Source organism: Urocitellus parryii, chromosome Y (genome assembly GCF_045843805.1).
Source record: "Urocitellus parryii isolate mUroPar1 chromosome Y, mUroPar1.hap1, whole genome shotgun sequence".
Lineage (NCBI taxonomy): Eukaryota > Metazoa > Chordata > Mammalia > Rodentia > Sciuridae > Urocitellus > Urocitellus parryii.
Window position 1 is genome coordinate 54,889,911 of NC_135548.1, and position 72,089 is coordinate 54,961,999.

The following is a 72,089-nucleotide window of genomic DNA, read 5'->3' on the forward strand; positions in this document are numbered from 1 at the left end:
CTGAAAGGAAGCCACTCAGAGGCAAGGTGGGTCCAACCACCTCCCATGTGTTCACTCATCACTGTGTTCCAGCAGTCACCCCAGTGAACAGTCCTGATGGGATTGGATGTGGCTCAGAATGTCACCCTCATGAGCTCTACCCTGCCACAGCTGCAGTTCTGCAGTGGGAGAAACTCAAAACCTCAAAACACATGCACATGAAAGAAAAGAGCAAGAGCCAGAGCCCAAACAGGCCAGGTGTGGCAAAGACAGCTGGAGTGCCTAGGTTGGGACTCAGAATTATATCAGTGGGGTGGCATTGCTGCTGGCACCAGCATGATAACCGAGAGCCAGCCCTGCTCATTTTGGGGAGCAGTGTGTTGGGGAAGGCAGCAGAAATTGAGAGGCAGGATTGAGTTTGGCCCTAGGAGGAGGTTGGGTAAGAGGCCAGTGTGGGTTGGAGAGCCTGGGCAGATAGACAGAGGCCAGGGCACACCCCAAAGCCTGGAGACTGCACTTGATGTCCAGGGTTGTGAAACACCACTTCCCCTCTTACTCACAACTGAGAGCAAGGGGCATTGATGAGTTCAGTTTGTGTGCGGCTGCATCCAAGGTGGCTCGGCTAGGAACCTCTGTTTCCTTGACTCAGGAGGCTGGGAGTCCAGGCTCCACTGAGGCTCGGCTGGGAGGATCGGAGTCTGAGTTTATGCCTGTGTTCCCTGTAGGATCCATGTTGGCTGAGCCTCAGTGTTTTTGTAATGAGAGGATGGGTGACCGTCATGTCTTTATCACAGGACACACTTGCTAAATGGATTTGTTTGCTCTGAGGAGGAAAGAGAGAGGGGGGAGTGGTGCTGGAGACAGGGATGCAGACAGGGGTCATGGACTTGGCATAACTCAGTCTTGGAGGTGATATCCCATCACCTGTACCCACTTCAATTCCCATGAATCCAGAGGCTGAGCCCCCTTGAGGTGAGGGGTGAACCGGTTCTGGGCAGCAGGATGCTGTGGTACCTCGGAGTCTCTGTGAGACCCCAACACTAGACACACTTGGCCCTTTTGAAATCTTAGGAGAAGCCTTGGGAAGTTGTATGGCAGAGGGGAGCAGCCTCTGCATCTCAGTCCCCTCCAACTTGCCATGGTGTAGAGAGGGAACTGCAGCCACGATGGGACGGACATTGGCCATGTCCCTGTGTGGGACACAGGCCTGATGGAGTTAGGGTGCATTCTTTGTCTCTCCCTTTCTTGTGATTATCCCATCTCTACATTTGTGCTTTAGCCACCTGTGAGTCCCATCTCTGGTTTCAGAGAGAACAGAGGGTGTTATGGGCCAATAGACACAATAAACCCTAGAGATTTGATGCTACCCTACTTTCCAGAAAAGACTGGGCACACCATGAGTTGCACAATGATGGGACCAGGGTCCAAAAGCTGCTGAGAGGGAAGGACTGGTTGTGAATGCATTTTTGAAGGCTCCAAGCTGGAACTCTAGTGGCACCAAGCAGGGCAGATGCTGGTGGGGATGTTTGGGTAGTTGTTGGTGAACACCTGCGCACCTGAGATGGGTAGGCATGGAGGAGAAATCGGCAGCCCATAGGGCTGTTGAAAGTGGTCTTATGTGAAAAGAGGCTCAGGTATGGGCACAGGAAATGACATCATTGCCTTGACAATGGATCAAACAGAACATGGAACCCTGGTATCCAGGCACCCACTTCACTGACCAAGCCATCCGAGCTCACTTGGTTGGAGCCAGTGGAGGGAGAAGGATGTTCTCCTGTGGTTGCAGACAATGCCGAGCCTCAGGCTCCCAGGAATCTCAGGGGGGCCAACTAGCCCTTTTGTGGATACACTGGGTGAGGCTTCATCTTAGACGCCAGAGCCTCTGGCGATTGTCGCAGAGGATCTCAAGAGTAACAGTGAGTAGCACAGGGCAGGTGAGCCCAGCAGGCCCTCTAGTCTGATCCCTGATGAATGGCCCAGGACTCCTCTTCTGACTCTGTGTGTGTGTGTGTGTGTGTGTGTGTGTGTGTGTGTGTGTGTGTGTTTGTACTGATGGGAACTGTCCCATTGTGCTTTGACTCTAGTGTATTGGCACAAGTCATTTTTCTGTTTGTCACCAATTCCATTTTGAACCCACCATTCTTGGTCCCAACCCAGGGTGAAAATGATCAGAACACGGAGGAGCCCTTCAGGGTTCAGAGCCTTGAACCTTACAGGCAGGACCAGCTTAGGAATGAGCTCCTGCCTGTCATTTGTGGGAGGAACCTACATTTCAGCAGCAACATGGGGTTAATCTCCTGGGATTTCATCCCCACACAGCAGGTGCTGGATCTCTTGTTCCCAAAACAGCCACCTTCTTCAGTCTTTACTCCTGGTGCCACTCCACATCCTCCAAGGGGACAAGAACCTCAGGTTCTGGATGGATGTTGTAGAATGCCCACAGAGCCAACTGCCAGGCTGGGTGGGGTGCAGTTGCTGGGCTTTGCTGATGTTGTCATCCCCCACAGTTCTTGGAACCTTCTGTGGCAGTGGCATCCAGGACCCCAGCAGCTGTGAGTAGCAGCTCCTCACTGCTTCACTCCAGCGAGCAGGTGGAAGACAGCCGCGTTGTTCACGTCCTCCTAGAGGGACAGAGCCTGAGGGAGACAAAGCGCATCCCGGTAAGCCCGACAGCAGGGCTGCCTCCTGGGTGTCCACACAGTGGAAGGCAGGAGACACAGCCAACCCCAGGGCTATGGTGGGAAATAAAGAAGAGAGAGGTCCGTCTTAAGGGCTTGACCTGAGGAGGGAGAGCATCAGCATGCCCAGCTTCAGTGGTGAGTGGGCCTGTGTATTGTGGGTTTTGCAGGCCAGAAGTGCAGACGGAAGTGCTGTGGACAGATGAAGGCAGAGATATGTCCAGGGTGCAGGCTGCAGTGCCTAGAACTTGGTATTCTCAATGAGTGAAGTTGGAGCAGAGGAGGTGGCAGTGACTTGTCACATGTGTAGGAGGGGATGTGTTCCTGGTGGCAGGGAAGAGATCCTCCTTAGCATGACTAGGTGTAGGAATTTGGGGTCGGGATCACCTGGGGGGTCATGCCAAAGCTTCGGAATGTTAGGCTTTGCATGTATGTAAATACGGAGCTAAAGGGGTTCTTGGCAGAATTTCTATGGATGTGCAGTAGACACGCTAATGCTGCAGGTGTCCAGCTGCAGAGGAGACATGTTCAGTGACTGCCAGTGCTGAGTCAAGTACATCATTACAACCAGACCCGCACCGAGCTTCCAGAGGCCAGGGCCTCTCAAAGCTATCATGAAGCACTCAAGTGCACACTCTTGTATCTGAGTCTGTTTTGTGTCGTGGCAGTCAGGACCCAAATTTTCAGTGCATCTGCCTCTTCCACCCACAAAGGCAGCCTGCATCCCAGATCACACTTGGTGCGCAGATCCCTGGCCCATTGTTCTCATCTCAGTGAGATGAGAGTGTGTCTGTGCATAGGCAGTTTGGTCCTTTGACATGAGTGGAATGTGGCTCCCCAGGGGGAGGGGAGATGGCAGGTACAGGCAGATATTTGTACCAGGATTGTTCTAGTAGCACATTGCAAGAACCCAGGTGGTATATGGAGGACACACTCAGGTAGCAGGATAACAAGATTGTGCCCTTGTATATGTAGCTGAGATTTCTCCTGAATGTTTGACCACAGTCTTCTGGGTAGCTCTTCTAAAAGCCATTCTCTGATGACATTTGTCCCACCCTGATCCAGGTGACCTTTCAGGAGACGGTGACAAGCCTCATCCGCAGGGCCTTGGACCAAAATTTGTTGCAGCATGAGGATGTGGACAACTTTGAGCTGCTGTATATGATGTCTGAGGATGAGAGTAAGTAGGACAATCAGACAGTGGGGAGACATGATCCACAGTGTGCTCAGGATAACTGACAGCCAAGAGAAAGTGGGCCTTGGCCCCAAAATACCAAAGTGTGATGGGCCTGGCGGAGACTCTCAGGGGTTGTGGGTGTTTTGTGGTATAATCCTTGAGTGCCACCTAACAATTCTCTCCACTTCGCTCTGCAGAAATCAAGGTCTCTGACCACTCACTCGTGTGTCTATCCATGAATCTGGGAATACAATATTTCATGGTGAGGAAACGCCCCCAGGTCAAGGGAAAGGAGGTAAACACCTACCTTATTCAAGCTGTGCATGTGCTGCCATTCCACTCCGACCTGAGGAAATAAGAAGCCTCAGCACCTGGACATATTTGCTGGAAGCCCATAGAGCCAACTGACAGTCTCGGGTGGCTTTCTGTTTCTGGGTTTGCTGATGTTCCATCCCCCACAGTTCTCAGAATCAACCTGCAAGTCCTCCAGGCCGCTTTCCCACAAGCAGGTGGGAGACACCTGCTTAATTCGTGTCCACTTAGAAACACAAAGTCCAGAGATGGCCAAGAGTGTTCTGGTAAGCCTGGGAGCAGGGGTGTCCCGTGGTGCTTACACCTGGGTGGGGAGCAGACACTGGTCCAATACCATGGACTACTCATGCCCTCTTGAATTTGGAGCTTCTGGATGATCAGGAGGATAGATGGGAATCAAGAAGGGAGAGGTCAGTGTGAAGGGCTGGAGCTGAGATGAGCGAGTGCAGCAGCTTGTCTACTGCCATGTCTGAGGGAGTCTGTGTGTCAGGTGGCAGCATGCAGTCCAGAAGGGCAGGGACAGGTATGGGTGACAGATGAGAATAGGACAGGAACTAGGTTGCAGGTTCCCTTGTATGGGATGCTGACGTCTATGGAGGAGGACAGCAGTGTGAGGTTCTCCATGTTCCTTGAACAAGGAGCTGAGAGAGTCTCTCTGCAGAGTCGATATGGATGTGGAGCAAGCACACTAAATGTCCAGGTAACCCAATGACCACCCTTGCCGGATGAGGTGCCCTCCTACATCCCAGCCAGCACTGAGCCTCTGGAGGCCAGGAGCTCTCGTGGCTATCTTTCAGCTCTCCTGTGTGTGGTCATGTTCCTGGGTCTGTTTTTGGCCCTGGCAATCCAGACCAAAGCCTCTAGGTTTTGTGCCTAGGCCATTCCCAATGCCGCCTGCATCCTCGGGCAGACCTGGGATCTTGGAGGCTATTGTCCCATTCCTCCCAACTTGTGGGATGAGATTGCATCTGTATGCAGGTAGTGGGGTCCTTTCACTCCGAGAGGAGTGCAGCTCCACAAAGAGCAATGGCAGGCCCAGGAAGTCCTATGTACAAGGATTGGGCTAGTAGCCTGTGGGAACAGCCCACACGATGAGCAGGAGGTCAGCCTCGGGTAGTAGGGTCATGGATGTTGCCCTTGTATTTAGAGTGGAGGTGCCTCCAGAATGCCCCTGCCCACTGTCCTTGAGTAGTCACTTCAAGGCCCATTTCCTGAAGGCCTGTCTCCCATGCTGCTCCAGGTGACCTGCCACGATAGGGCTCCTGTCGTCATCCGCAGCGCCCTCGACCTACACTTCCTTACTGAGGAGAATCCAGAGGATTATGAGCTGGGCCAAATCATCTCTCGCCGTCAGAGTAAGTGAGACAATCAGATAGCAGAGAGCAAGGGTCAGGATGTGGACTCAGGTCAACTCTTAGCAACAAAGAGTAGTCTCTGACCCCCAAGAACACTCCAACAGGTGTGTTGGGTTCGTGCACAAAGCCAACTGCACTTCTGCTGGTGGAAGGTCTTGAGGTCCAATGGTATACCCCGGTGGTGGATATTGCGGCTCCCCACCAGGTGCCCTCCCCTGGACATGAACAGGCATCCAAAGCTGACATCTTTGAGGAGTGAGGAGGAAAGCCTCTCTCCAGGAGCAGTATGTTTTCATGGTCTGGGATAGGAGTGGTTTCAAAGGAACATGGGAATGCATGGGCTAAAGAGGGAACTGGCATTTTGTGGACTGAAGCAGTACTATTGAAAGCCTTCTGTGTGACCAAAAAACCACTGCCTGGGCAGAGCATTGCCAGGATTCTAGCAAGCAGTAACAGGATGAAATTGGGAAGAAAACACAGCCTGGGAGACAGCCTGAATCATCTGTTTTTGCATAAATTCCATGGTCTTACGCACCTGAGTCCACTAGGCAAGGAGTGATCACAGTAGCCAGGTTGTGATCCCTAACTAAAGTCAGATGAGGGCTTCCTGAGCACGTAGCCACAGAGCTCATCTGATAATAATGCCAGCGCTTTTTCGTTGGTTGGTTGGTTGGTTTTTGTGAGCCAAACACCACAGCAGCCATTATCCCAGCCTATGTACCCTGAAGACCACCATCCCTATGAGTTCTAGGATCACTTGTCTCCTATCTTAACCTACTGTTAGGTTAGTAGAGTCTATGGAAGAGGAAGTCTGTCTGGGGCCTTGGTAGCCTAAGAAATTCATAGCAGAGATCTCCACATCCAACCCAGAAGGGATGGAGAACAGGCTCTAGGTTAGAGGAGGGCGACAGGAAACACATGTTCAGAGGAAGGAGAAGCGGCTGTTGTATTCCCCCACTCGGGGTCATGGCACCACTGGGCCATACACCATGTTGGAGGGAAGCAGTCCCTTTGCTGGTCTTTGGAACCATTGTTCTCAGTAGGGCAGTATTTGGAATGTGGCCTCCATTCTCAGAAGCCTGGTTCACATGGAGGCGGGCTCCACCAACGCAGAAGTATGGCTCTAACGTGGTATCCGTGCTGGTCAGCCTGTCCTCACTGTGGCCATACTTGAGGAAAATAACTCAGAGGAGGATTCCTAGGCCTTTTTTCTCTGGGTTTCATAGCTTTCTCTTTGGTTGTGCACTGAGGCTGTCCATAAAGCTCTAGTGTGTGGCAGTGGAGAGCTCCTCAGCCCTTGCCACAAAGGCATAGACTGGGAGAGAGAGAACGAGGCTGGCAGAGAGGGAGAGAGAGAAAGATGGAGAGGGAGGACCTCTCCTTGGAGAATGAGGATTCAGTGGAGCCAACAGGAACAAGGTACTGTTGCCCAGGGCACAACCCTGTTTAGGTCTTACTCCAACCATGCTCAACCTTTCTTCCAGTCCCTCCCACCCCCCAGTAGTGTATTCATCTTGAATGAGAATTTCATGTTGACATCAGAGCACTCACCATCCAATGCTTCCCTCCAAACCCACCTATGAAGATGGCTCATGTGGGGACTGAATCTTCGGCACAGGAGCCTTTTGTGGGAGATTTCAGATGCAAACCCTAGTGGTGTGCTTTGGCAGATGCAAGAGGACCTGAGATATTCTGGAGTCCAAAGCCTTCGGTAGGAACAGACATTAGGTCTGTTGAAGTGCTCTGCCTAGTTCTTCCTCAGGGAGGACTGTGGAGGCTGTCTTTGTTGGTATTGGTGCTGAATTGGAGAGCTCTCAGGTGTGTGGCTCTGGCCTTTTCTGGCACAGGCTCTCAGATGTTGGCGTGTCCTAGGGAGCACCTCCTGAGTGCCACCTTCTTTTTGTACACCCCTCTCTCCCCAGAGCTGAGGATTCCAGCAGAGGCCAACGTATTTTATGCCAAGAATCCTCACAAAAAATCCAACTTTGTGCTGGGGAAAAGGAGCCTCTCCCAAAAGAATGATGGGTGGATCGAGCCTCAACCTCCCTCTCGTCCTGCAAAGAAGGCTCCTGCCCTCCTGAGGATGCTTGCAAAACCATTCTGTTGCTGTGTGCCTGGGCGGGGCTGAGGCAGCCCAGGAATATTTACATTGATTACTATTTTCTTCAAAGTTTGAATCTATAGTTTGCCATTGTCCTTGACCTTGTTTAGTAACACAGTTGTTACTCTATCCTGTATTTGTTGTTTCCAATAATATATTATTATTATTTTAAAATATATATGTCTTTGTTACCTGATCTACTGTGATGATTTGAGTATACTAAATGTAGCAGTGATTCCTAAAGGACACATCCAAACCAACAGGAAGGAATGTTTCATTCTATCAGCAAGAACTTTGGTTTTTAGGAGTTTGGCAGATGGCATTATCTGAGTCAGTTTTCCAATGGGGGCAATGAAGTATCAGCTGTGATGGTACAAACACAAACAAAGACACACAAACACACACAAGAGCACACACACTCACTGAGAGATAGATAGACAGATGGAGTTGGTCTCTGCTGAAATACTTTGGAGACATGGTTCTGATTTCTCCCCTTTTGGAGTATTTTCAATTGCACAAGGTGTCTTGCAAATGAACCCATGTCTGAGGAAGACATGCATGTGTACTTCACATGCCACTTTTCACATAGCAGGAAGGTCATGTAATATTTTTCATGCAGCTGTCTTTTGACTGTGAACCATCCCATGAGGTCAGCTGTGGAATTTTCAACTTGTAGCATCACAATGGGGATCCACTCTTTGGATTTGGGGATATTTCCGAATTTCTTGATTCAGATTGGAATGATATATATATTAGTTTTTGATGAAAATTCTGCATTTGATGGTAATGAATGTCGTGCATCTAGGAATCTGTAGAGTGCAGACAATGAATGGATGCCTACTGTTGTCTGGACTGGTCTGAAAAGTCCTGTAGCATCTGAGCATGTGTGAGGGCTGTACAGGTCTTGCCAAAAGCCCAGGTCAGATGATCCTGCACAAAGCTGAACTCCTAGTGGTCTCCACAACAGTGTAAGGGCCAAGGAGAAACACACTTCCACACAGAAGTTGGGAAGCTACCTTATGAAGGTGATCATAGATACGGGATTATTAATATATCCAGGTTGGCATCTATTATTTTTTTAGCTTTTGACTTTCGCAGCTGTGGGCATCTTGACAATCATCAACTCCCTGTAAGCACAGACAACTCTATAAGAACCTGAGGATAAATTTCCCTGTGCATGTCCCCTTGTGAAACTGCTTAATCACCGCCTGGTTTACACACAGGTGGAATTTCTAGGTCAAAGTGTGCATGTTTACTTCTTTGACTAAGCACTGCCAGGAGGCTCTTCTGCATACCTCTACCTGTGGCCAGGATTGTATTATCTAGCTTTCTAACTTTTGCAGGTTGAGTAGATACATAGTGGGAGCACACTGTTTTTGTTGGTATTTTTCTTGGTATCTATTCTGATGCTTTTCACTGGGGGATTTTTTCCTGTGAAAATGGGCTTCCTCTACTTGACCTTATTTTCTTCTTTTTAAAATTTTTTCAATGTGACTTTTTAATTTTAGTTTTATTAAAGACATTGCCCCTTGCTTGCATAGTCTATATCTAAAGCACTAGTCCTTGCTCCAAGGCCCAGCTTGCTCTCAGCTGCCCCAGGAGGGGAACAGTCTTTGGCGGTAGACAAGAGACGCCCCTGCAGGGGGCACAAGTGCTTTGGCCCTCTGGTGTCTTGCCAGCAGTGCTTCTCATGCCCACAGAGGGTTTCAGACACTGAGTCAATGGTCCAGGTGGTCTTTTGTTCAGTCTGATCTCAAATTGAGCTCCTCTGAGAGGTCATATTGAAGTCCTTGTGTGTACCTGACCCATCATTTTAAACAATATTCCAAGTTCACTTTTTGTGTGTACGTGGGTTCTGGGGATTGAACCCAGGGCCTTGAGCCTGTGAGGCAAGTGACCTACCTGAGCTACACCCTCAGAGACCCCTGTAAAAGTATTTCCCCTTTGCCTCGGGGTCTAAGTTGCCAAGGCTGACCTCAAACGTTCCTCTTGCCTCAGCCTCCCTGGTGGCTGGCATGACAGGCATGCACCTGGGACTGTCACACTCGAGCCTGTGATGGGAACTCATGTGCATCTGTCCAGGGCTGAGCATGGTTAGGCAGAGCTGTGCTCCAGGCTCCCTGCAGGGCTGTGGAGGCTTCTGCTGTCCAGCAGCCCTGGTGCCATGGCCAGGGCTCCTCCCAGCCGAGGGCAGGCAGCTGCCCATTGCTGTAGGCTGACCTTATTTTCTTCTTATGGCACTCGTCCGTTCTCTGGAGTATGTTGTATGGTTTGTCCATTAGGAGTCTAACAGGTCCTCTAGAACCTTCAAACAATTAGTAAAATTCCTGAACAGTAAGTGAGCGCGCAGAAATTGGGCTAATATTTTGGGAAGAACAATGTTGGATGATATATTCATGGCTTGAATATATCATCCAACATGAAGTTATATTTTATTACTTACAAAATAATAAAATAATGAAGCAATACCATGGGCTGAGCTAAAATAGATCCTTAGGGTCTTAGGCGCTCTGTAATAAATCTGTGTCACTTGAAGTATAGAGTTGATCGACTCTGAGTAATGAAACAGAAGTAAAGGTATCAAAGCCAATGATCATCTGTTTCCAATTTTCTGTGATTTGGTTCAAGTGGTAAAGTGGTGATATTTATTAATAATGGATCGAATAGGTTCATAATTGTTTTAGAGTACAATTAGATGCCTTCAAACTTTAGGCTACATGGGCACATTTGAGAACGGTTCCAGCCATTCTCTCATCCTTTGGGTCATTCCCCTCCTATGTCCTGTGAGACATTTTCTATGTGAGGCTTTAAGAAGAAGAAGAGAATATTCTGTAAAGAAAACCTTGTGATCTGTGCAGTATGAAGTTGAATGGATTCATTCAGAAATCAGAAATTCTATTGAAAGATATTTATTGGCATGAGCCAAATAAAACCTATTTTTAGGCATCCTGGTGAAGACAAGGTTTTATCTTTATGTCTCATTTTCTATGTTTTGTTGTTGTTGTTGTTGTTGTTAGAATGAAATTCATATGTTGCCAGACCATTCTATCAGATGTGTAACTAGATGCCATTTAAATTACCCACTTTTACATGGTAGACAGTTTTTAATGAACACTGCCTGTCTGCACCTTTTTTAAAAACAGGACTGGGATCAGAAGCCCAAATACCAATGGTTAGCTGGAGCATATTTTTCATTTGGCCTATCTGTCAGTATTCCCTGAGGTCATCTGTGCAATCAGCTTCGTTACTCCTGCTCCCTCACTGGATTTCATAGAAACCATATGCTATGTATGAATCAGGGACACCAATCCCACAACATAGCATTCTTGGAATATCCAAAGTCCCACTTTTCACTTCGCCATGCCTGAGATCAGCAGTAATATTTATCAGCAAATGTGAGATTTTCAAAGATCCAATTCTATGTGCTCCTTTCTCATAGAGCCTTAGGCAGGGATATAGCATACATAAATATTAAGTAAAGTCCATAGTTTTTAAAATGTCATCCATTGAATAGTTGACACATGTCTGAGATACTTTTTATTTTGGAGGAGGTATTATTTAATAGGGAATTCCAACAGCTACCTAATAGTGAAATGAGAAGTCTTGCATCCATTTTATTTTGTTTCTGATGATTTTTATGAGTAAGGGTAAGATACTTCCTTGTTCTGATGCAGATGTTGCCCACTTTTGTGAATGGATGCGGGGTGTCACCTACTACTTGCATATCTGCATATTGGGCTTGACACTGCTATCGTACTTGGTAGTTGGCAAAAAGTCAATACTGAAGTTAAGCTCTTGTGTTCTAGCAGCAGAGCTGAAGATCCTTGATGTGCCACCTTCTGCAATCCATGCTGCTCTCTTCATGTTCCTTATTGACTTCCTGGTGATGAGCATCATGGTCTCCTGGTCTTGAGAATGGCCAAGCATTGCTCTGTGAATGTGGAAGATGGGCATGTGGAAGGCTCCAGGGATGAGGGATCATTGAACATGTACTCGAATCCATGTGCCTGTTGAATGACCTGTTTTTTTATTTTTGGGTTTTAAGGGAGACACTGCCCTAAAACACTTCTGTGCAGCTGGGGATGCAGGCTTCTGCTTCACCTTGCAGGAAGCATTAACGAATCCTTTCCAGAAGACATGAGAAGAGAGAAGTGAGCCTCTGGTATCATGCAGGTTCCTTGCATTGCCCATGGGCTAGAAGAGAGAAGAGTTGCTTCATGAGATTTGATCCCCTTTTTCCTGAAAAGTTCCACACAGAGGTGAGTCCCCAGCATGTTTAGAAATCATTTCAGACACCTTTCTGGACGGAATTGAATCAGAGCCCCTGATGATGTGGAAGAGCTAAAGATGGGTTTGCTATGAATTTTCTATTTCATTCATCAGGGCCTGAGTCAAGTCAGTCATTGTGCTGTCAACACATGAGCTGCTGGTCAAATGTGAGGAAGTGGTCTTGCTTTATGAAAACACCACCCTGATTCAGTGAGCCAGAGGCAGCCTGCAGTCCCTGTTTTCCTGTAAAGGCAGATTGCTGTGGATGGCCTCTGGCCTCGTCATGCAGCCCTGCTCAGAGTAGGGGATTGAGGGACCAGGCAGATCCCTAGTTCCTTTTGACCTTTATTGCCATTGGGCCACCCCAGGGTCCTTGGACTCTACCTGGTCTTCTGGCCTGGGTCAGGGGATGTGAGGTTTGGAATCCCCCTCTGTGGCAGGATCCCAGCCCCCAGCCACTTGAGGTCAGCACATCCTTCCCTAATTGTGTTAGAGTTGGAGACTTCTCCCACCCATCCTCATCCATGCTCATCCCACATTTTGTAGCTTGGCACCTGAGGACCTTTATTCATTGACTTAGTTGTTAGTGATGATGGTTACTAAGACTAAGTGACTCTTTCAAGTCACATCACTTGCATGGTAGGGCTAGAGCATGGATCTTCCTAATTGATTTCATGGGACTCTCTCATGGAAACTGTGACTGCTTCCTAAACACACACTCTACATTTGGAGTGTCAAAATTCTTGCCACTGCCTCCTTGGCAAGTGTATCTTGTCTTCTACGTGGGAATTTCACAAATATTTTCCTTTGGTTTGTGGAGGTCATGCAGAAGGGATTTCATTTGAAATAGCCCAGACAAGAAATACCAGTTGTCTTTTTCGCACATGGATGTGTGTAGTGAACACCCCTTTCTGTGTGCTTGCATGAGTTACTCCTTTGAATTTGTTGAAGAATGGTTGGCTGGGGAGCAAGTTAACGAGAGATGGATATCAATGGTTGTCAAGTATTCTGACGTGAAGAATGTATTGAGGATGTGAAGGCTTTTCTAGCCAGTTCCTATGGCTCAGTCAGGGATCAGTCAGAGGATTCTGTCTGGTAGACTCTTTGGCACAGATGTCAAAGTGGCCTGGTCTTACCCTGTCCAGGACTGAATGCTGAGCTTGAGTGGGAGCTTCTTGTCATTTCAAGCATTCCCATGAGTCTGTCCTCTGTTCTCTTGTATCCAAGTGGTTTCTAATAGGAAAGCAGAACAAAAATTGAAAGTATGGTGATTGATTATTTTTACCAATGTTATTTCAATCCACTTTGTTTAACACGAAATTACCTTTATGCTAGTAAGATTTCATATTTGAGGAAATAATGAAAATATTGGGGTTAGGGGATGAGAATATGCAAATCAAACATTTTTGAGCACCAAGACCCGTTTTTTGTTTTTGTTTTTGTTTTTTTTTTAACTTAAATAATATTAAGTGCCAGAGGACCACCGCTGCCATTCAGCCTCAACAACCTCCAGGTCCAGCCTCCCTCCAGGTGGCCCATTTCACCAGGGTGTGTGGGACCACACTGTCCTGGGATGAGAGAACAGTACCCACGGATGTTGACATCTCACAGAGTAGATATTGCCAGTGACAGTAGGGAGCTATTGGCACATGAGGAAGGGAAGAGCTCTCAGGATGGCAAGAGGGGGCCGCTTCGAGACTCATTGGGTATGGCACGAGGCTGCTGGGTGTGGTGTTGGCCTGGGCCCACTGAGTGGGGCAGATCCGTGGTCTGTGTTTCTGTACCCTCCTCTGTAGCCTGTGTTGGCAGCAGATCAGGGAATTGCGATCAGAAGTGCTCCCAGTAACACAGGCACCAGCCCCCAGAGTGTGTGCCTATCCGTTTCCCCACCTGGCCTGACTTAGTGCCTGTCTTGCCTCAGGGCTGAGACCCTACAATCTCTGATGAGGGTGTCTGTGGTCCAGATCCAACCTGCATGGCCAACATGCTCAGACCTTCAGCTGGGTCCTAGGCTGCTGCAACCAAACTCTGTTAACTGGGTGGCCGACAACAGAGGAAGTGTCTTCCGTTGAGCTCCAGAGGCTCAACACAGTAGGTGTTGGGCTGTCCCAGTGCCATAACCCCTCCCAGGTTTCAAGGGGACTGTCTCCCCAACTCTCCCAGCCCTTGCCCACTCTCCTATTGCTGCCCACGATCTGTGGTTCCCATATGGGCATCCCGCCCTGGCTCCAACCTCACATATCTGGTATCCCCCAGTCTCCCTGGTATCTGGGTCCAGACTCTCCTCTTCCTACAAGAATATCAGATATTGGATTTGGTCCCAGTTGATGCTGTGTTCCATCATGTGAGCTCTTAGCTTCATCACTGTGCAAAGACTCTTTTCCCACACAAGTTCGCACGGCTTTTGGCTGGCTAAGAATTTTCAGGCGACACTTTTCTAATGAGTACACTTTCCTTCCTTCCGATCTCCCACCAGTGAGCATTCCTCGCACCCTTGTCCTAGTTCCTTTATGGCAGTTTCCCTCCTTATGGCTGAGAGGACCTAGTGACCCCTGAATTCACACGTTCTCCTTAATCACCAACACACTGCAGAATTCTCCAGGGGGCCATATATGCTCCTGGAAGTTGGTGTTGGAAATAGTTCTCCATCCATTAATCACTCCCTCACTCACTAATGTCCTTGTGTCCTTGAGAAAGGCTCTCCCTTTCCTGGTTTTCCTGAATAGAAATCCTCTTGCCTCTTGGGTGAATAGGGTTATGGGTTGTGCAGAGGGTGTTGGTCCACTGAGCATCTTAGAGACTGTCCTTTATGGAGCCTAATGATCCTCACTGGGGAATGAGGCCAGGGTCCTAACTGTGGTTAGTTAGAGAGGGAAAGAAGGACAAGGGAAACTCAGATGTCCCTTCATGGCCCCTGGAGTTAGAGGACTTACCCCTTTGCACCTGGAATCAGGAGACCTCATTTCCTCGAGGACACGCACACTCAGACGTTAATCTTGAGTGTGGGTTCCTTTCTGGGGTCCAGGGCTGTTGTTAGCCACCAGGAATGACAGTGCTCTCCATGCTGAGTGGAGCCATTTTTGCCAGGAAAGAGAGCCCATGGTCACGCCTTGTGCAAAGCATCCCAAGCCAGGGGCTCCCATGCCTACATTCCTGTCCTGAAAGGAAGCCACTCAGAGGCAAGGTGGGTCCAACCACCTCCCATGTGTTCACTCATCACTGTGTTCCAGCAGTCACCCCAGTGAACAGTCCTGATGGGACTGGATGTGGCTCAGAATGTCACCCTCATGAGCTCTACCCTGCCACAGCTGCAGTTCTGCAGTGGGAGAAACTCAAAACCTCAAAACACATGCACATGAAAGAAAAGAGCAAGAGCCAGAGCCCAAACAGGCCAGGTGTGGCAAAGACAGCTGGAGTGCCTAGGTTGGGACTCAGAATTATGTCAGTGGGGTGGCATTGCTGCTGGCACCAGCATGATAACCGAGAGCCAGCCCTGCTCATTTTGGGGAGCAGTGTGTTGGGGAAGGCAGCAGAAATTGAGAGGCAGGATTGAGTTTGGCCCTAGGAGGAGGTTGGGTAAGAGGCCAGTGTGGGTTGGAGAGCCTGGGCAGATAGACAGAGGCCAGGGCACACCCCAAAGCCTGGAGACTGCACTTGATGTCCAGGGTTGTGAAACACCACTTCCCCTCTTACTCACAACTGAGAGCAAGGGGCATTGATGAGTTCAGTTTGTGTGCGGCTGCATCCAAGGTGGCTCGGCTAGGAACCTCTGTTTCCTTGACTCAGGAGGCTGGGAGTCCAGGCTCCACTGAGGCTCGGCTGGGAGGATCGGAGTCTGAGTTTATGCCTGTGTTCCCTGTAGGATCCATGTTGGCTGAGCCTCAGTGTTTTTGTAATGAGAGGATGGGTGACCGTCATGTCTTTATCACAGGACACACTTGCTAAATGGATTTGTTTGCTCTGAGGAGGAAAGAGAGAGGGGGGAGTGGTGCTGGAGACAGGGATGCAGACAGGGGTCATGGACTTGGCATAACTCAGTCTTGGAGGTGATATCCCATCACCTGTACCCACTTCAATTCCCATGAATCCAGAGGCTGAGCCCCCTTGAGGTGAGGGGTGAACCGGTTCTGGGCAGCAGGATGCTGTGGTACCTCGGAGTCTCTGTGAGACCCCAACACTAGACACACTTGGCCCTTTTGAAATCTTAGGAGAAGCCTTGGGAAGTTGTATGGCAGAGGGGAGCAGCCTCTGCATCTCAGTCCCCTCCAACTTGCCATGGTGTAGAGAGGGAACTGCAGCCACGATGGGACGGACATTGGCCATGTCCCTGTGTGGGACACAGGCCTGATGGAGTTAGGGTGCATTCTTTGTCTCTCCCTTTCTTGTGATTATCCCATCTCTACATTTGTGCTTTAGCCACCTGTGAGTCCCATCTCTGGTTTCAGAGAGAACAGAGGGTGTTATGGGCCAATAGACACAATAAACCCTAGAGATTAGATGCTACCCTACTTTCCAGAAAAGACTGGGCACACCATGAGTTGCACAATGATGGGACCAGGGTCCAAAAGCTGCTGAGAGGGAAGGACTGGTTGTGAATGCATTTTTGAAGGCTCCAAGCTTGAACTCTAGTGGCACCAAGCAGGGCAGATGCTGGTGGGGATGTTTGGGTAGTTGTTGGTGAACACCTGCGCACCTGAGATGGGTAGGCATGGAGGAGAAATCGGCAGCCCATAGGGCTGTTGAAAGTGGTCTTATGTGAAAAGAGGCTCAGGTATGGGCACAGGAAATGACATCATTGCCTTGACAATGGATCAAACAGAACATGGAACCCTGGTATCCAGGCACCCACTTCACTGACCAAGCCATCCGAGCTCACTTGGTTGGAGCCACTGGAGGGAGAAGGATGTTCTCCTGTGGTTGCAGACAATGCCGAGCCTCAGGCTCCCAGGAATCTCAGGGGGGCCAACTAGCCCTTTTGTGGATACACTGGGTGAGGCTTCATCTTAGACGCCAGAGCCTCTGGCGATTGTCGCAGAGGAGCTCAAGAGTAACAGTGAGTAGCACAGGGCAGGTGAGCCCAGCAGGCCCTCTAGTCTGATCCCTGATGAATGGCCCAGGACTCCTATTCTGACTCTGTGTGTGTGTGTGTGTGTGTGTGTGTGTGTGTGCGTGTGTGTGTGTTTGTACTGATGGGAACTGTCCCATTGTGCTTTGACTCTAGTGTATTGGCACAAGTCATTTTTCTGTTTGTCACCATTTCCATTTTGAACCCACCATTCTTGGTCCCAACCCAGGGTGAAAATGATCAGAACACGGAGGAGCCCTTCAGGGTTCAGAGCCTTGAACCTTACAGGCAGGACCAGCTTAGGAATGAGCTCCTGCCTGTCATTTGTGGGAGGAACCTACATTTCAGCAGCAACATGGGGTTAATCTCCTGGGATTTCATCCCCACCCAGCAGGTGCTGGATCTCTTGTTCCCAAAACAGCCACCTTCTTCAGTCTTTACTCCTGGTGCCACTCCACATCCTCCAAGGGGACAAGAACCTCAGGTTCTGGATGGATGTTGTAGAATGCCCACAGAGCCAACTGCCAGGCTGGGTGGGGTGCAGTTGCTGGGCTTTGCTGATGTTGTCATCCCCCACAGTTCTTGGAACCTTCTGTGGCAGTGGCATCCAGGACCCCAGCAGCTGTGAGTAGCAGCTCCTCACTGCTTCACTCCAGCGAGCAGGTGGAAGACAGCCGCGTTGTTCACGTCCTCCTAGAGGGACAGAGCCTGAGGGAGACAAAGCGCATCCCGGTAAGCCCGACAGCAGGGCTGCCTCCTGGGTGTCCACACAGTGGAAGGCAGGAGACACAGCCAACCCCAGGGCTATGGTGGGAAATAAAGAAGAGAGAGGTCCGTCTTAAGGGCTTGACCTGAGGAGGGAGAGCATCAGCATGCCCAGCTTCAGTGGTGAGTGGGCCTGTGTATTGTGGGTTTTGCAGGCCAGAAGTGCAGACGGAAGTGCTGTGGACAGATGAAGGCAGAGATATGTCCAGGGTGCAGGCTGCAGTGCCTAGAACTTGGTATTCTCAATGAGTGAAGTTGGAGCAGAGGAGGTGGCAGTGACTTGTCACATGTGTAGGAGGGGATGTGTTCCTGGTGGCAGGGAAGAGAACCTCCTTAGCATGACTAGGTGTAGGAATTTGGGGTCGGGATCACCTGGGGGGTCATGCCAAAGCTTCGGAATGTTAGGCTTTGCATGTATGTAAATACGGAGCTAAAGGGGTTCTTGGCAGAATTTCTATGGATGTGCAGTAGACACGCTAATGCTGCAGGTGTCCAGCTGCAGAGGAGACATGTTCAGTGACTGCCAGTGCTGAGTCAAGTACATCATTACAACCAGACCCGCACCGAGCTTCCAGAGGCCAGGGCCTCTCAAAGCTATCATGAAGCACTCAAGTGCACACTCTTGTATCTGAGTCTGTTTTGTGTCGTGGCAGTCAGGACCCAAATTTTCAGTGCATCTGCCTCTTCCACCCACAAAGGCAGCCTGCATCCCAGATCACACTTGGTGCGCAGATCCCTGGCCCATTGCTCTCATCTCAGTGAGATGAGAGTGTGTCTGTGCATAGGCAGTTTGGTCCTTTGACATGAGTGGAATGTGGCTCCCCAGGGGGAGGGGAGATGGCAGGTACAGGCAGATATTTGTACCAGGATTGTTCTAGTAGCACATTGCAAGAACCCAGGTGGTATATGGAGGACACACTCAGGTAGCAGGATAACAAGATTGTGCCCTTGTATATGTAGCTGAGATTTCTCCTGAATGTTTGACCACAGTCTTCTGGGTAGCTCTTCTAAAAGCCATTCTCTGATGACATTTGTCCCACCCTGATCCAGGTGACCTTTCAGGAGATGGTGACAAGCCTCATCCGCAGGGCCTTGGACCAAAATTTGTTGCAGCATGAGGATGTGGACAACTTTGAGCTGCTGTATATGATGTCTGAGGATGAGAGTAAGTAGGACAATCAGACAGTGGGGAGACATGATCCACAGTGTGCTCAGGATAACTGACAGCCAAGAGAAAGTGGGCCTTGGCCCCAAAATACCAAAGTGTGATGGGCCTGGTGGAGACTCTCAGGGGTTGTGGGTGTTTTGTGGTATAATCCTTGAGTGCCACCTAACAATTCTCTCCACTTCGCTCTGCAGAAATCAAGGTCTCTGACCACTCACTCGTGTGTCTGTCCATGAATCTGGGAATACAATATTTCATGGTGAGGAAACGCCCCCAGGTCAAGGGAAAGGAGGTAAACACCTACCTTATTCAAGCTGTGCATGTGCTGCCATTCCACTCCGACCTGAGGAAATAAGAAGCCTCAGCACCTGGACATATTTGCTGGAAGCCCATAGAGCCAACTGACAGTCTCGGGTGGCTTTCTGTTTCTGGGTTTGCTGATGTTCCATCCCCCACAGTTCTCAGAATCAACCTGCAAGTCCTCCAGGCCGCTTTCCCACAAGCAGGTGGGAGACACCTGCTTAATTCGTGTCCACTTAGAAACACAAAGTCCAGAGATTGCCAAGAGTGTTCTGGTAAGCCTGGGAGCAGGGGTGTCCCGTGGTGCTTACACCTGGGTGGGGAGCAGACACTGGTCCAATACCATGGACTACTCATGCCCTCTTGAATTTGGAGCTTCTGGATGATCAGGAGGATAGATGGGAATCAAGAAGGGAGAGGTCAGTGTGAAGAGCTGGAGCTGAGATGAGCGAGTGCAGCAGCTTGTCCACTGCCATGTCTGAGGGAGTCTGTGTGTCAGGTGGCAGCATGCAGTCCAGAAGGGCAGGGACAGGTATGGGTGACAGATGAGAATAGGACAGGAACTAGGTTGCAGGTTCCCTTGTATGGGATGCTGACGTCTATGGAGGAGGACAGCAGTGTGAGGTTCTCCATGTTCCTTGAACAAGGAGCTGAGAGAGTCTCTCTGCAGAGTCGATATGGATGTGGAGCAAGCACACTAAATGTCCAGGTAACCCAATGACCACCCTTGCCGGATGAGGTGCCCTCCTACATCCCAGCCAGCACTGAGCCTCTGGAGGCCAGGAGCTCTCGTGGCTATCTTTCAGCTCTCCTGTGTGTGGTCATGTTCCTGGGTCTGTTTTTGGCCCTGGCAATCCAGACCAAAGCCTCTAGGTTTTGTGCCTAGGCCATTCCCAATGCCGCCTGCATCCTCGGGCAGACCTGGGATCTTGGAGGCTATTGTCCCATTCCTCCCAACTTGTGGGATGAGATTGCATCTGTATGCAGGTAGTGGGGTCCTTTCACTCCGAGAGGAGTGCAGCTCCACAAAGAGCAATGGCAGGCCCAGGAAGTCCTATGTACAAGGATTGGGCTAGTAGCCTGTGGGAAGAGCCCACACGATGAGCAGGAGGTCAGCCTCGGGTAGTAGGGTCATGGATGTTGCCCTTGTATTTAGAGTGGAGGTGCCTCCAGAATGCCCCTGCCCACTGTCCTTGAGTAGTCACTTCAAGGCCCATTTCCTGAAGGCCTGTCTCCCATGCTGCTCCAGGTGACCTGCCACGATAGGGCTCCTGTCGTCATCCGCAGCGCCCTCGACCTACACTTCCTTACTGAGGAGAATCCAGAGGATTATGAGCTGGGCCAAATCATCTCTCGCCGTCAGAGTAAGTGAGACAATCAGATAGCAGAGAGCAAGGGTCAGGATGTGGACTCAGGTCAACTCTTAGCAACAAAGAGTAGTCTCTGACCCCCAAGAACACTCCAACAGGTGTGTTGGGTTCGTGCACAAAGCCAACTGCACTTCTGCTGGTGGAAGGTCTTGAGGTCCAATGGTATACCCCGGTGGATATTGCGGCTCCCCACCAGGTGCCCTCCCCTGGACATGAACAGGCATCCAAAGCTGACATCTTTGAGGAGTGAGGAGGAATGCCTCTCTCCAGGAGCAGTATGTTTTCATGGTCTGGGATAGGAGTGGTTTCAAAGGAACATGGGAATGCATGGGCTAAAGAGGGAACTGGCATTTTGTGGACTGAAGCAGTACTATTGAAAGCCTTCTGTGTGACCAAAAAACCACTGCCTGGGCAGAGCATTGCCAGGATTCTAGCAAGCAGTAACAGGATGAAATTGGGAAGAAAACACAGCCTGGGAGACAGCCTGAATCATCTGTTTTTGCATAAATTCCATGGTCTTACGCACCTGAGTCCACTAGGCAAGGAGTGATCACAATAGCCAGGTTGTGATCCCTAACTAAAGTCAGATGAGGGCTTCCTGAGCACGTAGCCACAGAGCTCATCTGATAATAATGCCAGCGCTTTTTCGTTGGTTGGTTGGTTGGTTTTTGTGAGCCAAACACCACAGCAGCCATTATCCCAGCCTATGTACCCTGAAGACCACCATCCCTATGAGTTCTAGGATCACTTGTCTCCTATCTTAACCTACTGTTAGGTTAGTAGAGTCTATGGAAGAGGAAGTCTGTCTGGGGCCTTGGTAGCCTAAGAAATTCATAGCAGAGATCTCCACATCCAACCCAGAAGGGATGGAGAACAGGCTCTAGGTTAGAGGAGGGCGACAGGAAACACATGTTCAGAGGAAGGAGAAGCGGCTGTTGTATTCCCCCACTCGGGGTCATGGCACCACTGGGCCATACACCATGTTGGAGGGAAGCAGTCCCTTTGCTGGTCTTTGGAACCATTGTTCTCAGTAGGGCAGTATTTGGAATGTGGCCTCCATTCTCAGAAGCCTGGTTCACATGGAGGCGGGCTCCACCAACGCAGAAGCATGGCTCTAACGTGGTATCCGTGCTGGTCAGCCTGTCCTCACTGTGGCCATACTTGAGGAAAATAACTCAGAGGAGGAATCCTAGGCCTTTTTTTCTCTGGGTTTCATAGCTTTCTCTTTGGTTGTGCACTGAGGCTGTCCATAAAGCTCTAGTGTGTGGCAGTGGAGAGCTCCTCAGCCCTTGCCACAAAGGCATAGACTGGGAGAGAGAGAACGAGGCTGGCAGAGAGGGAGAGAGAGAAAGATGGAGAGGGAGGACCTCTCCTTGGAGAATGAGGATTCAGTGGAGCCAACAGGAACAAGGTACTGTTGCCCAGGGCACAACCCTGTTTAGGTCTTACTCCAACCATGCTCAACCTTTCTTCCAGTCCCTCCCACCCCCCAGTAGTGTATTCATCTTGAATGAGAATTTCATGTTGACATCAGAGCACTCACCATCCAATGCTTCCCTCCAAACCCACCTATGAAGATGGCTCATGTGGGGACTGAATCTTCGGCACAGGAGCCTTTTGTGGGAGATTTCAGATGCAAACCCTAGTGGTGTGCTTTGGCAGATGCAAGAGGACCTGAGATATTCTGGAGTCCAAAGCCTTCGGTAGGAACAGACATTAGGTCTGTTGAAGTGCTCTGCCTAGTTCTTCCTCAGGGAGGACTGTGGAGGCTGTCTTTGTTGGTATTGGTGCTGAATTGGAGAGCTCTCAGGTGTGTGGCTCTGGCCTTTTCTGGCACAGGCTCTCAGATGTTGGCGTGTCCTAGGGAGCACCTCCTGAGTGCCACCTTCTTTTTGTACACCCCTCTCTCCCCAGAGCTGAGGATTCCAGCAGAGGCCAACGTATTTTATGCCAAGAATCCTCACAAAAAATCCCACTTTGTGCTGAGGAAAAGGAGCCTCTCCCAAAAGAATGATGGGTGGATCGAGCCTCAACCTCCCTCTCGTCCTGCAAAGAAGGCTCCAGCCCTCCTGAGGATGCTTGCAAAACCATTCTGTTGCTGTCTGCCTGGGCGGGGCTGAGGCAGCCCAGGAATATTTACATTGATTACTATTTTCTTCAAAGTTTGAATCTATAGTTTGCCATTGTCCTTGACCTTGTTTAGTAACACAGTTGTTACTCTATCCTGTATTTGTTGTTTCCATTAATATATTATTATTATTTTAAAATATATATGTTTTTGTTACCTGATCTACTGTGATGATTTGAGTATACTAAATGTAGCAGTGATTCCTAAAGGACACATCCAAACCAACAGGAAGGAATGTTTCATTCTATCAGCAAGAACTTTGGTTTTTAGGAGTTTGGCAGATGGCATTATCTGAGTCAGTTTTCCAATGGGGGCAATGAAGTATCAGCTATGATGGTACAAACACAAACAAAGACACACAAACACACACAAGAGCACACACACTCACTGAGAGATAGATAGACAGATGGAGTTGGTCTCTGCTGAAATACTTTGGAGACATGGTTCTGATTTCTCCCCTTTTGGAGTATTTTCAATTGCACAAGGTGTCTTGCAAATGAACCCATGTCTGAGGAAGACATGCATGTGTACTTCACATGCCACTTTTCACATAGCAGGAAGGTCATGTAATATTTTTCATGCAGCTGTCTTTTGACTGTGAACCATCCCATGAGGTCAGCTGTGGAATTTTCAACTTGTAGCATCACAATGGGGATCCACTCTTTGGATTTGGGGATATTTCCGATTTTCTTGATTCAGATTGGAATGATATATATATATATTAGTTTTTGATGAAAATTCTGCATTTGATGGTAATGAATGTCGTGCATCTAGGAATCTGTAGAGTGCAGACAATGAATGGATGCCTACTGTTGTCTGGACTGGTCTGAAAAGTCCTGTAGCATCTGAGCATGTGTGAGGGCTGTACAGGTCTTGCCAAAAGTCCAGGTCAGATGATCCTGCACAAAGCTGAACTCCTAGTGGTCTCCACAACAGTGTAAGGGCCAAGGAGAAACACACTTCCACACAGAAGTTGGGAAGCTACCTTATGAAGGTGATCATAGATACGGGATTATTAATATATCCAGGTTGGCATCTATTATTTTTTTAGCTTTTGACTTTCGCAGCTGTGGGCATCTTGACAACCATCAACTCCCTGTAAGCACAGACAACTCTATAAGAACCTGAGGATAAATTTCCCTGTGCATGTCCCCTTGTGAAACTGCTTAAGCACCGCCTGGTTTACACACAGGTGGAATTTCTAGGTCAAAGTGTGCATGTTTACTTCTTTGACTAAGCACTGCCAGGTGGCTCTTCTGCATAGCTCTACCTGTGGCCAGGATTGTATTATCTAGCTTTCTAACTTTTGCATGTTGAGTAGATACATAGTGGGAGCACACTGTTTTTGTTGGTATTTTTCTTGGTATCTATTCTGATGCTTTTCACTGGGGGATTTTTTCCTGTGAAAATGGGCTTCCTCTACTTGACCTTATTTTCTTCTTTTTAAAATTTTTTCAATGTGACTTTTTAATTTTAGTTTTATTAAAGACATTGCCCCTTGCTTGCATAGTCTATATCTAAAGCACTAGTCCTTGCTCCAAGGCCCAGCTTGCTCTCAGCTGCCCCAGGAGGGGAACAGTCTTTGGCGGTAGACAAGAGACGCCCCTGCAGGGGGCACAAGTGCTTTGGCCCTCTGGTGTCTTGCCAGCAGTGCTTCCCATGCTCACAGAGGGTTTCAGACACTGAGTCAATGGTCCAGGTGGTCTTTTGTTCAGTCTGATCTCAAATTGAGCTCCTCTGAGAGGTCATATTGAAGTCCTTGTGTGTACCTGACCCATCATTTTAAACAATATTCCAAGTTCACTTTTTGTGTGTACGTGGGTTCTGGGGATTGAACCCAGGGCCTTGAGCCTGTGAGGCAAGTGACCTACCTGAGTTACACCCTCAGAGACCCCTGTAAAAGTATTTCCCCTTTGCCTCGGGGTCTAAGTTGCCAAGGCTGACCTCAAACGTTCCTCTTGCCTCAGCCTCCCTGGTGGCTGGCATGACAGGCATGCACCTGGGACTGTCACACTCGAGCCTGTGATGGGAACTCATGTGCATCTGTCCAGGGCTGAGCATGGTTAGGCAGAGCTGTGCTCCAGGCTCCCTGCAGGGCTGTGGAGGCTTCTGCTGCCCAGCAGCCCTGGTGCCATGGCCAGGGCTCCTCCCAGCCGAGGGCAGGCAGCTGCCCATTGCTGTAGGCTGACCTTATTTTCTTCTTATGGCACTCGTCCGTTCTCTGGAGTATGTTGTATGGTTTGTCCATTAGGAGTCTAACAGGTCCTCTAGAACCTTCAAACAATTAGTAAAATTCCTGAACAGTAAGTGAGCGCGCGCAGAAATTGGGCTAATATTTTGGGAAGAACAATGTTGGATGATATATTCATGGCTTGAATATATCATCCAACATGAAGTTATATTTTATTACTTACAAAATAATAAAATAATGAAGCAATACCATGGGCTGAGCTAAAATAGATCCTTAGGATCTTAGGCATTCTGTAATAAATCTGTGTCACTTGAAGTATAGAGTTGATCGACTCTGAGTAATGAAACAGAAGTAAAGGTATCAAAGCCAATGATCATCTGTTTCCAATTTTCTGTGATTTGGTTCAAGTGGTAAAGTGGTGATATTTATTAATAACGGATCGAATAGGTTCATAATTGTTTTAGAGTACAATTAGATGCCTTCAAACTTTAGGCTACATGGGCACATTTGAGAACGGTTCCAGCCATTCTCTCATCCTTTGGGTCATTCCCCTCCTATGTCGTGTGAGACATTTTCTATGTGAGGCTTTAAGAAGAAGAAGAGAATATTCTGTAAAGAAAACCTTGTGATCTGTGCAGTATGAAGTTGAATGGATTCATTCAGAAATCAGAAATTCTATTGAAAGATATTTATTGGCATGAGCCAAATAAAACCTATTTTTAGGCATCCTGGTGAAGACAAGATTTTATCTTTATGTCTCATTTTCTATGTTTTGTTGTTGTTGTTGTTGTTGTTAGAATGAAATTCATAGGTTGCCAGACCATTCTATCAGATGTGTAACTAGATGCCATTTAAATTACCCACTTTTACATGGTAGACAGTTTTTAATGAACACTGCCTGTCTGCACCTTTTTTAAAAACAGGACTGGGATCAGAAGCCCAAATACCAATGGTTAGCTGGAGCATATTTTTCATTTGGCCTATCTGTCAGTATTCCCTGAGGTCATCTGTGCAATCAGCTTCGTTACTCCTGCTCCCTCACTGGATTTCATAGAAACCATATGCTATGTATGAATCAGGGACACCAATCCCACAACATAGCATTCTTGGAATATCCAAAGTCCCACTTTTCACTTCGCCATGCCTGAGATCAGCAGTAATATTTATCAGCAAATGTGAGATTTTCAAAGATCCAATTCTATGTGCTCCTTTCTCATAGAGCCTTAGGCAGGGATATAGCATACATAAATATTAAGTAAAGTCCATAGTTTTTAAAATGTCATCCATTGAATAGTTGACACATGTCTGAGATACTTTTTATTTTGGAGGAGGTATTATTTAATAGGGAATTCCAACAGCTACCTAATAGTGAAATGAGAAGTCTTGCATCCATTTTATTTTGTTTCTGATGATTTTTATGAGTAAGGGTAAGATACTTCCTTGTTCTGATGCAGATGTTGCCCACTTTTGTGAATGGATGCGGGGTGTCACCTACTACTTGCATATCTGCATATTGGGCTTGACACTGCTATCGTACTTGGTAGTTGGCAAAAAGTCAATACTGAAGTTAAGCTCTTGTGTTCTAGCAGCAGAGCTGAAGATCCTTGATGTGCCACCTTCTGCAATCCATGCTGCTCTCTTCATGTTCCTTATTGACTTCCTGGTGATGAGCATCATGGTCTCCTGGTCTTGAGAATGGCCAAGCATTGCTCTGTGAATGTGGAAGATGGGCATGTGGAAGGCTCCAGGGAGGAGGGATCATTGAACATGTACTGGAATCCATGTGCCTGTTGAATGACCTGTTTTTTTATTTTTGGGTTTTAAGGGAGACACTGCCCTAAAACACTTCTGTGCAGCTGGGGATGCAGGCTTCTGCTTCACCTTGCAGGAAGCATTAACGAATCCTTTCCAGAAGACACGAGAAGAGAGAAGTGAGCCTCTGGTATCATGCAGGTTCCTTGCATTGCCCATGGGCTAGAAGAGAGAAGAGTTGCTTCATGAGATTTGATCCCCTTTTTCCTGAAAAGTTCCACACAGAGGTGAGTCCCCAGCATGTTTAGAAATCATTTCAGACACCTTTCTGGACGGAATTGAATCAGAGCCCCTGATGATGTGGAAGAGCTAAAGATGGGTTTGCTATGAATTTTCTATTTCATTCATCAGGGCCTGAGTCAAGTCAGTCATTGTGCTGTCAACACATGAGCTGCTGGTCAAATGTGAGGAAGTGGTCTTGCTTTATGAAAACACCACCCTGATTCAGTGAGCCAGAGGCAGCCTGCAGTCCCTGTTTTCCTGTAAAGGCAGATTGCTGTGGATGGCCTCTGGCCTCGTCATGCAGCCCTGCTCAGAGTAGGGGATTGAGGGACCAGGCAGATCCCTAGTTCCTTTTGACCTTTATTGCCATTGGGCCACCCCAGGGTCCTTGGACTCTACCTGGTCTTCTGGCCTGGGTCAGGGGATGTGAGGTTTGGAATCCCCCTCTGTGGCAGGATCCCAGCCCCCCAGCCACTTGAGGTCAGCACATCCTTCCCTAATTGTGTTAGAGTTGGAGACTTCTCCCACCCATCCTCATCCATGCTCATCCCACATTTTGTAGCTTGGCACCTGAGGACCTTTATTCATTGACTTAGTTGTTAGTGATGATGGTTACTAAGACTAAGTGACTCTTTCAAGTCACATCACTTGCATGGTAGGGCTAGAGCATGGATCTTCCTAATTGATTTCATGGGACTCTCTCATGGAAACTGTGACTGCTTCCTAAACACACACTCTACATTTGGAGTGTCAAAATTCTTGCCACTGCCTCCTTGGCAAGTGTATCTTGTCTTCTACGTGGGAATTTCACAAATATTTTCCTTTGGTTTGTGGAGGTCATGCAGAAGGGATTTCATTTGAAATAGCCCAAACAAGAAATACCAGTTGTCTTTTTCGCACATGGATGTGTGTAGTGAACACCCCTTTCTGTGTGCTTGCATGAGTTACTCCTTTGAATTTGTTGAAGAATGGTTGGCTGGGGAGCAAGTTAACGAGAGATGGATATCAATGGTTGTCAAGTATTCTGACGTGAAGAATGTATTGAGGATGTGAAGGCTTTTCTAGCCAGTTCCTATGGCTCAGTCAGGGATCAGTCAGAGGATTCTGTCTGGTAGACTCTTTGGCACAGATGTCAAAGTGGCCTGGTCTTACCCTGTCCAGGACTGAATGCTGAGCTTGAGTGGGAGCTTCTTGTCATTTCAAGCATTTCCATGAGTCTGTCCTCTGTTCTCTTGTATCCAAGTGGTTTCTAATGGGAAAGCAGAACAAAAATTGAAAGTATGGTGATTGATTATTTTTACCAATGTTATTTCAATCCACTTTGTTTAATACGAAATTACCTTTATGCTAGTAAGATTTCATATGTGAGGAAATAATGAAAATATTGGGGTTAGGGGATGAGAATATGCAAATCAAACATTTTTGAGCACCAAGACCCGTTTTTTGTTTTTGTTTTTGTTTTTTTTTTTTAACTTAAATAATATTAAGTGCCAGAGGACCACCGCTGCCATTCAGCCTCAACAACCTCCAGGTCCAGCCTCCAGGTGGCCCATTTCACCAGGGTGTGTGGGACCACACTGTCCTGGGATGAGAGAACAGTACCCACGGATGTTGACATCTCACAGAGTAGATATTGCCAGTGACAGTAGGGAGCTATTGGCACATGAGGAAGGGAAGAGCTCTCAGGATGGCAAGAGGGGGCCGCTTCGAGACTCATTGGGTATGGCACGAGGCTGCTGGGTGTGGTGTTGGCCTGGGCCCACTGAGTGGGGCAGATCCGTGGTCTGTGTTTCTGTACCCTCCTCTGTAGCCTGTGTTGGCAGCAGATCAGGGAATTGCGATCAGAAGTGCTCCCAGTAACACAGGCACCAGCCCCCAGAGTGTGTGCCTATCCGTTTCCCCACCTGGCCTGACTTAGTGCCTGTCTTGCCTCAGGGCTGAGACCCTACAATCTCTGATGAGGGTGTCTGTGGTCCAGATCCAACCTGCATGGCCAACATGCTCAGACCTTCAGCTGGGTCCTAGGCTGCTGCAACCAAACTCTGTTAACTGGGTGGCCGACAACAGAGGAAGTGTCTTCCGTTGAGCTCCAGAGGCTCAACACAGTAGGTGTTGGGCTGTCCCAGTGCCATAACCCCTCCCAGGTTTCAAGGGGACTGTCTCCCCAACTCTCCCAGCCCTTGCCCACTCTCCTATTGCTGCCCACGATCTGTGGTTCCCATATGGGCATCCCGCCCTGGCTCCAACCTCACATATCCGGTATCCCCCAGTCTCCCTGGTATCTGGGTCCAGACTCTCCTCTTCCTACAAGAATATCAGATATTGGATTTGGTCCCAGTTGATGCTGTGTTCCATCATGTGAGCTCTTAGCTTCATCACTGTGCAAAGACTCTTTTCCCACACAAGTTCGCACGACTTTTGGCTGGCTAAGAATTTTCAGGCGACACTTTTCTAATGAGTACACTTTCCTTCCTTCCGATCTCCCACCAGTGAGCATTCCTCGCACCCTTGTCCTAGTTCCTTTATGGCAGTTTCCCTCCTTATGGCTGAGAGGACCTAGTGACCCCTGAATTCACACGTTCTCCTTAATCACCAACACAATGCAGAATTCTCCAGGGGGCCATATATGCTCCTGGAAGTTGGTGTTGGAAATAGTTCTCCATCCATTAATCACTCCCTCACTCACTAATGTCCTTGTGTCCTTGAGAAAGGCTCTCCCTTTCCTGGTTTTCCTGAATAGAAATCCTCTTGCCTCTTGGGTGAATAGGGTTATGGGTTGTGCAGAGGGTGTTGGTCCACTGAGCATCTTAGAGACTGTCCTTTATGGAGCCTAATGATCCTCACTGGGGAATGAGGCCAGGGTCCTAACTGTGGTTAGTTAGAGAGGGAAAGAAGGACAAGGGAAACTCAGATGTCCCTTCATGGCCCCTGGAGTTAGAGGACTTACCCCTTTGCACCTGGGATCAGGAGACCTCATTTCCTCGAGGACACGCACACTCAGACGTTAATCTTGAGTGTGGGTTCCTTTCTGGGGTCCAGGGCTGTTGTTAGCCACCAGGAATGACAGTGCTCTCCATGCTGAGTGGAGCCATTTTTGCCAGGAAAGAGAGCCCATGGTCACGCCTTGTGCAAAGCATCCCACGCCAGGGGCTCCCATGCCTACATTCCTGTCCTGAAAGGAAGCCACTCAGAGGCAAGGTGGGTCCAACCACCTCCCATGTGTTCACTCATCACTGTGTTCCAGCAGTCACCCCAGTGAACAGTCCTGATGGGATTGGATGTGGCTCAGAATGTCACCCTCATGAGCTCTACCCTGCCACAGCTGCAGTTCTGCAGTGGGAGAAACTCAAAACCTCAAAACACATGCACATGAAAGAAAAGAGCAAGAGCCAGAGCCCAAACAGGCCAGGTGTGGCAAAGACAGCTGGAGTGCCTAGGTTGGGACTCAGAATTATGTCAGTGGGGTGGCATTGCTGCTGGCACCAGCATGATAACCGAGAGCCAGCCCTGCTCATTTTGGGGAGCAGTGTGTTGGGGAAGGCAGCAGAAATTGAGAGGCAGGATTGAGTTTGGCCCTAGGAGGAGGTTGGGTAAGAGGCCAGTGTGGGTTGGAGAGCCTGGGCAGATAGACAGAGGCCAGGGCACACCCCAAAGCCTGGAGACTGCACTTGATGTCCAGGGTTGTGAAACACCACTTCCCCTCTTACTCACAACTGAGAGCAAGGGGCATTGATGAGTTCAGTTTGTGTGCGGCTGCATCCAAGGTGGCTCGGCTAGGAACCTCTGTTTCCTTGACTCAGGAGGCTGGGAGTCCAGGCTCCACTGAGGCTCGGCTGGGAGGATCGGAGTCTGAGTTTATGCCTGTGTTCCCTGTAGGATCCATGTTGGCTGAGCCTCAGTGTTTTTGTAATGAGAGGATGGGTGACCGTCATGTCTTTATCACAGGACACACTTGCTAAATGGATTTGTTTGCTCTGAGGAGGAAAGAGAGAGGGGGGAGTGGTGCTGGAGACAGGGATGCAGACAGGGGTCATGGACTTGGCATAACTCAGTCTTGGAGGTGATATCCCATCACCTGTACCCACTTCAATTCCCATGAATCCAGAGGCTGAGCCCCCTTGAGGTGAGGGGTGAACCGGTTCTGGGCAGCAGGATGCTGTGGTACCTCGGAGTCTCTGTGAGACCCCAACACTAGACACACTTGGCCCTTTTGAAATCTTAGGAGAAGCCTTGGGAAGTTGTATGGCAGAGGGGAGCAGCCTCTGCATCTCAGTCCCCTCCAACTTGCCATGGTGTAGAGAGGGAACTGCAGCCACGATGGGACGGACATTGGCCATGTCCCTGTGTGGGACACAGGCCTGATTGAGTTAGGGTGCATTCTTTGTCTCTCCCTTTCTTGTGATTATCCCATCTCTACATTTGTGCTTTAGCCACCTGTGAGTCCCATCTCTGGTTTCAGAGAGAACAGAGGGTGTTATGGGCCAATAGACACAATAAACCCTAGAGATTAGATGCTACCCTACTTTCCAGAAAAGACTGGGCACACCATGAGTTGCACAATGATGGGACCAGGGTCCAAAAGCTGCTGAGAGGGAAGGACTGGTTGTGAATGCATTTTTGAAGGCTCCAAGCTGGAACTCTAGTGGCACCAAGCAGGGCAGATGCTGGTGGGGATGTTTGGGTAGTTGTTGGTGAACACCTGCGCACCTGAGATGGGTAGGCATGGAGGAGAAATCGGCAGCCCATAGGGCTGTTGAAAGTGGTCTTATGTGAAAAGAGGCTCAGGTATGGGCACAGGAAATGACATCATTGCCTTGACAATGGATCAAACAGAACATGGAACCCTGGTATCCAGGCACCCACTTCACTGACCAAGCCATCCGAGCTCACTTGGTTGGAGCCACTGGAGGGAGAAGGATGTTCTCCTGTGGTTGCAGACAATGCCGAGCCTCAGGCTCCCAGGAATCTCAGGGGGGCCAACTAGCCCTTTTGTGGATACACTGGGTGAGGCTTCATCTTAGACGCCAGAGCCTCTGGCGATTGTCGCAGAGGAGCTCAAGAGTAACAGTGAGTAGCACAGGGCAGGTGAGCCCAGCAGGCCCTCTAGTCTGATCCCTGATGAATGGCCCAGGACTCCTATTCTGACTCTGTGTGTGTGTGTGTGTGTGTGTGTGTGTGTGTGTGTGTGTTTGTACTGATGGGAACTGTCCCATTGTGCTTTGACTCTAGTGTATTGGCACAAGTCATTTTTCTGTTTGTCACCATTTCCATTTTGAACCCACCATTCTTGGTCCCAACCCAGGGTGAAAATGATCAGAACACGGAGGAGCCCTTCAGGGTTCAGAGCCTTGAACCTTACAGGCAGGACCAGCTTAGGAATGAGCTCCTGCCTGTCATTTGTGGGAGGAACCTACATTTCAGCAGCAACATGGGGTTAATCTCCTGGGATTTCATCCCCACCCAGCAGGTGCTGGATCTCTTGTTCCCAAAACAGCCACCTTCTTCAGTCTTTACTCCTGGTGCCACTCCACATCCTCCAAGGGGACAAGAACCTCAGGTTCTGGATGGATGTTGTAGAATGCCCACAGAGCCAACTGCCAGGCTGGGTGGGGTGCAGTTGCTGGGCTTTGCTGATGTTGTCATCCCCCACAGTTCTTGGAACCTTCTGTGGCAGTGACATCCAGGACCCCAGCAGCTGTGAGTAGCAGCTCCTCACTGCTTCACTCCAGCGAGCAGGTGGAAGACAGCCGCGTTGTTCACGTCCTCCTAGAGGGACAGAGCCTGAGGGAGACAAAGCGCATCCCGGTAAGCCCGACAGCAGGGCTGCCTCCTGGGTGTCCACACAGTGGAAGGCAGGAGACACAGCCAACCCCAGGGCTATGGTGGGAAATAAAGAAGAGAGAGGTCCGTCTTAAGGGCTTGACCTGAGGAGGGAGAGCATCAGCATGCCCAGCTTCAGTGGTGAGTGGGCCTGTGTATTGTGGGTTTTGCAGGCCAGAAGTGCAGACGGAAGTGCTGTGGACAGATGAAGGCAGAGATATGTCCAGGGTGCAGGCTGCAGTGCCTAGAACTTGGTATTCTCAATGAGTGAAGTTGGAGCAGAGGAGGTGGCAGTGACTTGTCACATGTGTAGGAGGGGATGTGTTCCTGGTGGCAGGGAAGAGAACCTCCTTAGCATGACTAGGTGTAGGAATTTGGGGTCGGGATCACCTGGGGGGTCATGCCAAAGCTTCGGAATGTTAGGCTTTGCATGTATGTAAATACGGAGCTAAAGGGGTTCTTGGCAGAATTTCTATGGATGTGCAGTAGACACGCTAATGCTGCAGGTGTCCAGCTGCAGAGGAGACATGTTCAGTGACTGCCAGTGCTGAGTCAAGTACATCATGACAACCAGACCCGCACCGAGCTTCCAGAGGCCAGGGCCTCTCAAAGCTATCATGAAGCACTCAAGTGCACACTCTTGTATCTGAGTCTGTTTTGTGTCGTGGCAGTCAGGACCCAAATTTTCAGTGCATCTGCCTCTTCCACCCACAAAGGCAGCCTGCATCCCAGATCACACTTGGTGCGCAGATCCCTGGCCCATTGCTCTCATCTCAGTGAGATGAGAGTGTGTCTGTGCATAGGCAGTTTGGTCCTTTGACATGAGTGGAATGTGGCTCCCCAGGGGGAGGGGAGATGGCAGGTACAGGCAGATATTTGTACCAGGATTGTTCTAGTAGCACATTGCAAGAACCCAGGTGGTATATGGAGGACACACTCAGGTAGCAGGATAACAAGATTGTGCCCTTGTATATGTAGCTGAGATTTCTCCTGAATGTTTGACCACAGTCTTCTGGGTAGCTCTTCTAAAAGCCATTCTCTGATGACATTTGTCCCACCCTGATCCAGGTGACCTTTCAGGAGACGGTGACAAGCCTCATCCGCAGGGCCTTGGACCAAAATTTGTTGCAGCATGAGGATGTGGACAACTTTGAGCTGCTGTATATGATGTCTGAGGATGAGAGTAAGTAGGACAATCAGACAGTGGGGAGACATGATCCACAGTGGGCTCAGGATAACTGACAGCCAAGAGAAAGTGGGCCTTGGCCCCAAAATACCAAAGTGTGATGGGCCTGGCGGAGACTCTCAGGGGTTGTGGGTGTTTTGTGGTATAATCCTTGAGTGCCACCTAACAATTCTCTCCACTTCGCTCTGCAGAAATCAAGGTCTCTGACCACTCACTCGTGTGTCTGTCCATGAATCTGGGAATACAATATTTCATCGTGAGGAAACGCCCCCAGGTCAAGGGAAAGGAGGTAAACACCTACCTTATTCAAGCTGTGCATGTGCTGCCATTCCACTCCGACCTGAGGAAATAAGAAGCCTCAGCACCTGGACATATTTGCTGGAAGCCCATAGAGCCAACTGACAGTCTCGGGTGGCTTTCTGTTTCTGGGTTTGCTGATGTTCCATCCCCCACAGTTCTCAGAATCAACCTGCAAGTCCTCCAGGCCGCTTTCCCACAAGCAGGTGGGAGACACCTGCTTAATTCGTGTCCACTTAGAAACACAAAGTCCAGAGATGGCCAAGAGTGTTCTGGTAAGCCTGGGAGCAGGGGTGTCCCGTGGTGCTTACACCTGGGTGGGGAGCAGACACTGGTCCAATACCATGGACTACTCATGCCCTCTTGAATTTGGAGCTTCTGGATGATCAGGAGGATAGATGGGAATCAAGAAGGGAGAGGTCAGTGTGAAGGGCTGGAGCTGAGATGAGCGAGTGCAGCAGCTTGTCCACTGCCATGTCTGAGGGAGTCTGTGTGTCAGGTGGCAGCATGCAGTCCAGAAGGGCAGGGACAGGTATGGGTGACAGATGAGAATAGGACAGGAACTAGGTTGCAGGTTCCCTTGTATGGGATGCTGACGTCTATGGAGGAGGACAGCAGTGTGAGGTTCTCCATGTTCCTTGAACAAGGAGCTGAGAGAGTCTCTCTGCAGAGTCGATATGGATGTGGAGCAAGCACACTAAATGTCCAGGTAACCCAATGACCACCCTTGCCGGATGAGGTGCCCTCCTACATCCCAGCCAGCACTGAGCCTCTGGAGGCCAGGAGCTCTCGTGGCTATCTTTCAGCTCTCCTGTGTGTGGTCATGTTCCTGGGTCTGTTTTTGGCCCTGGCAATCCAGACCAAAGCCTCTAGGTTTTGTGCCTAGGCCATTCCCAATGCCGCCTGCATCCTCGGGCAGACCTGGGATCTTGGAGGCTATTGTCCCATTCCTCCCAACTTGTGGGAAGAGATTGCATCTGTATGCAGGTAGTGGGGTCCTTTCACTCCGAGAGGAGTGCAGCTCCACAAAGAGCAATGGCAGGCCCAGGAAGTCCTATGTACAAGGATTGGGCTAGTAGCCTGTGGGAAGAGCCCACAGGATGAGCAGGAGGTCAGCCTCGGGTAGTAGGGTCATGGATGTTGCCCTTGTATTTAGAGTGGAGGTGCCTCCAGAATGCCCCTGCCCACTGTCCTTGAGTAGTCACTTCAAGGCCCATTTCCTGAAGGCCTGTCTCCCATGCTGCTCCAGGTGACCTGCCACGATAGGGCTCCTGTCGTCATCCGCAGCGCCCTCGACCTACACTTCCTTACTGAGGAGAATCCAGAGGATTATGAGCTGGGCCAAATCATCTCTCGCCGTCAGAGTAAGTGAGACAATCAGATAGCAGAGAGCAAGGGTCAGGATGTGGACTCAGGTCAACTCTTAGCAACAAAGACTAGTCTCTGACCCCCAAGAACACTCCAACAGGTGTGTTGGGTTCGTGCACAAAGCCAACTGCACTTCTGCTGGTGGAAGGTCTTGAGGTCCAATGGTATACCCCGGTGGATATTGGATATTGCGGCTCCCCACCAGGTGCCCTCCCCTGGACATGAACAGGCATCCAAAGCTGACATCTTTGAGGAGTGAGGAGGAAAGCCTCTCTCCAGGAGCAGTATGTTTTCATGGTCTGGGATAGGAGTGGTTTCAAAGGAACATGGGAATGCATGGGCTAAAGAGGGAACTGGCATTTTGTGGACTGAAGCAGTACTATTGAAAGCCTTCTGTGTGACCAAAAAACCACTGCCTGGGCAGAGCATTGCCAGGATTCTAGCAAGCAGTAACAGGATGAAATTGGGAAGAAACCACAGCCTGGGAGACAGCCTGATTCATCTGTTTTTGCATAAATTCCATGGTCTTACGCACCTGAGTCCACTAGGCAAGGAGTGATCACAATAGCCAGGTTGTGATCCCTAACTAAAGTCAGATGAGGGCTTCCTGAGCACGTAGCCACAGAGCTCATCTGATAATAATGCCAGCGCTTTTTCGTTGGTTGGTTGGTTGGTTTTTGTGAGCCAAACACCACAGCAGCCATTATCCCAGCCTATGTACCCTGAAGACCACCATCCCTATGAGTTCTAGGATCACTTGTCTCCTATCTTAACCTACTGTTAGGTTAGTAGAGTCTATGGAAGAGGAAGTCTGTCTGGGGCCTTGGTAGCCTAAGAAATTCATAGCAGAGATCTCCACATCCAACCCAGAAGGGATGGAGAACAGGCTCTAGGTTAGAGGAGGGCGACAGGAAACACATGTTCAGAGGAAGGAGAAGCGGCTGTTGTATTCCCCCACTCGGGGTCATGGCACCACTGGGCCATACACCATGTTGGAGGGAAGCAGTCCCTTTGCTGGTCTTTGGAACCATTGTTCTCAGTAGGGCAGTATTTGGAATGTGGCCTCCATTCTCAGAAGCCTGGTTCACATGGAGGCGGGCTCCACCAACGCAGAAGCATGGCTCTAACGTGGTATCCGTGCTGGTCAGCCTGTCCTCACTGTGGCCATACTTGAGGAAAATAACTCAGAGGAGGAATCCTAGGCCTTTTTTCTCTGGGTTTCATAGCTTTCTCTTTGGTTGTGCACTGAGGCTGTCCATAAAGCTCTAGTGTGTGGCAGTGGAGAGCTCCTCAGCCCTTGCCACAAAGGCATAGACTGGGAGAGAGAGAACGAGGCTGGCAGAGAGGGAGAGAGAGAAAGATGGAGAGGGAGGACCTCTCCTTGGAGAATGAGGATTCAGTGGAGCCAACAGGAACAAGGTACTGTTGCCCAGGGCACAACCCTGTTTAGGTCTTACTCCAACCATGCTCAACCTTTCTTCCAGTCCCTCCCACCCCCCAGTAGTGTATTCATCTTGAATGAGAATTTCATGTTGACATCAGAGCACTCACCATCCAATGCTTCCCTCCAAACCCACCTATGAAGATGGCTCATGTGGGGACTGAATCTTCGGCACAGGAGCCTTTTGTGGGAGATTTCAGATGCAAACCCTAGTGGTGTGCTTTGGCAGATGCAAGAGGACCTGAGATATTCTGGAGTCCAAAGCCTTCGGTAGGAACAGACATTAGGTCTGTTGAAGTGCTCTGCCTAGTTCTTCCTCAGGGAGGACTGTGGAGGCTGTCTTTGTTGGTATTGGTGCTGAATTGGAGAGCTCTCAGGTGTGTGGCTCTGGCCTTTTCTGGCACAGGCTCTCAGTGTTGGCGTGTCCTAGGGAGCACCTCCTGAGTGCCACCTTCTTTTTGTCCACCCCTCTCTCCCCAGAGCTGAGGATTCCAGCAGAGGCCAACGTATTTTATGCCAAGAATCCTCACAAAAAATCCAACTTTGTGCTGGGGAAAAGGAGCCTCTCCCAAAATAATGATGGGTGGATCGAGCCTCAACCTCCCTCTCGTCCTGGAAAGAAGGCTCCAGCCCTCCTGAGGATGCTTGCAAAACCATTCTGGGGCTGTGTGCCTGGGCGGGGCTGAGGCAGCCCAGGAATATTTACATTGATTACTATTTTCTTCAAAGTTTGAATCTATAGTTTGCCATTGTCCTTGACCTTGTTTAGTAACACAGTTGTTACTCTATCCTGTATTTGTTGTTTCCATTAATATATTATTATTATTTTAAAATATATATGTTTTTGTTACCTGATCTACTGTGATGATTTGAGTATACTAAATGTAGCAGTGATTCCTAAAGGACACATCCAAACCAACAGGAAGGAATGCTTCATTCTGTCAGCAAGAACTTTGGTTTTTAGGAGTTTGGCAGATGGCATTATCTGAGTCAGTTTTCCAATGGGGGCAATGAAGTATCAGCTATGATGGTACAAACACAAACAAAGACACACAAACACACACAAGAGCACACACACTCACTGAGAGATAGATAGACAGATGGAGTTGGTCTCTGCTGAAATACTTTGGAGACATGGTTCTGATTTCTCCCCTTTTGGAGTATTTTCAATTGCACAAGGTGTCTTGCAAATGAACCCATGTCTGAGGAAGACATGCATGTGTACTTCACATGCCACTTTTCACATAGCAGGAAGGCCATGTAATATTTTTCATGCAGCTGTCTTTTGACTGTGAACCATCCCATGAGGTCAGCTGTGGAATTTTCAACTTGTAGCATCACAATGGGGATCCACTCTTTGGATTTGGGGATATTTCCGATTTTCTTGATTCAGATTGGAATGATATATATATATATATTAGTTTTTGATGAAAATTCTGCATTTGATGGTAATGAATGTCGTGCATCTAGGAATCTGTAGAGTGCAGACAATGAATGGATGCCTACTGTTGTCTGGACTGGTCTGAAAAGTCCTGTAGCATCTGAGCATGTGTGAGGGCTGTACAGGTCTTGCCAAAAGCCCAGGTCAGATGATCCTGCACAAAGCTGAACTCCTAGTGGTCTCCACAACAGTGTAAGGGCCAAGGAGAAACACACTTCCACACAGAAGTTGGGAAGCTACCTTATGAAGGTGATCATAGATACGGGATTATTAATATATCCAGGTTGGCATCTATTATTTTTTTAGCTTTTGACTTTCGCAGCTGTGGGCATCTTGACAACCATCAACTCCCTGTAAGCACAGACAACTCTATAAGAACCTGAGGATAAATTTCCCTGTGCATGTCCCCTTGTGAAACTGCTTAAGCACCGCCTGGTTTACACACAGGTGGAATTTCCAGGTCAAAGTGTGCATGTTTACTTCTTTGACTAAGCACTGCCAGGTGGCTCTTCTGCATAGCTCTACCTGTGGCCAGGATTGTATTATCTAGCTTTCTAACTTTTGCATGTTGAGTAGATACATAGTGGGAGCACACTGTTTTTGTTGGTATTTTTCTTGGTATCTATTCTGATGCTTTTCACTGGGGGATTTTTTCCTGTGAAAATGGGCTTCCTCTACTTGACCTTATTTTCTTCTTTTTAAAATTTTTTCAATGTGACTTTTTAATTTTAGTTTTATTAAAGACATTGCCCCTTGCTTGCATAGTCTATATCTAAAGCACTAGTCCTTGCTCCAAGGCCCAGCTTGCTCTCAGCTGCCCCAGGAGGGGAACAGTCTTTGGCGGTAGACAAGAGACGCCCCTGCAGGGGGCACAAGTGCTTTGGCCCTCTGGTGTCTTGCCAGCAGTGCTTCCCATGCTCACAGAGGGTTTCAGACACTGAGTCAATGGTCCAGGTGGTCTTTTGTTCAGTCTGATCTCAAATTGAGCTCCTCTGAGAGGTCATATTGAAGTCCTTGTGTGTACCTGACCCATCATTTTAAACAATATTCCAAGTTCACTTTTTGTGTGTACGTGGGTTCTGGGGATTGAACCCAGGGCCTTGAGCCTGTGAGGCAAGTGACCTACCTGAGTTACACCCTCAGAGACCCCTGTAAAAGTATTTCCCCTTTGCCTCGGGGTCTAAGTTGCCAAGGCTGACCTCAAACGTTCCTCTTGCCTCAGCCTCCCTGGTGGCTGGCATGACAGGCATGCACCTGGGACTGTCACACTCGAGCCTGTGATGGGAACTCATGTGCATCTGTCCAGGGCTGAGCATGGTTAGGCAGAGCTGTGCTCCAGGCTCCCTGCAGGGCTGTGGAGGCTTCTGCTGCCCAGCAGCCCTGGTGCCATGGCCAGGGCTCCTCCCAGCCGAGGGCAGGCAGCTGCCCATTGCTGTAGGCTGACCTTATTTTCTTCTTATGGCACTCGTCCGTTCTCTGGAGTATGTTGTATGGTTTGTCCATTAGGAGTCTAACAGGTCCTCTAGAACCTTCAAACAATTAGTAAAATTCCTGAACAGTAAGTGAGCGCGCGCAGAAATTGGGCTAATATTTTGGGAAGAACAATGTTGGATGATATATTCATGGCTTGAATATATCATCCAACATGAAGTTATATTTTATTACTTACAAAATAATAAAATAATGAAGCAATACCATGGGCTGAGCTAAAATAGATCCTTAGGATCTTAGGCATTCTGTAATAAATCTGTGTCACTTGAAGTATAGAGTTGATCGACTCTGAGTAATGAAACAGAAGTAAAGGTATCAAAGCCAATGATCATCTGTTTCCAATTTTCTGTGATTTGGTTCAAGTGGTAAAGTGGTGATATTTATTAATAACGGATCGAATAGGTTCATAATTGTTTTAGAGTACAATTAGATGCCTTCAAACTTTAGGCTACATGGGCACATTTGAGAACGGTTCCAGCCATTCTCTCATCCTTTGGGTCATTCCCCTCCTATGTCCTGTGAGACATTTTCTATGTGAGGCTTTAAGAAGAAGAAGAGAATATTCTGTAAAGAAAACCTTGTGATCTGTGCAGTATGAAGTTGAATGGATTCATTCAGAAATCAGAAATTCTATTGAAAGATATTTATTGGCATGAGCCAAATAAAACCTATTTTTAGGCATCCTGGTGAAGACAAGGTTTTATCTTTATGTCTCATTTTCTATGTTTTGTTGTTGTTGTTGTTGTTGTTAGAATGAAATTCATATGTTGCCAGACCATTCTATCAGATGTGTAACTAGATGCCATTTAAATTACCCACTTTTACATGGTAGACAGTTTTTAATGAACACTGCCTGTCTGCACCTTTTTTAAAAACAGGACTGGGATCAGAAGCCCAAATACCAATGGTTAGCTGGAGCATATTTTTCATTTGGCCTATCTGTCAGTATTCCCTGAGGTCATCTGTGCAATCAGCTTCGTTACTCCTGCTCCCTCACTGGATTTCATAGAAACCATATGCTATGTATGAATCAGGGACACCAATCCCACAACATAGCATTCTTGGAATATCCAAAGTCCCACTTTTCACTTCGCCATGCCTGAGATCAGCAGTAATATTTATCAGCAAATGTGAGATTTTCAAAGATCCAATTCTATGTGCTCCTTTCTCATAGAGCCTTAGGCAGGGATATAGCATACATAAATATTAAGTAAAGTCCATAGTTTTTAAAATGTCATCCATTGAATAGTTGACACATGTCTGAGATACTTTTTATTTTGGAGGAGGTATTATTTAATAGGGAATTCCAACAGCTACCTAATAGTGAAATGAGAAGTCTTGCATCCATTTTATTTTGTTTCTGATGATTTTTATGAGTAAGGGTAAGATACTTCCTTGTTCTGATGCAGATGTTGCCCACTTTTGTGAATGGATGCGGGGTGTCACCTACTACTTGCATATCTGCATATTGGGCTTGACACTGCTATCGTACTTGGTAGTTGGCAAAAAGTCAATACTGAAGTTAAGCTCTTGTGTTCTAGCAGCAGAGCTGAAGATCCTTGATGTGCCACCTTCTGCAATCCATGCTGCTCTCTTCATGTTCCTTATTGACTTCCTGGTGATGAGCATCATGGTCTCCTGGTCTTGAGAATGGCCAAGCATTGCTCTGTGAATGTGGAAGATGGGCATGTGGAAGGCTCCAGGGAGGCCTGGAGTACATTGAACATGTACTCGAATCCATGTGCCTGTTGAATGACCTGTTTTTTTTATTTTTGGGTTTTAAGGGAGACACTGCCCTAAAACACTTCTGTGCAGCTGGGGATGCAGGCTTCTGCTTCACCTTGCAGGAAGCATTAACGAATCCTTTCCAGAAGACATGAGAAGAGAGAAGTGAGCCTCTGGTATCATGCAGGTTCCTTGCATTGCCCATGGGCTAGAAGAGAGAAGAGTTGCTTCATGAGATTTGATCCCCTTTTTCCTGAAAAGTTCCACACAGAGGTGAGTCCCCAGCATGTTTAGAAATCATTTCAGACACCTTTCTGGAAGGAATTGAATCAGAGCCCCTGATGATGTGGAAGAGCTAAAGATGGGTTTGCTATGAATTTTCTATTTCATTCATCAGGGCCTGAGTCAAGTCAGTCATTGTGCTGTCAACACATGAGCTGCTGGTCAAATGTGAGGAAGTGGTCTTGCTTTATGAAAACACCACCCTGATTCAGTGAGCCAGAGGCAGCCTGCAGTCCCTGTTTTCCTGTAAAGGCAGATTGCTGTGGATGGCCTCTGGCCTCGTCATGCAGCCCTGCTCAGAGTAGGGGATTGAGGGACCAGGCAGATCCCTAGTTCCTTTTGACCTTTATTTCCATTGGGCCACCCCAGGGTCCTTGGACTCTACCTGGTCTTCTGGCCTGGGTCAGGGGATGTGAGGTTTGGAATCCCCCTCTGTGGCAGGATCCCAGCCCCCCAGCCACTTGAGGTCAGCACATCCTTCCCTAATTGTGTTAGAGTTGGAGACTTCTCCCACCCATCCTCATCCATGCTCATCCCACATTTTGTAGCTTGGCACCTGAGGACCTTTATTCATTGACTTAGTTGTTAGTGATGATGGTTACTAAGACTAAGTGACTCTTTCAAGTCACATCACTTGCATGGTAGGGCTAGAGCATGGATCTTCCTAATTGATTTCATGGGACTCTCTCATGGAAACTGTGACTGCTTCCTAAACACACACTCTACATTTGGAGTGTCAAAATTCTTGCCACTGCCTCCTTGGCAAGTGTATCTTGTCTTCTACGTGGGAATTTCACAAATATTTTCCTTTGGTTTGTGGAGGTCATGCAGAAGGGATTTCATTTGAAATAGCCCAAACAAGAAATACCAGTTGTCTTTTTCGCACATGGATGTGTGTAGTGAACACCCCTTTCTGTGTGCTTGCATGAGTTACTCCTTTGAATTTGTTGAAGAATGGTTGGCTGGGGAGCAAGTTAACGAGAGATGGATATCAATGGTTGTCAAGTATTCTGACGTGAAGAATGTATTGAGGATGTGAAGGCTTTTCTAGCCAGTTCCTATGGCTCAGTCAGGGATCAGTCAGAGGATTCTGTCTGGTAGACTCTTTGGCACAGATGTCAAAGTGGCCTGGTCTTACCCTGTCCAGGACTGAATGCTGAGCTTGAGTGGGAGCTTCTTGTCATTTCAAGCATTTCCATGAGTCTGTCCTCTGTTCTCTTGTATCCAAGTGGTTTCTAATAGGAAAGCAGAACAAAAATTGAAAGTATGGTGATTGATTATTTTTACCAATGTTATTTCAATCCACTTTGTTTAATACGAAATTACCTTTATGCTAGTAAGATTTCATATGTGAGGAAATAATGAAAATATTGGGGTTAGGGGATGAGAATATGCAAATCAAACATTTTTGAGCACCAAGACCCGTTTTTTGTTTTTGTTTTTGTTTTTTTTTAACTTAAATAATATTAAGTGCCAGAGGACCACCGCTGCCATTCAGCCTCAACAACCTCCAGGTCCAGCCTCCAGGTGGCCCATTTCACCAGGGTGTGTGGGACCACACTGTCCTGGGATGAGAGAACAGTACCCACGGATGTTGACATCTCACAGAGTAGATATTGCCAGTGACAGTAGGGAGCTATTGGCACATGAGGAAGGGAAGAGCTCTCAGGATGGCAAGAGGGGGCCGCTTCGAGACTCATTGGGTATGGCACGAGGCTGCTGGGTGTGGTGTTGGCCTGGGCCCACTGAGTGGGGCAGATCCGTGGTCTGTGTTTCTGTACCCTCCTCTGTAGCCTGTGTTGGCAGCAGATCAGGGAATTGCGATCAGAAGTGCTCCCAGTAACACAGGCACCAGCCCCCAGAGTGTGTGCCTATCCGTTTCCCCACCTGGCCTGACTTAGTGCCTGTCTTGCCTCAGGGCTGAGACCCTACAATCTCTGATGAGGGTGTCTGTGGTCCAGATCCAACCTGCATGGCCAACATGCTCAGACCTTCAGCTGGGTCCTAGGCTGCTGCAACCAAACTCTGTTAACTGGGTGGCCGACAACAGAGGAAGTGTCTTCCGTTGAGCTCCAGAGGCTCAACACAGTAGGTGTTGGGCTGTCCCAGTGCCATAACCCCTCCCAGGTTTCAAGGGGACTGTCTCCCCAACTCTCCCAGCCCTTGCCCACTCTCCTATTGCTGCCCACGATCTGTGGTTCCCATATGGGCATCCCGCCCTGGCTCCAACCTCACATATCCGGTATCCCCCAGTCTCCCTGGTATCTGGGTCCAGACTCTCCTCTTCCTACAAGAATATCAGATATTGGATTTGGTCCCAGTTGATGCTGTGTTCCATCATGTGAGCTCTTAGCTTCATCACTGTGCAAAGACTCTTTTCCCACACAAGTTCGCACGACTTTTGGCTGGCTAAGAATTTTCAGGCGACACTTTTCTAATGAGTACACTTTCCTTCCTTCCGATCTCCCACCAGTGAGCATTCCTCGCACCCTTGTCCTAGTTCCTTTATGGCAGTTTCCCTCCTTATGGCTGAGAGGACCTAGTGACCCCTGAATTCACACGTTCTCCTTAATCACCAACACACTGCAGAATTCTCCAGGGGGCCATATATGCTCCTGGAAGTTGGTGTTGGAAATAGTTCTCCATCCATTAATCACTCCCTCACTCACTAATGTCCTTGTGTCCTTGAGAAAGGCTCTCCCTTTCCTGGTTTTCCTGAATAGAAATCCTCTTGCCTCTTGGGTGAATAGGGTTATGGGTTGTGCAGAGGGTGTTGGTCCACTGAGCATCTTAGAGACTGTCCTTTATGGAGCCTAATGATCCTCACTGGGGAATGAGGCCAGGGTCCTAACTGTGGTTAGTTAGAGAGGGAAAGAAGGACGAGGGAAACTCAGATGTCCCTTCATGGCCCCTGGAGTTAGAGGACTTACCCCTTTGCACCTGGGATCAGGAGACCTCATTTCCTCGAGGACACGCACACTCAGACGTTAATCTTGAGTGTGGGTTCCTTTCTGGGGTCCAGGGCTGTTGTTAGCCACCAGGAATGACAGTGCTCTCCATGCTGAGTGGAGCCATTTTTGCCAGGAAAGAGAGCCCATGGTCACGCCTTGTGCAAAGCATCCCACGCCAGGGGCTCCCATGCCTACATTCCTGTCCTGAAAGGAAGCCACTCAGAGGCAAGGTGGGTCCAACCACCTCCCATGTGTTCACTCATCACTGTGTTCCAGCAGTCACCCCAGTGAACAGTCCTGATGGGATTGGATGTGGCTCAGAATGTCACCCTCATGAGCTCTACCCTGCCACAGCTGCAGTTCTGCAGTGGGAGAAACTCAAAACCTCAAAACACATGCACATGAAAGAAAAGAGCAAGAGCCAGAGCCCAAACAGGCCAGGTGTGGCAAAGACAGCTGGAGTGCCTAGGTTGGGACTCAGAATTATGTCAGTGGGGTGGCATTGCTGCTGGCACCAGCATGATAACCGAGAGCCAGCCCTGCTCATTTTGGGGAGCAGTGTGTTGGGGAAGGCAGCAGAAATTGAGAGGCAGGATTGAGTTTGGCCCTAGGAGGAGGTTGGGTAAGAGGCCAGTGTGGGTTGGAGAGCCTGGGCAGATAGACAGAGGCCAGGGCACACCCCAACGCCTGGAGACTGCACTTGATGTCCAGGGTTGTGAAACACCACTTCCCCTCTTACTCACAACTGAGAGCAAGGGGCATTGATGAGTTCAGTTTGTGTGCGGCTGCATCCAAGGTGGCTCGGCTAGGAACCTCTGTTTCCTTGACTCAGGAGGCTGGGAGTCCAGGCTCCACTGAGGCTCGGCAGGGAGGATCGGAGTCTGAGTTTATGCCTGTGTTCCCTGTAGGATCCATGTTGGCTGAGCCTCAGTGTTTTTGTAATGAGAGGATGGGTGACCGTCATGTCTTTATCACAGGACACACTTGCTAAATGGATTTGTTTGCTCTGAGGAGGAAAGAGAGAGGGGGGAGTGGTGCTGGAGACAGGGATGCAGACAGGGGTCATGGACTTGGCATAACTCAGTCTTGGAGGTGATATCCCATCACCTGTACCCACTTCAATTCCCATGAATCCAGAGGCTGAGCCCCCTTGAGGTGAGGGGTGAACCGGTTCTGGGCAGCAGGATGCTGTGGTACCTCGGAGTCTCTGTGAGACCCCAACACTAGACACACTTGGCCCTTTTGAAATCTTAGGAGAAGCCTTGGGAAGTTGTATGGCAGAGGGGAGCAGCCTCTGCATCTCAGTCCCCTCCAACTTGCCATGGTGTAGAGAGGGAACTGCAGCCACGATGGGACGGACATTGGCCATGTCCCTGTGTGGGACACAGGCCTGATTGAGTTAGGGTGCATTCTTTGTCTCTCCCTTTCTTGTGATTATCCCATCTCTACATTTGTGCTTTAGCCACCTGTGAGTCCCATCTCTGGTTTCAGAGAGAACAGAGGGTGTTATGGGCCAATAGACACAATAAACCCTAGAGATTAGATGCTACCCTACTTTCCAGAAAAGACTGGGCACACCATGAGTTGCACAATGATGGGACCAGGGTCCAAAAGCTGCTGAGAGGGAAGGACTGGTTGTGAATGCATTTTTGAAGGCTCCAAGCTGGAACTCTAGTGGCACCAAGCAGGGCAGATGCTGGTGGGGATGTTTGGGTAGTTGTTGGTGAACACCTGCGCACCTGAGATGGGTAGGCATGGAGGAGAAATCGGCAGCCCATAGGGCTGTTGAAAGTGGTCTTATGTGAAAAGAGGCTCAGGTATGGGCACAGGAAATGACATCATTGCCTTGACAATGGATCAAACAGAACATGGAACCCTGGTATCCAGGCACCCACTTCACTGACCAAGCCATCCGAGCTCACTTGGTTGGAGCCACTGGAGGGAGAAGGATGTTCTCCTGTGGTTGCAGACAATGCCGAGCCTCAGGCTCCCAGGAATCTCAGGGGGGCCAACTAGCCCTTTTGTGGATACACTGGGTGAGGCTTCATCTTAGACGCCAGAGCCTCTGGCGATTGTCGCAGAGGAGCTCAAGAGTAACAGTGAGTAGCACAGGGCAGGTGAGCCCAGCAGGCCCTCTAGTCTGATCCCTGATGAATGGCCCAGGACTCCTATTCTGACTCTCTCTGTGTGTGTGTGTGTGTGTGTGTGTGTGTGTGTGTGTGTGTGTGTTTGTACTGATGGGAACTGTCCCATTGTGCTTTGACTCTAGTGTATTGGCACAAGTCATTTTTCTGTTTATCACCATTTCCATTTTGAACCCACCATTCTTGGTCCCAACCCAGGGTGAAAATGATCAGAACACGGAGGAGCCCTTCAGGGTTCAGAGCCTTGAACCTTACAGGCAGGACCAGCTTAGGAATGAGCTCCTGCCTGTCATTTGTGGGAGGAACCTACATTTCAGCAGCAACATGGGGTTAATCTCCTGGGATTTCATCCCCACCCAGCAGGTGCTGGATCTCTTGTTCCCAAAACAGCCACCTTCTTCAGTCTTTACTCCTGGTGCCACTCCACATCCTCCAAGGGGACAAGAACCTCAGGTTCTGGATGGATGTTGTAGAATGCCCACAGAGCCAACTGCCAGGCTGGGTGGGGTGCAGTTGCTGGGCTTTGCTGATGTTGTCATCCCCCACAGTTCTTGGAACCTTCTGTGGCAGTGGCATCCAGGACCCCAGCAGCTGTGAGTAGCAGCTCCTCACTGCTTCACTCCAGCGAGCAGGTGGAAGACAGCCGCGTTGTTCACGTCCTCCTAGAGGGACAGAGCCTGAGGGAGACAAAGCGCATCCCGGTAAGCCCGACAGCAGGGCTGCCTCCTGGGTGTCCACACAGTGGAAGGCAGGAGACACAGCCAACCCCAGGGCTATGGTGGGAAATAAAGAAGAGAGAGGTCCGTCTTAAGGGCTTGACCTGAGGAGGGAGAGCATCAGCATGCCCAGCTTCAGTGGTGAGTGGGCCTGTGTATTGTGGGTTTTGCAGGCCAGAAGTGCAGACGGAAGTGCTGTGGACAGATGAAGGCAGAGATATGTCCAGGGTGCAGGCTGCAGTGCCTAGAACTTGGTATTCTCAATGAGTGAAGTTGGAGCAGAGGAGGTGGCAGTGACTTGTCACATGTGTAGGAGGGGATGTGTTCCTGGTGGCAGGGAAGAGAACCTCCTTAGCATGACTAGGTGTAGGAATTTGGGGTCGGGATCACCTGGGGGGTCATGCCAAAGCTTCGGAATGTTAGGCTTTGCATGTATGTAAATACGGAGCTAAAGGGGTTGTTGGCAGAATTTCTATGGATGTGCAGTAGACACGCTAATGCTGCAGGTGTCCAGCTGCAGAGGAGACATGTTCAGTGACTGCCAGTGCTGAGTCAAGTACATCATGACAACCAGACCCGCACCGAGCTTCCAGAGGCCAGGGCCTCTCAAAGCTATCATGAAGCACTCAAGTGCACACTCTTGTATCTGAGTCTGTTTTGTGTCGTGGCAGTCAGGACCCAAATTTTCAGTGCATCTGCCTCTTGCACCCACAAAGGCAGCCTGCATCCCAGATCACACTTGGTGCGCAGATCCCTGGCCCATTGCTCTCATCTCAGTGAGATGAGAGTGTGTCTGTGCATAGGCAGTTTGGTCCTTTGACATGAGTGGAATGTGGCTCCCAAGGGGGAGGGGAGATGGCAGGTACAGGCAGATATTTTTACCAGGATTGTTCTAGTAGCACATTGCAAGAACCCAGGTGGTATATGGAGGACACACTCAGGTAGCAGGATAACAAGATTGTGCCCTTGTATATGTAGCTGAGATTTCTCCTGAATGTTTGACCACAGTCTTCTGGGTAGCTCTTCTAAAAGCCATTCTCTGATGACATTTGTCCCACCCTGATCCAGGTGACCTTTCAGGAGACGGTGACAAGCCTCATCCGCAGGGCCTTGGACCAAAATTTGTTGCAGCATGAGGATGTGGACAACTTTGAGCTGCTGTATATGATGTCTGAGGATGAGAGTAAGTAGGACAATCAGACAGTGGGGAGACATGATCCACAGTGGGCTCAGGATAACAGACAGCCAAGAGAAAGTGGGCCTTGGCCCCAAAATACCAAAGTGTGATGGGCCTGGCGGAGACTCTCAGGGGTTGTGGGTGTTTTGTGGTATAATCCTTGAGTGCCACCTAACAATTCTCTCCACTTCGCTCTGCAGAAATCAAGGTCTCTGACCACTCACTCGTGTGTCTGTCCATGAATCTGGGAATACAATATTTCATCGTGAGGAAACGCCCCCAGGTCAAGGGAAAGGAGGTAAACACCTACCTTATTCAAGCTGTGCATGTGCTGCCATTCCACTCCGCCCTGAGGAAATAAGAAGCCTCAGCACCTGGACATATTTGCTGGAAGCCCATAGAGCCAACTGACAGTCTCGGGTGGCTTTCTGTTTCTGGGTTTGCTGATGTTCCATCCCCCACAGTTCTCAGAATCAACCTGCAAGTCCTCCAGGCCGCTTTCCCACAAGCAGGTGGGAGACACCTGCTTAATTCGTGTCCACTTAGAAACACAAAGTCCAGAGATGGCCAAGAGTGTTCTGGTAAGCCTGGGAGCAGGGGTGTCCCGTGGTGCTTACACCTGGGTGGGGAGCAGACACTGGTCCAATACCATGACTACTCATGCCCTCTTGAATTTGGAGCTTCTGGATGATCAGGAGGATAGATGGGAATCAAGAAGGGAGAGGTCAGTGTGAAGGGCTGGAGCTGAGATGAGCGAGTGCAGCAGCTTGTCCACTGCCATGTCTGAGGGAGTCTGTGTGTCAGGTGGCAGCATGCAGTCCAGAAGGGCAGGGACAGGTATGGGTGACAGATGAGAATAGGACAGGAACTAGGTTGCAGGTTCCCTTGTATGGGATGCTGACGTCTATGGAGGAGGACAGCAGTGTGAGGTTCTCCATGTTCCTTGAACAATTAGCTGAGAGAGTCTCTCTGCAGAGTTGATATGGATGTGGAGCAAGCACACTAAATGTCCAGGTAACCCAATGACCACCCTTGCCGGATGAGGTGCCCTCCTACATCCCAGCCAGCACTGAGCCTCTGGAGGCCAGGAGCTCTCGTGGCTATCTTTCAGCTCTCCTGTGTGTGGTCATGTTCCTGGGTCTGTTTTTGGCCCTGGCAATCCAGACCAAAGCCTCTAGGTTTTGTGCCTAGGCCATTCCCAATGCCGCCTGCATCCTCGGGCAGACCTGGGATCTTGGAGGCTATTGTCCCATTCCTCCCAACTTGTGGGATGAGATTGCATCTGTATGCAGGTAGTGGGGTCCTTTCACTCCGAGAGGAGTGCAGCTCCACAAAGAGCAATGGCAGGCCCAGGAAGTCCTATGTACAAGGATTGGGCTAGTAGCCTGTGGGAAGAGCCCACACGATGAGCAGGAGGTCAGCCTCGGGTAGTAGGGTCATGGATGTTGCCCTTGTATTTAGAGTGGAGGTGCCTCCAGAATGCCCCTGCCCACTGTCCTTGAGTAGTCACTTCAAGGCCCATTTCCTGAAGGCCTGTCTCCCATGCTGCTCCAGGTGACCTGCCACGATAGGGCTCCTGTCGTCATCCGCAGCGCCCTCGACCTACACTTCCTTACTGAGGAGAATCCAGAGGATTATGAGCTGGGCCAAATCATCTCTCGCCGTCAGAGTAAGTGAGACAATCAGATAGCAGAGAGCAAGGGTCAGGATGTGGACTCAGGTCAACTCTTAGCAACAAAGAGTAGTCTCTGACCCCCAAGAACACTCCAACAGGTGTGTTGGGTTCGTGCACAAAGCCAACTGCACTTCTGCTGGTGGAAGGTCTTGAGGTCCAATGGTATACCCCGGTGGATATTGCGGCTCCCCACCAGGTGCCCTCCCCTGGACATGAACAGGCATCCAAAGCTGACATCTTTGAGGAGTGAGGAGGAAAGCCTCTCTCCAGGAGCAGTATGTTTTCATGGTCTGGGATAGGAGTGGTTTCAAAGGAACATGGGAATGCATGGGCTAAAGAGGGAACTGGCATTTTGTGGACTGAAGCAGTACTATTGAAAGCCTTCTGTGTGACCAAAAAACCACTGCCTGGGCAGAGCATTGCCAGGATTCTAGCAAGCAGTAACAGGATGAAATTGGGAAGAAACCACAGCCTGGGAGACAGCCTGAATCATCTGTTTTTGCATAAATTCCATGGTCTTACGCACCTGAGTCCACTAGGCAAGGAGTGATCACAATAGCCAGGTTGTGATCCCTAACTAAAGTCAGATGAGGGCTTCCTGAGCACGTAGCCACAGAGCTCATCTGATAATAATGCCAGCGCTTTTTCGTTGGTTGGTTGGTTGGTTTTTGTGAGCCAAACACCACAGCAGCCATTATCCCAGCCTATGTACCCTGAAGACCACCATCCCTATGAGTTCTAGGATCACTTGTCTCCTATCTTAACCTACTGTTAGGTTAGTAGAGTCTATGGAAGAGGAAGTCTGTCTGGGGCCTTGGTAGCCTAAGAAATTCATAGCAGAGATCTCCACATCCAACCCAGAAGGGATGGAGAACAGGCTCTAGGTTAGAGGAGGGCGACAGGAAACACATGTTCAGAGGAAGGAGAAGCGGCTGTTGTATTCCCCCACTCGGGGTCATGGCACCACTGGGCCATACACCATGTTGGAGGGAAGCAGTCCCTTTGCTGGTCTTTGGAACCATTGTTCTCAGTAGGGCAGTATTTGGAATGTGGCCTCCATTCTCAGAAGCCTGGTTCACATGGAGGCGGGCTCCACCAACGCAGAAGCATGGCTCTAACGTGGTATCCGTGCTGGTCAGCCTGTCCTCACTGTGGCCATACTTGAGGAAAATAACTCAGAGGAGGAATCCTAGGCCTTTTTTCTCTGGGTTTCATAGCTTTCTCTTTGGTTGTGCACTGAGGCTGTCCATAAAGCTCTAGTGTGTGGCAGTGGAGAGCTCCTCAGCCCTTGCCACAAAGGCATAGACTGGGAGAGAGAGAACGAGGCTGGCAGAGAGGGAGAGAGAGAAAGATGGAGAGGGAGGACCTCTCCTTGGAGAATGAGGATTCAGTGGAGCCAACAGGAACAAGGTACTGTTGCCCAGGGCACAACCCTGTTTAGGTCTTACTCCAACCATGCTCAACCTTTCTTCCAGTCCCTCCCAGCCCCCAGTAGTGTATTCATCTTGAATGAGAATTTCATGTTGACATCAGAGCACTCACCATCCAATGCTTCCCTCCAAACCCACCTATGAAGATGGCTCATGTGGGGACTGAATCTTCGGCACAGGAGCCTTTTGTGGGAGATTTCAGATGCAAACCCTAGTGGTGTGCTTTGGCAGATGCAAGAGGACCTGAGATATTCTGGAGTCCAAAGCCTTCGGTAGGAACAGACATTAGGTCTGTTGAAGTGCTCTGCCTAGTTCTTCCTTAGGGAGGACTGTGGAGGCTGTCTTTGTTGGTATTGGTGCTGAATTGGAGAGCTCTCATGTGTGTGGCTCTGGCCTTTTCTGGCACAGGCTCTCAGTGTTGGCGTGTCCTAGGGAGCACCTCCTGAGTGCCACCTTCTTTTTGTACACCCCTCTCTCCCCAGAGCTGAGGATTCCAGCAGAGGCCAACGTATTTTATGCCAAGAATCCTCACCAAAAATCCAGCTTTGTGCTGGGGAAAAGGAGCCTCTCCCAAAAGAATGATGGGTGGATCCAGCCTCAACCTCCCTCTCGTCCTGCAAAGAAGGCTCCAGCCCTCCTGAGGATGCTTGCAAAACCATTCTGTTGCTGTCTGCCTGGGCGGGGCTGAGGCAGCCCAGGAATATTTACATTGATTACTATTTTCTTCAAAGTTTGAATCTATAGTTTGCCATTGTCCTTGACCTTGTTTAGTAACACAGTTGTTACTCTATCCTGTATTTGTTGTTTCCATTAATATATTATTATTATTTTAAAATATATATGTTTTTGTTACCTGATCTACTGTGATGATTTGAGTATACTAAATGTAGCAGTGATTCCTAAAGGACACATCCAAACCAACAGGAAGGAATGTTTCATTCTATCAGCAAGAACTTTGGTTTTTAGGAGTTTGGCAGATGGCATTATCTGAGTCAGTTTTCCAATGGGGGCAATGAAGTATCAGCTATGAAGGTACAAACACAAACAAAGACACACAAACACACACAAGAGCACACACACTCACTGAGAGATAGATAGACAGATGGAGTTGGTCTCTGCTGAAATACTTTGGAGACATGGTTCTGATTTCTCCCCTTTTGGAGTATTTTCAATTGCACAAGGTGTCTTGCAAATGAACCCATGTCTGAGGAAGACATGCATGTGTACTTCACATGCCACTTTTCAAATAGCAGGAAGGTCATGTAATATTTTTCATGCAGCTGTCTTTTGACTGTGAATCATCCCATGAGGTCAGCTGTGGAATTTTCAACTTGTAGCATCACAATGGGGATTCACTCTTTGGATTTGGGGATATTTCCGATTTTCTTGATTCAGATTGGAATGATATATATATTAGTTTTTGATGAAAATTCTGCATTTGATGGTAATGAATGTCGTGCATCTAGGAATCTGTAGAGTGCAGACAATGAATGGATGCCTACTGTTGTCTGGACTGGTCTGAAAAGTCCTGTAGCATCTGAGCATGTGTGAGGGCTGTACAGGTCTTGCCAAAAGCCCAGGTCAGATGATCCTGTACAAAGCTGAACTCCTAGTGGTCTCCACAACAGTGTAAGGGCCAAGGAGAAACTCACTTCCACACAGAAGTTGGGAAGCTACCTTATGAAGGTGATCATAGATACGGGATTATTTATATATCCAGGTTGGCATCTATTATTTTTTTAGCTTTTGACTTTCGCAGCTGTGGGCATCTTGACAACCATCAACTCCCTGTAAGCACAGACAACTCTATAAGAACCTGAGGATAAATTTCCCTGTGCATGTCCCCTTGTGAAACTGCTTAAGCACCGCCTGGTTTACACACAGGTGGAATTTCTAGGTCAAAGTGTGCATGTTTACTTCTTTGACTAAGCACTGCCAGGTGGCTCTTCTGCATAGCTCTACCTGTGGCCAGGATTGTATTATCTAGCTTTCTAACTTTTGCATGTTGAGTAGATACATAGTGGGAGCACACTGTTTTTGTTGGTATTTTTCTTGGTATCTATTCTGATGCTTTTCACTGGGGGATTTTTTCCTGTGAAAATGGGCTTCCTCTACTTGACCTTATTTTCTTCTTTTTTAAATTTTTTCAATGTGACTTTTTAATTTTAGTTTTATTAAAGACATTGCCCCTTGCTTGCATAGTCTATATCTAAAGCACTAGTCCTTGCTCCAAGGCCCAGCTTGCTCTCAGCTGCCCCAGGAGGGGAACAGTCTTTGGCGGTAGACAAGAGACGCCCCTGCAGGGGGCACAAGTGCTTTGGCCCTCTGGTGTCTTGCCAGCAGTGCTTCCCATGCTCACAGAGGGTTTCAGACACTGAGTCAATGGTCCAGGTGGTCTTTTGTTCAGTCTGATCTCAAATTGAGCTCCTCTGAGAGGTCATATTGAAGTCCTTGTGTGTACCTGACCCATCATTTTAAACAATATTCCAAGTTCACTTTTTGTGTGTACGTGGGTTCTGGGGATTGAACCCAGGGCCTTGAGCCTGTGAGGCAAGTGACCTACCTGAGCTACACCCTCAGAGACCCCTGTAAAAGTATTTCCCCTTTGCCTCGGGGTCTAAGTTGCCAAGGCTGACCTCAAACGTTCCTCTTGCCTCAGCCTCCCTGGTGGCTGGCATGACAGGCATGCACCTGGGACTGTCACACTCGAGCCTGTGATGGGAACTCATGTGCATCTGTCCAGGGCTGAGCATGGTTAGGCAGAGCTGTGCTCCAGGCTCCCTGCAGGGCTGTGGAGGCTTCTGCTGCCCAGCAGCCCTGGTGCCATGGCCAGGGCTCCTCCCAGCCGAGGGCAGGCAGCTGCCCATTGCTGTAGGCTGACCTTATTTTCTTCTTATGGCACTCGTCCGTTCTCTGGAGTATGTTGTATGGTTTGTCCATTAGGAGTCTAACAGGTCCTCTAGAACCTTCAAACAATTAGTAAAATTCCTGAACAGTAAGTGAGCGCGCGCAGAAATTGGGCTAATATTTTGGGAAGAACAATGTTGGATGATATATTCATGGCTTGAATATGTCATCCAACATGAAGTTATATTTTATTACTTACAAAATAATAAAATAATGAAGCAATACCATGGGCTGAGCTAAAATAGATCCTTAGGATCTTAGGCATTCTGTAATAAATCTGTGTCACTTGAAGTATAGAGTTGATCGACTCTGAGTAATGAAACAGAAGTAAAGGTATCAAAGCCAATGATCATCTGTTTCCAATTTTCTGTGATTTGGTTCAAGTGGTAAAGTGGTGATATTTATTAATAACGGATCGAATAGGTTCATAATTGTTTTAGAGTACAATTAGATGCCTTCAAACTTTAGGCTACATGGGCACATTTGAGAACGGTTCCAGCCATTCTCTCATCCTTTGGGTCATTCCCCTCCTATGTCCTGTGAGACATTTTCTATGTGAGGCTTTAAGAAGAAGAAGAGAATATTCTGTAAAGAAAACCTTGTGATCTGTGCAGTATGAAGTTGAATGGATTCATTCAGAAATCAGAAATTCTATTGAAAGATATTTATTGGCATGAGCCAAATAAAACCTATTTTTAGGCATCCTGGTGAAGACAAGGTTTTATCTTTATGTCTCATTTTCTATGTTTTGTTGTTGTTGTTGTTGTTGTTAGAATGAAATTCATATGTTGCCAGACCATTCTATCAGATGTGTAACTAGATGCCATTTAAATTACCCACTTTTACATGGTAGACAGTTTTTAATGAACACTGCCTGTCTGCACCTTTTTTAAAAACAGGACTGGGATCAGAAGCCCAAATACCAATGGTTAGCTGGAGCATATTTTTCATTTGGCCTATCTGTCAGTATTCCCTGAGGTCATCTGTGCAATCAGCTTCGTTACTCCTGCTCCCTCACTGGATTTCATAGAAACCATATGCTATGTATGAATCAGGGACACCAATCCCACAACATAGCATTCTTGGAATATCCAAAGTCCCACTTTTCACTTCGCCATGCCTGAGATCAGCAGTAATATTTATCAGCAAATGTGAGATTTTCAAAGATCCAATTCTATGTGCTCCTTTCTCATAGAGCCTTAGGCAGGGATATAGCATACATAAATATTAAGTAAAGTCCATAGTTTTTAAAATGTCATCCATTGAATAGTTGACACATGTCTGAGATACTTTTTATTTTGGAGGAGGTATTATTTAATAGGGAATTCCAACAGCTACCTAATAGTGAAATGAGAAGTCTTGCATCCATTTTATTTTGTTTCTGATGATTTTTATGAGTAAGGGTAAGATACTTCCTTGTTCTGATGCAGATGTTGCCCACTTTTGTGAATGGATGCGGGGTGTCACCTACTACTTGCATATCTGCATATTGGGCTTGACACTGCTTTCGTACTTGGTAGTTGGCAAAAAGTCAATACTGAAGTTAAGCTCTTGTGTTCTAGCAGCAGAGCTGAAGATCCTTGATGTGCCACCTTCTGCAATCCATGCTGCTCTCTTCATGTTCCTTATTGACTTCCTGGTGATGAGCATCATGGTCTCCTGGTCTTGAGAATGGCCAAGCATTGCTCTGTGAATGTGGAAGATGGGCATGTGGAAGGCTCCAGGGATGAGGGATCATTGAACATGTACTCGAATCCATGTGCCTGTTGAATGACCTGTTTTTTTATTTTTGGGTTTTAAGGGAGACACTGCCCTAAAACACTTCTGTGCAGCTGGGGATGCAGGCTTCTGCTTCACCTTGCAGGAAGCATTAACGAATCCTTTCCAGAAGACATGAGAAGAGAGAAGTGAGCCTCTGGTATCATGCAGGTTCCTTGCATTGCCCATGGGCTAGAAGAGAGAAGAGTTGCTTCATGAGATTTGATCCCCTTTTTCCTGAAAAGTTCCACACAGAGGTGAGTCCCCAGCATGTTTAGAAATCATTTCAGACACCTTTCTGGACGGAATTGAATCAGAGCCCCTGATGATGTGGAAGAGCTAAAGATGGGTTTGCTATGAATTTTCTATTTCATTCATCAGGGCCTGAGTCAAGTCAGTCATTGTGCTGTCAACACATGAGCTGCTGGTCAAATGTGAGGAAGTGGTCTTGCTTTATGAAAACACCACCCTGATTCAGTGAGCCAGAGGCAGCCTGCAGTCCCTGTTTTCCTGTAAAGGCAGATTGCTGTGGATGGCCTCTGGCCTCGTCATGCAGCCCTGCTCAGAGTAGGGGATTGAGGGACCAGGCAGATTCCTAGTTCCTTTTGACCTTTATTGCCATTGGGCCACCCCAGGGTCCTTGGACTCTACCTGGTCTTCTGGCCTGGGTCAGGGGATGTGAGGTTTGGAATCCCCCTCTGTGGCAGGATCCCAGCCCCCCAGCCACTTGAGGTCAGCACATCCTTCCCTAATTGTGTTAGAGTTGGAGAATTCTCCCACCCATCCTCATCCATGCTCATCCCACATTTTGTAGCTTGGCACCTGAGGACCTTTATTCATTGACTTAGTTGTTAGTGATGATGGTTACTAAGACTAAGTGACTCTTTCAAGTCACATCACTTGCATGGTAGGGCTAGAGCATGGATCTTCCTAATTGATTTCATGGGACTCTCTCATGGAAACTGTGACTGCTTCCGAAACACACACTCTACATTTGGAGTGTCAAAATTCTTGCCACTGCCTCCTTGGCAAGTGTATCTTGTCTTCTACGTGGGAATTTCACAAATATTTTCCTTTGGTTTGTGGAGGTCATGCAGAAGGGATTTCATTTGAAATAGCCCAAACAAGAAATACCAGTTGTCTTTTTCGCACATGGATGTGTGTAGTGAACACCCCTTTCTGTGTGCTTGCATGAGTTACTCCTTTGAATTTGTTGAAGAATGGTTGGCTGGGGAGCAAGTTAACGAGAGATGGATATCAATGGTTGTCAAGTATTCTGACGTGAAGAATGTATTGAGGATGTGAAGGCTTTTCTAGCCAGTTCCTATGGCTCAGTCAGGGATCAGTCAGAGGATTCTGTCTGGTAGACTCTTTGGCACAGATGTCAAATTGGCCTGGTCTTACCCTGTCCAGGACTGAATGCTGAGCTTGAGTGGGAGCTTCTTGTCATTTCAAGCATTTCCATGAGTCTGTCCTCTGTTCTCTTGTATCCAAGTGGTTTCTAATAGGAAAGCAGAACAAAAATTGAAAGTATGGTGATTGATTATTTTTACCAATGTTATTTCAATCCACTTTGTTTAATACGAATTTACCATTATGCTAGTAAGATTTCATATGTGAGGAAATAATGAAAATATTGGGGTTAGGGGATGAGAATATGCAAATCAAACATTTTTGAGCACCAAGACCCGTTTTTTGTTTTTGTTTTTGTTTTTTTTTAACTTAAATAATATTAAGTGCCAGAGGACCACCGCTGCCAATCAGCCTCAACAACCTCCAGGTCCAGCCTCCAGGTGGCCCATTTCACCAGGGTGTGTGGGACCACACTGTCCTGGGATGAGAGAACAGTACCCACGGATGTTGACATCTCACAGAGTAGATATTGCCAGTGACAGTAGGGAGCTATTGGCACATGAGGAAGGGAAGAGCTCACAGGATGGGAAGAGGGGGCCGCTTCGAGACTCATTGGGTATGGCACGAGGCTGCTGGGTGTGGTGTTGGCCTGGGCCCACTGAGTGGGGCAGATCCGTGGTCTGTGTTTCTGTACGCTCCTCTGTAGCCTGTGTTGGCAGCAGATCAGGGAATTGCGATCAGAAGTGCTCCCAGTAACACAGGCACCAGCCCCCAGAGTGTGTGCCTATCCGTTTCCCCACCTGGCCTGACTTAGTGCCTGTCTTGCCTCAGGGCTGAGACCCTACAATCTCTGATGAGGGTGTCTGTGGTCCAGATCCAACCTGCATGGCCAACATGCTCAGACCTTCAGCTGGGTCCTAGGCTGCTGCAACCAAAGTCTGTTAACTGGGTGGCCGACAACAGAGGAAGTGTCTTCCGTTGAGCTCCAGAGGCTCAACACAGTAGGTGTTGGGCTGTCCCAGTGCCATAACCCCTCCCAGGTTTCAAGGGGACTGTCTCCCCAACTCTCCCAGCCCTTGCCCACTCTCCTATTGCTGCCCACGATCTGTGGTTCCCATATGGGCATCCCGCCCTGGCTCCAACCTCACATATCCGGTATCCCCCAGTCTCCCTGGTATCTGGGTCCAGACTCTCCTCTTCCTACAAGAATATCAGATATTGGATTTAGTCCCAGTTGATGCTGTGTTCCATCATGTGAGCTCTTAGGTTCATCACTGTGCAAAGACTCTTTTCCCACACAAGTTCGCACGACTTTTGGCTGGCTAAGAATTTTCAGGCGACACTTTTCTAATGAGTACACTTTCCTTCCTTCCGATCTCCCACCAGTGAGCATTCCTCGCACCCTTGTCCTAGTTCCTTTATGGCAGTTTCCCTCCTTATGGCTGAGAGGACCTAGTGACCCCTGAATTCACACGTTCTCCTTAATCACCAACACAATGCAGAATTCTCCAGGGGGCCATATATGCTCCTGGAAGTTGGTGTTGGAAATAGTTCTCCATCCATTAATCACTCCCTCACACACTAATGTCCTTGTGTCCTTGAGAAAGGCTCTCCCTTTCCTGGTTTTCCTGAATAGAAATCCTCTTGCCTCTTGGGTGAATAGGGTTATGGGTTGTGCAGAGGGTGTTGGTCCACTGAGCATCTTAGAGACTCTCCTTTATGGAGCCTAATGATCCTCACTGGGGAATGAGGCCAGGGTCCTAACTGTGGTTAGTTAGAGAGGGAAAGAAGGACAAGGGAAACTCAGATGTCCCTTCATGGCCCCTGGAGTTAGAGGACTTACCCCTTTGCACCTGGGATCAGGAGACCTCATTTCCTCGAGGACACGCACACTCAGACGTTAATCTTGAGTGTGGGTTCCTTTCTGGGGTCCAGGGCTGTTGTTAGCCACCAGGAATGACAGTGCTCTCCATGCTGAGTGGAGCCATTTTTGCCAGGAAAGAGAGCCCATGGTCACGCCTTGTGCAAAGCATCCCAAGCCAGGGGCTCCCATGCCTACATTCCTGTCCTGAAAGGAAGCCACTCAGAGGCAAGGTGGGTCCAACCACCTCCCATGTGTTCACTCATCACTGTGTTCCAGCAGTCACCCCAGTGAACAGTCCTGATGGGATTGGATGTGGCTCAGAATGTCACCCTCATGAGCTCTACCCTGCCACAGCTGCAGTTCTGCAGTGGGAGAAACTCAAAACCTCAAAACACATGCACATGAAAGAAAAGAGCAAGAGCCAGAGCCCAAACAGGCCAGGTGTGGCAAAGACAGCTGGAGTGCCTAGGTTGGGACTCAGAATTATATCAGTGGGGTGGCATTGCTGCTGGCACCAGCATGATAACCGAGAGCCAGCCCTGCTCATTTTGGGGAGCAGTGTGTTGGGGAAGGCAGCAGAAATTGAGAGGCAGGATTGAGTTTGGCCCTAGGAGGAGGTTGGGTAAGAGGCCAGTGTGGGTTGGAGAGCCTGGGCAGATAGACAGAGGCCAGGGCACACCCCAAAGCCTGGAGACTGCACTTGATGTCCAGGGTTGTGAAACACCACTTCCCCTCTTACTCACAACTGAGAGCAAGGGGCATTGATGAGTTCAGTTTGTGTGCGGCTGCATCCAAGGTGGCTCGGCTAGGAACCTCTGTTTCCTTGACTCAGGAGGCTGGGAGTCCAGGCTCCACTGAGGCTCGGCTGGGAGGATCGGAGTCTGAGTTTATGCCTGTGTTCCCTGTAGGATCCATGTTGGCTGAGCCTCAGTGTTTTTGTAATGAGAGGATGGGTGACCGTCATGTCTTTATCACAGGACACACTTGCTAAATGGATTTGTTTGCTCTGAGGAGGAAAGAGAGAGGGGGGAGTGGTGCTGGAGACAGGGATGCAGACAGGGGTCATGGACTTGGCATAACTCAGTCTTGGAGGTGATATCCCATCACCTGTACCCACTTCAATTCCCATGAATCCAGAGGCTGAGCCCCCTTGAGGTGAGGGGTGAACCGGTTCTGGGCAGCAGGATGCTGTGGTACCTCGGAGTCTCTGTGAGACCCCAACACTAGACACACTTGGCCCTTTTGAAATCTTAGGAGAAGCCTTGGGAAGTTGTATGGCAGAGGGGAGCAGCCTCTGCATCTCAGTCCCCTCCAACTTGCCATGGTGTAGAGAGGGAACTGCAGCCACGATGGGACGGACATTGGCCATGTCCCTGTGTGGGACACAGGCCTGATGGAGTTAGGGTGCATTCTTTGTCTCTCCCTTTCTTGTGATTATCCCATCTCTACATTTGTGCTTTAGCCACCTGTGAGTCCCATCTCTGGTTTCAGAGAGAACAGAGGGTGTTATGGGCCAATAGACACAATAAACCCTAGAGATTTGATGCTACCCTACTTTCCAGAAAAGACTGGGCACACCATGAGTTGCACAATGATGGGACCAGGGTCCAAAAGCTGCTGAGAGGGAAGGACTGGTTGTGAATGCATTTTTGAAGGCTCCAAGCTGGAACTCTAGTGGCACCAAGCAGGGCAGATGCTGGTGGGGATGTTTGGGTAGTTGTTGGTGAACACCTGCGCACCTGAGATGGGTAGGCATGGAGGAGAAATCGGCAGCCCATAGGGCTGTTGAAAGTGGTCTTATGTGAAAAGAGGCTCAGGTATGGGCACAGGAAATGACATCATTGCCTTGACAATGGATCAAACAGAACATGGAACCCTGGTATCCAGGCACCCACTTCACTGACCAAGCCATCCGAGCTCACTTGGTTGGAGCCACTGGAGGGAGAAGGATGTTCTCCTGTGGTTGCAGACAATGCCGAGCCTCAGGCTCCCAGGAATCTCAGGGGGGCCAACTAGCCCTTTTGTGGATACACTGGGTGAGGCTTCATCTTAGACGCCAGAGCCTCTGGCGATTGTCGCAGAGGATCTCAAGAGTAACAGTGAGTAGCACAGGGCAGGTGAGCCCAGCAGGCCCTCTAGTCTGATCCCTGATGAATGGCCCAGGACTCCTCTTCTGACTCTGTGTGTGTGTGTGTGTGTGTGTGTGTGTGTGTGTGTGTGTTTGTACTGATGGGAACTGTCCCATTGTGCTTTGACTCTAGTGTATTGGCACAAGTCATTTTTCTGTTTGTCACCAATTCCATTTTGAACCCACCATTCTTGGTCCCAACCCAGGGTGAAAATGATCAGAACACGGAGGAGCCCTTCAGGGTTCAGAGCCTTGAACCTTACAGGCAGGACCAGCTTAGGAATGAGCTCCTGCCTGTCATTTGTGGGAGGAACCTACATTTCAGCAGCAACATGGGGTTAATCTCCTGGGATTTCATCCCCACCCAGCAGGTGCTGGATCTCTTGTTCCCAAAACAGCCACCTTCTTCAGTCTTTACTCCTGGTGCCACTCCACATCCTCCAAGGGGACAAGAACCTCAGGTTCTGGATGGATGTTGTAGAATGCCCACAGAGCCAACTGCCAGGCTGGGTGGGGTGCAGTTGCTGGGCTTTGCTGATGTTGTCATCCCCCACAGTTCTTGGAACCTTCTGTGGCAGTGGCATCCAGGACCCCAGCAGCTGTGAGTAGCAGCTCCTCACTGCTTCACTCCAGCGAGCAGGTGGAAGACAGCCGCGTTGTTCACGTCCTCCTAGAGGGACAGAGCCTGAGGGAGACAAAGCGCATCCCGGTAAGCCCGACAGCAGGGCTGCCTCCTGGGTGTCCACACAGTGGAAGGCAGGAGACACAGCCAACCCCAGGGCTATGGTGGGAAATAAAGAAGAGAGAGGTCCGTCTTAAGGGCTTGACCTGAGGAGGGAGAGCATCAGCATGCCCAGCTTCAGTGGTGAGTGGGCCTGTGTATTGTGGGTTTTGCAGGCCAGAAGTGCAGACGGAAGTGCTGTGGACAGATGAAGGCAGAGATATGTCCAGGGTGCAGGCTGCAGTGCCTAGAACTTGGTATTCTCAATGAGTGAAGTTGGAGCAGAGGAGGTGGCAGTGACTTGTCACATGTGTAGGAGGGGATGTGTTCCTGGTGGCAGGGAAGAGATCCTCCTTAGCATGACTAGGTGTAGGAATTTGGGGTCGGGATCACCTGGGGGGTCATGCCAAAGCTTCGGAATGTTAGGCTTTGCATGTATGTAAATACGGAGCTAAAGGGGTTCTTGGCAGAATTTCTATGGATGTGCAGTAGACACGCTAATGCTGCAGGTGTCCAGCTGCAGAGGAGACATGTTCAGTGACTGCCAGTGCTGAGTCAAGTACATCATTACAACCAGACCCGCACCGAGCTTCCAGAGGCCAGGGCCTCTCAAAGCTATCATGAAGCACTCAAGTGCACACTCTTGTATCTGAGTCTGTTTTGTGTCGTGGCAGTCAGGACCCAAATTTTCAGTGCATCTGCCTCTTCCACCCACAAAGGCAGCCTGCATCCCAGATCACACTTGGTGCGCAGATCCCTGGCCCATTGCTCTCATCTCAGTGAGATGAGAGTGTGTCTGTGCATAGGCAGTTTGGTCCTTTGACATGAGTGGAATGTGGCTCCCCAGGGGGAGGGGAGATGGCAGGTACAGGCAGATATTTGTACCAGGATTGTTCTAGTAGCACATTGCAAGAACCCAGGTGGTATATGGAGGACACACTCAGGTAGCAGGATAACAAGATTGTGCCCTTGTATATGTAGCTGAGATTTCTCCTGAATGTTTGACCACAGTCTTCTGGGTAGCTCTTCTAAAAGCCATTCTCTGATGACATTTGTCCCACCCTGATCCAGGTGACCTTTCAGGAGACGGTGACAAGCCTCATCCGCAGGGCCTTGGACCAAAATTTGTTGCAGCATGAGGATGTGGACAACTTTGAGCTGCTGTATATGATGTCTGAGGATGAGAGTAAGTAGGACAATCAGACAGTGGGGAGACATGATCCACAGTGTGCTCAGGATAACTGACAGCCAAGAGAAAGTGGGCCTTGGCCCCAAAATACCAAAGTGTGATGGGCCTGGCGGAGACTCTCAGGGGTTGTGGGTGTTTTGTGGTATAATCCTTGAGTGCCACCTAACAATTCTCTCCACTTCGCTCTGCAGAAATCAAGGTCTCTGACCACTCACTCGTGTGTCTATCCATGAATCTGGGAATACAATATTTCATGGTGAGGAAACGCCCCCAGGTCAAGGGAAAGGAGGTAAACACCTACCTTATTCAAGCTGTGCATGTGCTGCCATTCCACTCCGACCTGAGGAAATAAGAAGCCTCAGCACCTGGACATATTTGCTGGAAGCCCATAGAGCCAACTGACAGTCTCGGGTGGCTTTCTGTTTCTGGGTTTGCTGATGTTCCATCCCCCACAGTTCTCAGAATCAACCTGCAAGTCCTCCAGGCCGCTTTCCCACAAGCAGGTGGGAGACACCTGCTTAATTCGTGTCCACTTAGAAACACAAAGTCCAGAGATGGCCAAGAGTGTTCTGGTAAGCCTGGGAGCAGGGGTGTCCCGTGGTGCTTACACCTGGGTGGGGAGCAGACACTGGTCCAATACCATGGACTACTCATGCCCTCTTGAATTTGGAGCTTCTGGATGATCAGGAGGATAGATGGGAATCAAGAAGGGAGAGGTCAGTGTGAAGGGCTGGAGCTGAGATGAGCGAGTGCAGCAGCTTGTCTACTGCCATGTCTGAGGGAGTCTGTGTGTCAGGTGGCAGCATGCAGTCCAGAAGGGCAGGGACAGGTATGGGTGACAGATGAGAATAGGACAGGAACTAGGTTGCAGGTTCCCTTGTATGGGATGCTGACGTCTATGGAGGAGGACAGCAGTGTGAGGTTCTCCATGTTCCTTGAACAAGGAGCTGAGAGAGTCTCTCTGCAGAGTCGATATGGATGTGGAGCAAGCACACTAAATGTCCAGGTAACCCAATGACCACCCTTGCCGGATGAGGTGCCCTCCTACATCCCAGCCAGCACTGAGCCTCTGGAGGCCAGGAGCTCTCGTGGCTATCTTTCAGCTCTCCTGTGTGTGGTCATGTTCCTGGGTCTGTTTTTGGCCCTGGCAATCCAGACCAAAGCCTCTAGGTTTTGTGCCTAGGCCATTCCCAATGCCGCCTGCATCCTCGGGCAGACCTGGGATCTTGGAGGCTATTGTCCCATTCCTCCCAACTTGTGGGATGAGATTGCATCTGTATGCAGGTAGTGGGGTCCTTTCACTCCGAGAGGAGTGCAGCTCCACAAAGAGCAATGGCAGGCCCATGAAGTCCTATGTACAAGGATTGGGCTAGTAGCCTGTGGGAAGAGCCCACACGATGAGCAGGAGGTCAGCCTCGGGTAGTAGGGTCATGGATGTTGCCCTTGTATTTAGAGTGGAGGTGCCTCCAGAATGCCCCTGCCCACTGTCCTTGAGTAGTCACTTCAAGGCCCATTTCCTGAAGGCCTGTCTCCCATGCTGCTCCAGGTGACCTGCCACGATAGGGATCCTGTCGTCATCCACAGCGCCCTCGACCTACACTTCCTTACTGAGGAGAATCCAGAGGATTATGAGCTGGGCCAAATCATCTCTCGCCGTCAGAGTAAGTGAGACAATCAGATAGCAGAGAGCAAGGGTCAGGATGTGGACTCAGGTCAACTCTTAGCAACAAAGAGTAGTCTCTGACCCCCAAGAACACTCCAACAGGTGTGTTGGGTTCGTGCACAAAGCCAACTGCACTTCTGCTGGTGGAAGGTCTTGAGGTCCAATGGTATACCCCGGTGGATATTGCGGCTCCCCACCAGGTGCCCTCCCCTGGACATGAACAGGCATCCAAAGCTGACATCTTTGAGGAGTGAGGAGGAAAGCCTCTCTCCAGGAGCAGTATGATTTCATGGTCTGGGATAGGAGTGGTTTCAAAGGAACATGGGAATGCATGGGCTAAAGAGGGAACTGGCATTTTGTGGACTGAAGCAGTACTATTGAAAGCCTTCTGTGTGACCAAAAAACCACTGCCTGGGCAGAGCATTGCCAGGATTCTAGCAAGCAGTAACAGGATGAAATTGGGAAGAAAACACAGCCTGGGAGACAGCCTGAATCATCTGTTTTTGCATAAATTCCATGGTCTTACGCACCTGAGTCCACTAGGCAAGGAGTGATCACAATAGCCAGGTTGTGATCCCTAACTAAAGTCAGATGAGGGCTTCCTGAGCACGTAGCCACAGAGCTCATCTGATAATAATGCCAGCGCTTTTTCGTTGGTTGGTTGGTTGGTTTTTGTGAGCCAAACACCACAGCAGCCATTATCCCAGCCTATGTACCCTGAAGACCACCATCCCTATGAGTTCTAGGATCACTTGTCTCCTATCTTAACCTACTGTTAGGTTAGTAGAGTCTATGGAAGAGGAAGTCTGTCTGGGGCCTTGGTAGCCTAAGAAATTCATAGCAGAGATCTCCACATCCAACCCAGAAGGGATGGAGAACAGGCTCTAGGTTAGAGGAGGGCGACAGGAAACACATGTTCAGAGGAAGGAGAAGCGGCTGTTGTATTCCCCCACTCGGGGTCATGGCACCACTGGGCCATACACCATGTTGGAGGGAAGCAGTCCCTTTGCTGGTCTTTGGAACCATTGTTCTCAGTAGGGCAGTATTTGGAATGTGGCCTCCATTCTCAGAAGCCTGGTTCACATGGAGGCGGGCTCCACCAACGCAGAAGCATGGCTCTAACGTGGTATCCGCTCTGGTCAGCCTGTCCTCACTGTGGCCATACTTGAGGAAAATAACTCAGAGGAGGAATCCTAGGCCTTTTTTCTCTGGGTTTCATAGCTTTCTCTTTGGTTGTGCACTGAGGCTGTCCATAAAGCTCTAGTGTGTGGCAGTGGAGAGCTCCTCAGCCCTTGCCACAAAGGCATAGACTGGGAGAGAGAGAACGAGGCTGGCAGAGAGGGAGAGAGAGAAAGATGGAGAGGGAGGACCTCTCCTTGGAGAATGAGGATTCAGTGGAGCCAACAGGAACAAGGTACTGTTGCCCAGGGCACAACCCTGTTTAGGTCTTACTCCAACCATGCTCAACCTTTCTTCCAGTCCCTCCCAGCCCCCAGTAGTGTATTCATCTTGAATGAGAATTTCATGTTGACATCAGAGCACTCACCATCCAATGCTTCCCTCCAAACCCACCTATGAAGATGGCTCATGTGGGGACTGAATCTTCGGCACAGGAGCCTTTTGTGGGAGATTTCAGATGCAAACCCTAGTGGTGTGCTTTGGCAGATGCAAGAGGACCTGAGATATTCTGGAGTCCAAAGCCTTCGGTAGGAACAGACATTAGGTCTGTTGAAGTGCTCTGCCTAGTTCTTCCTCAGGGAGGACTGTGGAGGCTGTCTTTGTTGGTATTGGTGCTGAATTGGAGAGCTCTCAGGTGTGTGGCTCTGGCCTTTTCTGGCACAGGCTCTCAGTGTTGGCGTGTCCTAGGGAGCACCTCCTGAGTGCCACCTTCTTTTTGTACACCCCTCTCTCCCCAGAGCTGAGGATTCCAGCAGAGGCCAACGTATTTTATGCCAAGAATCCTCACAAAAAATCCAGCTTTGTGCTGGGGAAAAGGAGCCTCTCCCAAAAGAATGATGGGTGGATCCAGCCTCAACCTCCCTCTCGTCCTGCAAAGAAGGCTCCAGCCCTCCTGAGGATGCTTGCAAAACCATTCTGTTGCTGTCTGCCTGGGCGGGGCTGAGGCAGCCCAGGAATATTTACATTGATTACTATTTTCTTCAAAGTTTGAATCTATAGTTTGCCATTGTCCTTGACCTTGTTTAGTAACACAGTTGTTACTCTATCCTGTATTTGTTGTTTCCATTAATATATTATTATTATTATTTTAAAATATATATGTTTTTGTTACCTGATCTACTGTGATGATTTGAGTATACTAAATGTAGCAGTGATTCCTAAAGGACACATCCAAACCAACAGGAAGGAATGTTTCATTCTATCAGCAAGAACTTTGGTTTTTAGGAGTTTGGCAGATGGCATTATCTGAGTCAGTTTTCCAATGGGGGCAATGAAGTATCAGCTATGAAGGTACAAACACAAACAAAGACACACAAACACACACAAGAGCACACACACTCACTGAGAGATAGATAGACAGATGGAGTTGGTCTCTGCTGAAATACTTTGGAGACATGGTTCTGATTTCTCCCCTTTTGGAGTATTTTCAATTGCACAAGGTGTCTTGCAAATGAACCCATGTCTGAGGAAGACATGCATGTGTACTTCACATGCCACTTTTCACATAGCAGGAAGGTCATGTAATATTTTTCATGCAGCTGTCTTTTGACTGTGAACCATCCCATGAGGTCAGCTGTGGAATTTTCAACTTGTAGCATCACAATGGGGATCCACTCTTTGGATTTGGGGATATTTCCAATTTTCTTGATTCAGATTGGAATGATATATATATATATATTAGTTTTTGATGAAAATTCTGCATTTGATGGTAATGAATGTCGTGCATCTAGGAATCTGTAGAGTGCAGACAATGAATGGATGCCTACTGTTGTCTGGACAGGTCTGAAAAGTCCTGTAGCATCTGACATGTGTGAGGGCTGTACAGGTCTTGCCAAAAGTCCAGGTCAGATGATCCTGCACAAAGCTGAACTCCTAGTGGTCTCCACAACAGTGTAAGGGCCAAGGAGAAACTCACTTCCACACAGAAGTTGGGAAGCTACCTTATGAAGGTGATCATAGATACGGGATTATTAATATATCCAGGTTGGCATCTATTATTTTTTTAGCTTTTGACTTTCGCAGCTGTGGGCATCTTGACAACCATCAACTCCCTGTAAGCACAGACAACTCTATAAGAACCTGAGGATAAATTTCCCTGTGCATGTCCCCTTGTGAAACTGCTTAAGCACCGCCTGGTTTACACACAGGTGGAATTTCTAGGTCAAAGTGTGCATGTTTACTTCTTTGACTAAGCACTGCCAGGTGGCTCTTCTGCATAGCTCTACCTGTGGCCAGGATTGTATTATCTAGCTTTCTAACTTTTGCAGGTTGAGTAGATACATAGTGGGAGCACACTGTTTTTGTTGGTATTTTTCTTGGTATCTATTCTGATGCTTTTCACTGGGGGATTTTTTCCTGTGAAAATGGGCTTCCTCTACTTGACCATATTTTCTTCATTTTAAAATTTTTTCAATGTGACTTTTTAATTTTAGTTTTATTAAAGACATTGCCCCTTGCTTGCATAGTCTATATCTAAAGCACTAGTCCTTGCTCCAAGGCCCAGCTTGCTCTCAGCTGCCCCAGGAGGGGAACAGTCTTTGGCGGTAGACAAGAGACGCCCCTGCAGGGGGCACAAGTGCTTTGGCCCTCTGGTGTCTTGCCAGCAGTGCTTCTCATGCTCACAGAGTGTTTCAGACATTGAGTCAATGGTCCAGGTGGTCTTTTGTTCAGTCTGATCTCAAATTGAGCTCCTCTGAGAGGTCATATTGAAGTCCTTGTGTGTTCCTGACCCATCATTTTAAACAATATTCCAAGTTCACTTTTTGTGTGTACGTGGGTTCTGGGGATTGAACCCAGGGCCTTGAGCCTGTGAGGCAAGTGACCTACCTGAGCTACACCCTCAGAGACCCCTGTAAAAGTATTTCCCCTTTGCCTCGGGGTCTAAGTTGCCAAGGCTGACCTCAAACGTTCCTCTTGCCTCAGCCTCCCTGGTGGCTGGCATGACAGGCATGCACCTGGGACTGTCACACTCGAGCCTGTGATGGGAACTCATGTGCATCTGTCCAGGGCTGAGCATGGTTAGGCAGAGCTGTGCTCCAGGCTCCCTGCAGGGCTGTGGAGGCTTCTGCTGCCCAGCAGCCCTGGTGCCATGGCCAGGGCTCCTCCCAGCCGAGGGCAGGCAGCTGTCCATTGCTGTAGGCTGACCTTATTTTCTTCTTATGGCACTCGTCCGTTCTCTGGAGTATGTTGTATGGTTTGTCCATTAGGAGTCTAACAGGTCCTCTAGAACCTTCAAACAATTAGTAAAATTCCTGAACAGTAAGTGAGCACGCGCAGAAATTGGGCTAATATTTTGGGAAGAACAATGTTGGATGATATATTCATGGCTTGAATATATCATCCAACATGAAGTTATATTTTATTACTTACAAAATAATAAAATAATGAAGCAATACCATGGGCTGAGCTAAAATAGATCCTTAGGATCTTAGGCATTCTGTAATAAATCTGTGTCACTTGAAGTATAGAGTTGATCGACTCTGAGTAATGAAACAGAAGTAAAGGTATCAAAGCCAATGATCATCTGTTTCCAATTTTCTGTGATTTGGTTCAAGTGGTAAAGTGGTGATATTTATTAATAACGGATCGAATAGGTTCATAATTGTTTTAGAGTACAATTAGATGCCTTCAAACTTTAGGCTACATGGGCACATTTGAGAACGGTTCCAGCCATTCTCTCATCCTTTGGGTCATTCCCCTCCTATGTCCTGTGAGACATTTTCTATGTGAGGCTTTAAGAAGAAGAAGAGAATATTCTGTAAAGAAAACCTTGTGATCTGTGCAGTATGAAGTTGAATGGATTCATTCAGAAGTCAGAAATTCTATTGAAAGATATTTATTGGCATGAGCCAAATAAAACCTATTTTTAGGCATCCTGGTGAAGACAAGGTTTATCTTTATGTCTCATTTTCTATGTTTTGTTGTTGTTGTTGTTGTTGTTAGAATGAAATTCATATGTTGCCAGACCATTCTATCAGATGTGTAACTAGATGCCATTTAAATTACCCACTTTTACATGGTAGACAGTTTTTAATGAACACTGCCTGTCTGCACCTTTTTTAAAAACAGGACTGGGATCAGAAGCCCAAATACCAATGGTTAGCTGGAGCATATTTTTCATTTGGCCTATCTGTCAGTATTCCCTGAGGTCATCTGTGCAATCAGCTTCGTTACTCCTGCTCCCTCACTGGATTTCATAGAAACCATATGCTATGTATGAATCAGGGACACCAATCCCACAACATAGCATTCTTGGAATATCCAAAGTCCCACTTTTCACTTCGCCATGCCTGAGATCAGCAGTAATATTTATCAGCAAATGTGAGATTTTCAAAGATCCAATTCTATGTGCTCCTTTCTCATAGAGCCTTAGGCAGGGATATAGCATACATAAATATTAAGTAAAGTCCATAGTTTTTAAAATGTCATCCATTGAATAGTTGACACATGTCTGAGATACTTTTTATTTTGGAGGAGGTATTATTTAATAGGGAATTCCAACAGCTACCTAATAGTGAAATGAGAAGTCTTGCATCCATTTTATTTTGTTTCTGATGATTTTTATGAGTAAGGGTAAGATACTTCCTTGTTCTGATGCAGATGTTGCCCACTTTTGTGAATGGATGCGGGGTGTCACCTACTACTTGCATATCTGCATATTGGGCTTGACACTGCTATCGTACTTGGTAGTTGGCAAAAAGTCAATACTGAAGTTAAGCTCTTGTGTTCTAGCAGCAGAGCTGAAGATCCTTGATGTGCCACCTTCTGCAATCCATGCTGCTCTCTTCATGTTCCTTATTGACTTCCTGGTGATGAGCATCATGGTCTCCTGGTCTTGAGAATGGCCAAGCATTGCTCTGTGAATGTGGAAGATGGGCATGTGGAAGGCTCCAGGGAGGAGGGATCATTGAACATGTACTCGAATCCATGTGCCTGTTGAATGACCTGTTTTTTTTTTTATTTTTGGGTTTTAAGGGAGACACTGCCCTAAAACACTTCTGTGCAGCTGGGGATGCAGGCTTCTGCTTCACCTTGCAGGAAGCATTAACGAATCCTTTCCAGAAGACATGAGAAGAGAGAAGTGAGCCTCTGGTATCATGCAGGTTCCTTGCATTGCCCATGGGCTAGAAGAGAGAAGAGTTGCTTCATGAGATTTGATCCCCTTTTTCCTGAAAAGTTCCACACAGAGGTGAGTCCCCAGCATGTTTAGAAATCATTTCAGACACCTTTCTGGACGGAATTGAATCAGAGCCCCTGATGATGTGGAAGAGCTAAAGATGGGTTTGCTATGAATT